The following is a 53,105-nucleotide window of genomic DNA, read 5'->3' as shown; positions in this document are numbered from 1 at the left end:
CGTTTCCCAATTCTGCTCTATGGCAGATTCCCTCAGGGTCTTTCTGGGAAGTATGTTTGAGTTGATATTGTCAATGGGATAGGAAAGACAGGGAGGGCACAAAGGCGCTGCTAGGAATGGAGCTGAACCCTGAATTAAAAGGCACAGCTGAGGGTTTCTCTTCAGAAGCGGCTGGGGTGCTCCACATCTTTGGCTTGAGCAAAGCAGGACACTCAGTACATTTCAAACACAGTGTAGAGAACCTGAGGAGAGCTCAGCCATGGTGCTCACACCGGTGTGTCTCACATCAGGAGAAACTGTACATGTTCAGCAGTGCTGGGAAGAGTTCGGAACCACCGACCACAAGCTCCGCTGTTGAGTAAATCCGTTAGACACCTTGTTTTGTACTCTGAGCTATGAAGCCAGACTCGATTTCTACATGCCCAAATACCCTGCTAGGTCAATGGTGTCTTCCAGAAACTATAAAAATGCTATGAAAATCCTGAAACGCAAGAACTCAAGAGTTTCTGGTTACCGAACTGGTGGGGACCTTCTCAATGTCTAAGAAATCTATTCACATGCCTAACAACAACTATGTTTTTAGCAGATCCAAGTGGTTTGCTATTACTCAGACGTACTGGGAAAATAAATTCACCACTGAAATGAAATAGAACTTATTTATGTAAATATTTTTGTACAGTTCTGAACATTGTTACAGTGCAACATGCAATAAAAATCATTTCTCAACATGTTAGTTCAAAACATGTCTCATGTAAATGAAGATCAAAATTCCAGTGAGGGTCATGGACACCACGGAAAGAAGCAGGAAGCTACTGAGAGATTTTATGATACAGCAAAGGTGCTCCCAGAACCACAGCAGGAGAACATCATAGAATCGTAAAACGGTTTGGATTGGAAAGGACCTTAAACATCATCGAGTTCCAACCCCCCTACCATGGGCGAGGACATCTCCCACCAGACCAGCTTGGTCTAAGTCCCATCCAGCCTGGCCTTTAGCTCCTCCAGGGACAGGACATCCACACCTTCCCTGGGCAAACTGGGCCAATGCCTCACCACCCTCATCATGAAAAATTTCTTCCTAATGCCTATAATCTAAATCTTCCCCTTTCCAATTTAAAGCCCTTCCCCCTCGTCCCTGTATATGACAGTGATTGCCACAGACTGGCCAGGGTGCAGACTAAGTATGTTTGTCTACTTAAAAGAACACAAGTTTAACAGAAAAACAGAAGATTAACAGCTCAGAGCAGTAAGAAAAGGAGGTAGGGGGGAAATGTTCTGAAAGGGTCAGTCAGTACAAAGTTCACCAAAGAACACAAGGCACTTCCAGAGGATCCAAAGAGCCCTGAGTTAGTGGTTCTGTAAGGATGCTGGCTGGCTGGTTTCTCCAGCTGCCGTGTATACACAAGGCCATGTGCTGAGAGGAAGAGAAACGTCATGGAGACGCTTATTTACCAGAAGATAAATTCCTAGAAGCACCTTTTGGAAGTCAATGCAAAACCTCTTCTCTGAGATTTAGGCTTCCAAATGATCCAAGACTGTCATCTATCCAAAGAGATTCCACATGGATATGTCTTAACTATAAATATCAAAGGAAGATCTACGTCATCTCCTTGGGGAAGCTGCATGCAGATGGAGCGCCTGGGCAAAGAGCATGCTGAGGTAGTAGTGGAGGCGTCCAAGTAGACACACTCAGAGTGATTCCATATCGGGAACCTGAAAAAATGCAGGAAGGAAACAGTGATTACTAAGTAATTTCTACCACTGAACTAAATATTTTAGCCTGGTGCAAAACAAAACTTGGGCTCAAGTACTTCCCAGTTGACTTTGGTCCCTTGTGATACAGTAGTTTCAGTTGCTGAAAGCCAGGTGAGTGATAAATTGTGGGAACATTTTACAGAGAAGAAGGCCTGGATGCTATGGGACTGATTGATACTGAGCAATTCTAACAAAGCCTTGAAACAGAGAGCTGAAAGATAAACAAAGGCCAGCTGAAAGGAATACAAGAGCTAGTTCGGTGGGAACAAGCACCAGCTGAAAGAAAAACAATTAAAGAGAACTATCAACATAGTTAATTTTAGTGTAACTTGGTTTCTTAGCATGGGCAGTAGTTTAGCCAATAATATGTTAGTAACAGCTTTATGGACAGCTACCTTTAACCAATAATACACTGTGGATACCCTCATGGGCACCCAGTTATGTAACCAAAAGGGTTTATAAAGAAACAGTTAAGCTCAATGAAATGAACATTTGCTGATCATATTGATCTCTGCGTTTGATTCCATGATGCTCCTGTCAACAATAACTCATGTTAGAAAAGCCCGTTTAGCTCATACAGTGTGGTATGAATCTCCATTTTGACGAATGATCCATACTCGGTATCAAACAGTAACAGGAGGAAAGACAAAAGACAGCTTATAATCCTGTCTTGAAAGAGAGGCCATACATGCTCCAGAGAGCAAGACAAGGGCAACTGCTCTTTGAAAGGCCTGCTACAGAGCTGGCGGAGCTCACTCATTACCTGATAGAAATAGGAGGAAATTTAGGTTGTCTGCACGTTGTGACAAACTCACTAAAGCATGTTCTTCCTTTCAGATCCTTAATCCATTTGAAAATGATAATTCTCTCACACTTGACACTTCATTCTCTTTCCTCCCTGAATATCTATGTGTATTTGCTAGAAATTGTGTATGTCAGGAAGACAAGCACAAAGGATCACATACAAAACCATGAATTCTGGAGATCTGAAAAGAGGTATCAATGTTTGTACCACATGCTGAAAAACATGTATCGATTAAGGCAAGTTGGTGTGACCAATAACATTATCTTAATGTGCTGAGCTACCAAAAAACCCTTCTTGAATCAGGGACTTGTCTCCATCAATACTACTAAGGTTAGATCAGTAATAACTGCAAAGAGTTCATTTTCAATGTCATACTTATGAATCACAGAAAAAAAAAAGAATCCTGAGAGAAATAATGTTGTGCTCTAAACTCCAATTCTATATTCGCTTAAGTATTTGTTAGACAATCGCAAATAACTTACAAGTCCACGTTCAAGGCAGTACCGTTCTCTCAGAAGAAGTTTTCATCTTTCTTGCGCAATCCAATCCAGGAGTCGTCTATTCTCAAATGCTTAGCTAAAAAACGCTAAAAAAACAGAAGGCATTTTTTATTTTTGTCAACGTGACCTGTCACAATGAGAAGCAAATCTCTCCTGTGACTTTGGAGAAGGACTAGTTCATCATTCCGTCATTTAGAAAAGAGTGAACCCTTCTACTCCTCCACTCTCCCCTAGCAGCTTCAGTTCAATACAGTTTCAAAGAAACCATCTCTGTGTGGTCCCAAGGCCTTTCTAGAGGTTGTGCTGTATGTTCTTCAGATGAGCCCTATGCTATCCAGCGTCGGAGACAAGACAGTGCCTAGCACAGAGCACTAGTCTCACCCAGCAGGGCAATGTCAGCGTTCCTCTGCCTTTCTTTCAGAAGCTGTGTTTACAGCTTGTAGGTATAAAAGTTTTAAGCAGCCGTTCAAATAACACCAGCTTCTGCCCGACCGATTATCAACTCCCTATCACAGGCTACAAATTGGTAGGGAAGCTTTTAGTCAGGTAAAGAAGAGAGGCATCTAGAAAATTGTTAAGAGACGATCAGTCACAGGGCAGGGTTCTTGTTGCTGTACAGATTTATTAGCTCAAGTCAAATTCAGATGTGACTTCATCTGTGTAATTTCACTGAGGTTTCCTCCATTTCAATAGCTGCCAGCTAACCACAAAAATAGCCTTTTGAACCCCATTCAACAATCACAGTAACGAGAAAGCTCCAATGTCAATCTACCTAAAAACTAACTTTTTGATGAAACCAGTTTTCATTGTCAAGACCCAAAAGGCAGTAGGTCTGTTAAAGCACATCACAGTTCTAGCAGCATGCACTAGCAAGATGTCCCTAGCATTCACTGACTCAATCCAACTGGAACAAAAGACAGGAAAACCAAAGTATTTTAGCACACTTCTTTGTCTGGGAAAAACTAGCTTCAGAGGGGCTGTACTCCCACTCCTGGTAGAAGCGTGTACCTCTAAGAGGCATTCAGGCGTATATAAAACCAGATGCAAGCAGATAAAGATGGATAGCATCCACTACACTGAGAAATGGCTTTAAATGTCTGGTTTCTTATAGAAACAAAAGTATCCATTTATTTGTCTGTATTGGAAGCTGGATGGATCATACCTGCTGTGAAGATGAAGATGCATAAGACAGAAAAGTAACACTAGGCAAACTATTTCATAACAAAGAACTTTTCATAGCCATTCAAGCCAAAGCCAGGCACCAAGCCATGCCAGCACCTGGTACTGCTGGCATACCAAATGCCAGCTACTTGCAGGAGCAAAACAGGTACTTCCCGTCACCTGAATTCACACAACTTACTTATTTTACAAAGATTTATAGGATAAGTATTGCATTCCAAAATAAACCCCTCCAAAATCAAAGCTTTCTCAAGGAAAGAGAGATTCAGAAGTTGTTCTGTTCTGTTGTTGGGTTTCGTCCCATTACCATTTCTTCCTGGTTTTCAAAAACGACAAGCAAGGCATTATTCTTAGTGCAGAAGGCCTGACTAGATAACATTTCTTTTTGTAACCTATCCATTCGCTGGGGCACTGCTTATGAGGAAATGTTCCATGGTGATATTGTTGTCCAACTACAAAGGAAAAGAGAGGACAACATTTCAGCCTGGTAAAATCTTGGCATTCAGAAGCGTAAGTCAATCTAAAATGTAGATTTTCTGAAAGCCAATGTCACACCAGATGTCACTAAGAAACCAAAGGAAGGGTAAAAGTCCTGACCTTCCCTGCCTTTCAGGCAATGTCTTCAGCTGAGAAATGTGAAAGTCGGGGGCTGCAGACTAATCATTACAATCGGTAGGAAATAAGTGGAGTTAGGAAAACACTTCTGAATTTTAGAGAATTAGAGGCATTGACAACTGGTGATTTATACTCAACACGCTTTAAGCCCAGTAACAGGGAAATAAACCTCCTACTGTTAATTTATTGATAAAATTTGCTTTAAGTAATGAAGTCACTTGAATATCTACAACTGGTGAGATATTTCACAAAGACAAGTTGCTTTGATTTTGTACCAGACTTCTACACATTTGATAAACCTGTGTGAAAGTCAGGAAATGATGCGTTGATATGATGCTAAATAAAATCTGTCTGTTAATGAAGATGTAAAAATTATTATTATTTGGAGATGATGGTTTGGAGAACAGCCCATTGGAGTTGTTTCCCAGTATGCTTTGATGACTTCCCTCCATCTTCTTTCTGTCACGGTAGTTCTGTGAGGATGAGGGCTCACTGGCACAGTTTGTTTCAGGGCTGAGTTTAATTGCTTGCAATGAAGACAATCAATTTACATCTACTCCTTCTATTGCTTGGGTCATCCTGCTGGGATCAAATCCAGAACTTCTGCACCCAAAATGCATTTGTCTACTGCTCAAGCCTGGAGATGGCTAATATCGAAATGAAAATAGTTGATGTTACTGATGATAAGCACACACAAGATGTGCATACCCCACATGCATGGCCAGCCAAGAGATCACTCTCTTTAGAGTAGCAAGGAGGCAGCAAAAAGGTGAAAAAAAAAAAAAGCTTACAACTGCATCAACTGGATTTTATCTGTAGGGAGAATTCTCTCTCTTTTTACATTCTGCCTGGAGCCTCACCTTATATTGATATCAAACCAACCGAATTATTGATGGACGGCCTAGTTTTTGCGACTCTGCACTCACTGCAGAGCATTAAAGTTGGTCCGCTTGACTGCTGTCATCCTGGAGCCCAGTGGTCAGAGGAAATATATCTCAAAATGAAACGCTTCAGAAGCTTACCCAGATGGTGAACATCAGCATGAAGCTTACCCAGATGGTGAACATCAGCAGAATCCCAATCAGAAATCCAAAAAGCCAACAGACTGTGAAAGAGAAGATGATTAACAATATTGTATGTATCAGCACTTAGGCTCAGACAGTATTTTAGTATTAAGTGAGACAGCAGCGGGACAGCCTCTCACTTAAATTCCGAGTATATCAATTTAAAGCCCTACTGAAGTCAAAGGAGGCACCCTGAACTGACACTTAAGTGACTGGACAGTTTCATAACACGGCTGACTATCACATAATTTGGTTTTTTTTTAAATCTCTATAGGCCCTAAAGCTTTCCACAGGTGTGCAGATCCCTGTATTGCAGATTTAAGCCTTTCAGTCCCAAGTTTGTCATCTCCTCTGTGTTTTGCAGGCCACTTAGCAACAACCTCTGGAGGCCGAGAACTCATAGATCATCACTAACTACATCCATGTTAGGAAATCAGGAGACTCTTCCCATGCCATTCAAACATTAAAGGTTAAGGCTCAGGGTAGGGCTGCAGTCTTGTATCAAATATATTTTCTCATTTCACAAGCTGAAATGAGAAACACACAAATTCCAAGGCAGGTATGCAAGCTCATCTGTTGCAAAGGCACAAGTCTAATGAGCTTTGGCTTCACTTCCTACCTCTTCTCCAAGAGTATTTCACCACGTGGAAGTCTGCCTGTTTTCATACAAGCATAGAATAGTTAGGGTTGGAAGGGACCTTAAAGATCACCTAGTTCCAACTTTTTTCAGGTTGGAAAACATGCCTCTTTTCACAGTAGAGGATCAAACATAACAGTTATCTTCATTTTTGTCTCTACAGCTTTGGCTAGAAGTAAGCTCCCATATTTTATCTTGTCCAAGACAGGGCATCAGGAGATTGATGCGGAGCTAGATGTCACACTTTCTGCAGAAAGGTAACTTACCCAACATCAAACAGAAACATCTTACCTGCTGACCACAAGAACCGCCGTTTACAAAACTGTCTTGCCCTCTGCATGCATGACCTAGCTGTCCCTTCTTGTTCGGCATCTTTTTTTGGAGTCCACATGCCCAAAAGGTCCTTGTGCCATGACTATGGCCTCAAGACTCTGTTCTTCTGGAGATTTCATCTACAGCTGAGAAACAAAAAAGAAGCTAGGTTTAATGAGTGCTTCCCCTACTGTCTATAAACAAGTGAAAATGGTAGAGAAACCAAAGCTGCCTTAGTTCTTGCCTTTACCAGAGGGAATGAAGGCTGGCTGGATGTAGAAATGAGGAAACAAACAGAAAATCAGGAGCTGAGGCCCACCAAAGGCAAAAGATGAGCCTCAAAGCATTGCACACATCAACCTTCCCAGGGAGGTGGGCAATAGGGAATGAGGACTGCCAGAGAGGGGAAGAAAAGGACAGAGAAGACAGGAACTATGCGATAAGGATAGGATGGGGCATATCAAAGCAAGAGGGAAAGGACACAGAACCCATGCATGAAAAAAATTTGGGACAATTTCCCAAGCAGGGCTGAATGTGGCCAGCAGAGGGAAGCTAGCTGTACACTTTGTGCTTGCTCCAGTGAGGAATGTTTCCCCCAGGGATTTTCTAAATCCCACTTTCAATGACAAATTTAACAGGAAAAAGTCACCCAGAGAAGAATATGCAATAATAAATACTATCTTGACAGTGCAAGAACATAAATTCATCTTCACCAATTCAGTTATAATAGGGGGGAAAAAAACATACCACTACTCTTCAGGAAGGGCTTCAACATCTTTGCTTTCATTACTGTTATTATTATTTATATTAGTTGGCACACATCTAAGGGGCCTCCTCAACTCCATAAATTCGTAATAGTAATCAGGAGCCTAAACATCTGTAAGAATCACCAGTTGAGGAAGGACATGGGAGTCCAGAGGAGGCTATGAAGGTGATCAGAGGGCTGGAGCACCTCCCCTAGGAGGACAGGCTGATGGAGTTGGGCTTGTTCAGCCTAGAGAAGAGAAGGGAGACCTTATAGCAGCCTCCCAGTACTGAAAGGGGGCTACAGGAAAGCTGGGGAGGGGCTCTTGATCAGGGAGAGCAGTGACAGGAGAAGGAGGAATGGATTTAAGCTGAAAGTGGGGAGATTTAGGTTAGATATTAGGAAGAATTTTTTTCCTGTGAGAGTCGGGAGGCACAGGTTGCCCATCCCTGGAGGAGTTCAAGGCCAGGCTGGAGGAGGCTTCCAGGAACCTGATCCAGCATGAGGTGTGCCTGCCCACGCAGAAGGGAGAGTTGGGGAGGGTTGAAACTGGATTGCCTTTAAGGTCCTTTCCAACCCAAACCGCCCTATGATACCCCTTCAGGTACTGGAAGGCCACTACAAGGTCTCCCTGAAGCCTTCTCTTCTCAAGGCTGAACAACTCCATCAAGCCTGACAAGCCCAACTCCATCAGCCTGTCCTCCTAGGGGAGGTGCTCCAGCCTGTTCTCACATCAGAGGTGCTCCATTCCTCCGATCCTCTTCATGGCTCTCCTCTGGACCCTTTCCAACAGTTCCTTAACCTACTTATATTGAGGATACCAGAACTGGACACAATACTCCAGATGAGCTCCGCCAGGGAAGGTTCAGGCTGGACATCAGAAAAAAAAAATTCACAGAACGGGTCATTGGGCACTGGAACAGGCTGCCCAGGGACGTGGTTGAGTCACCTTCCCTAGAGGTGTTTAAAAGACTGGTGGAGGAGGTGCTGAGGGGCATCATTTGGTGGTTGATAGAAATGGTTGGACTCGATGATCCTGGGGGTCTTTTCCAACCTAGTGATTCTGTAATCCTGTGATTCTGATGCAACGTGAGGCCGTTTCTTCTCGTCCCGCCAGGAACGAGCCCGCACGCCTCCTCGTCACCCGCCTTCCCGTCGCCTTTGCCTTTGCCGGGGAGACCCGAGCCCTGTCCCGAGCTCTCGGAGCGGCATCGCCCTCCCCTCTCCCCTCTCCCGGCTCCCGAGCCCCCTGGCTCCTTCCCGACCCCGGCGCACCGCAGCCCGCTCCTCCCGGGCATCCACGGACCCCCCCAATTCCATTCCGCTCCTCCCGGGCATCCACGGATCCCCCGATCCCATCCCATCCCACCCCATGCTATCTCATGCCACCCCGCCTGCTCACGACCCACCGCTCCGTCCCGGTGCCGCTGCCAGTCCCGATCCCGACCCCGATCCAGTCCCGATGCCGCGGCCTCTCTCCCCAGGGTGGGCGGGGAAAGCGAGCGCTCGGTCCCGCCCCGCGGAGGCATTTCAGGCGGCGGCCGCTTACTTTAAAGTGAAACTGAGCTGAGTTTTGGCTTGTCTTTAGGCGATTGTGAACTGGCGTAAGCAGCAGGGCGAGGGAGGGCGTTCTGCCCCTCTGCTCTGTTCTCTCTTGTCAGACCTCACCTGGAGTCCTGTGTCCAGTCCTGGAGTCCTTAACACAGGCAGGACTTGGACCTGTTAGAGTGAGCCCGGCGGAGGCCGCGAAGATGATCGGAGGGCTGGAACAACTCCCCTAGGAGGACACGCTGATGGAGTTGGGATTGTTCAGCCTGGAGAAGAGAAGGCTCCGGGGAGACCTTATAGCAGCCTCCCAGTACTGAAAGGGGCTACAGGAAACGTGGGGAGGGGCTCTTCATCAGGGAGAGCAGTGACAGGACGAGGAAGAACGGGTTTTAGCTGAAAGGGGGGAGATTCAGGATAAATATTAGGAAGAAATTTTTTTTCCTGTGAGGGTGGTGAGGTTGCCCAGAGAAACTGTGGCTGCCCATGCTGGAGTCTGCTTGCTGGTACGTGCCCAGCCTGCAAGCATGTAATCAGGGATTGCCGGACCATACTTCAGTTGTATTATATTCACCCATCTCCTGCTTAATACAGTGCAAGTCACAGGTAGTCTTAAGCTGGAGGAAGCAGGTCCAGAATTTGTAAATGGGTCTATAATTGTATTTTAAAGAAGTAAAGATGATGAGTGACATACTTTTCATTTCTTCATTTGAACAAAAGATCCAACTAAAGTGCCACAGCTGGAGCAGTACCCTGATGACTGGGTGTACTATGAGAAGAAGTGTTACTATGGTTCAGGAGCTGTGGCAGATTGGAATGGGAGTCAGAATGCCTGCTCTACGTACGGAGCTTCCCTCACAGTGATTGACAGCCACAAAGATCTGATAAGGTGATAGTGTATCTTGTTGGCAGACTTGTTTGCTGCAAGTCGGCACAACCTCTAGCCTTTTCCAGTGAGTCTTGGTCTGTTCACTCAAACCTGCTCTAGAAATTCTGCTCGTACCTTAGAGAGCATTGCAGGAATTTAAGAGGCAAAGTATGTAGAAATGAAAGGTAAAGTCTGAAAGAATAGAAAACTGGAGTTATGGCTCCTAATTACTGATAGGAGAGGTGTGGCTGGTCTTTCTTAAACTGGCAGTTTGTGTGCGCATTTTAAGTTAGACAGCTTAGCCTGTCCTGTCCTTCACACCTTGCAATTCGTACCTTCTCCGCTGTACTCAGAAGTGCAGTCAACAGCAATGCCCACACTAAATACGACTATAAACTGGTTTTGAGTTTATGGACCACTGGTATACCTCCATGTGTTTTCTTGACACTCTCTGAGGACACAGTTCTTTTAAGGGGTGTTTCCTTTAGCATATCAGATTATTTAGTGGCAACCAAGGAACAGAAATGTGGTGTTTCTTCTGTGCAAAATAGGGAAATCCTGTGTTTCCACAAAAGGCAAAGAGTAGCTAGTCCTACCAATTCATGATCTTCTGTATGGCTGAGAAAACCAAAAGAAAATAGCGGAGTAGTAAATGTTTTTTTCAGATACAGCCATAGGATCAGTGAGAAACACTCATTCACTGGTAAAATATTGAAAAGGACAAAGTCTTCAAAGCAAAAATAATAATATTTTTTATTTTATAATTGAATGCCCTTCTAAAAAAGGCATGACATCTTACAAAAGCAGTGGGCATATATACTAGTTTTAGATGAAGAACCATATAAATCTTCAAAGAATACTCATTATTTTTTTGATTATCCAACCATGTCTGGAGACTTCCTTCAGGTTATGTCTTGACCTAAGACAACTACATCTTGCTAGACAACTAAACATATCAATAAATTCTTGCAACTTTAAGAGAGTGTTTATTCTTTCAGGTTATTTATCCATGTCAATTTATCTGCCAATAAGTAGTCTAAAGCCAGTCTGTTCTGATATATTGCCCCTCTCATCTGTGTTTGCTGTTTAGGAAACAACTGGAGGCCGGCTGCTGTCCAATTAGTGATAAATTCTACTACTGCCTGCAACCTAATTACTCTATTCAAAACGTAAATAGGTGTTCACTAGCCCCAACTTACATCTTGTGTCCAAGTGGCTGGTCATTATGTCTGGATAATTCTTTCTGGGGGCCATTCGTCTTCTCCCCAGGTTTGAGTTCCTCCGACTTCAATGTCTGACCTTTTTTCCCTCTTTAAGTTCTCAAACAAGGGAATTCCTAATTCATCCTCCTCCTTCAGTGACAACATAAAAAATATTCGTTGAATTATTCCTAACGTACAGCTCCCTTCCCAGTTACCAGGTAGCTTTGAATAAGCTCTTTCACCACAAATCCAGAATAACCCATCAGGGGCTCTCCACCAGTTCCTAGAAGTGTTTCCTGGGTTTTTCCAAATTTTCAGGATCCTTAGTAACCCCTGAAAGGGATTATTTCCAGTACAATTAAAAATTCCTTCTTCAGTGGACTTGGTACAATTGTTATTATTTTTGCATAAATACCACAGAGGTTTTCTAGGCCACTAGGTCCCATGAGTGCCTTTGTAGGTGTACACCAATTTACAGGGGGTCTCTCCTACCCACTCTCCATATCCTATATGACTTATGCATTCTATACAAATTACTTCAGAACTTAGGACCCATGTGTAACATTCTGTACTAACTGTTCTTTATGTTGATCTTGGATTCCCCCACTCTCTGATATGTCCAAATGGCCTTCCTTGGTGAGACATATCCATTCTTCTCCCTTAGGACACCCTATTCCCAGCCTTGTTCCTCCTTTTCCTGAGTTTTCCTAAGGTGTGGCCAGCTATAGGATCTTAAGGAAAGAATGGAGAAAGTCTTCATTTTTTTCACAGTGCAGGTGGTAAACTACAAGTGTGCCGTCAAACGTCTCGGGTTCTGGATTTAGGTGGTGCCTACTGACTTTATAGTCAGGAATAAAAAGAACAGGAAACCAGAAAAAACTCACATGCTTATGACAGGATGAGTCTCTAGAGTAAAGGTGTGAAAATTGGGAAGTTCTGCGATGTTAAATGTGTGACTGGAGTTGGATAGGGATGCAGCCTAAGTGACATCCAAGGAGTCAAAGCAACTTGTGCCTGTGAGACACAGTGTCCCCTCTAAATACATGTCCTTGTACTGAAATGCCGCTCTCCTAGTGATACAGTGAAACCATAGTGTCGTGTGATATGGTTCTAAAGGTATATGTGGGTGTTTTTAATGATGGGGTGGGCAGTGTATAGGTGGATGGTCCGTAGCACTGCATAACTAGCAGCTAAATGGCTGGGACCTCACTAATTATTGGGAATGTATATAGGGCTTCTTTAGTAGTTCTTCTGATTAAATGTAGCAGTAAAATATTGGTGTCCTGTGAAAAAAAAAAGAAGTCCAACTTTGTATATTCTGTGGAAAGTTTATGCCTGTTTAGTTTTTATATGGAAAGCAACATAGTCATAACAATGGAAATCCTAATGGGCATGTCATTTTTTTCTGTGTTTTGTTGAGAACTTTATAATGAATCGAATATGTGTAGCAGACTTGTAGATTGGGCTGCACAGGAAAGAAAAAAAAATTCTTCTGGATGAACGGAGAACTATGTGACTCAAACTTGTGAGTTTTCTTTCCAATATACTTTGCCGCTAGAGAGTCGGTAGCTTTTTCATCCAAGTAGAAAAGTTATTCTGTCTTACGTAGATAAAAGTTCAGGGAAGTAGATAAAGATATTCCATGTCACTGAGAGAAGCTGGCATATTTTCCCAAATGAGGGCCATTGTATGGCTGTAAAAGGTGCTTCTACTATGCTAATAAAACTAGTTATGTCCTCAGAGAAGTGGGGAAGGTGCAACATTGCCTGCTTTTTCATGAGGTTGCATACCAGTGGTTAGGTTATGCTTAGAGTAACTTATTTCTATACGAGCCTGCTGTATCAGATGGATAACATATCAGGAATCATACACCAATGTTAGACACAAATTGCCTGAATTAGCTTGTTCTGTTGGTCATGCAGGTTTGAACACACAGCCAGTGCAGGCAGAGCCTCCTAAGACCATCCTAGGAGTTCAGGATCACGTTGGAAGGTCACTGGGCTGGGTGTTATGTCTCAGAAGGCATTGCTTTTGCCCTCTTTGTATCCCAGAGACGGGCTTTCTTTGCAGCTCCACCCTGCGTGTTTTGCAGAAGCTCAGCAGTATTGGTATGAAGACGTGGCAGCACCCCAGTCTGTCCTGGAGAATCACCGCTGCCATGTGTCCCACTAGGGTCATCTCTGTCCTGCTCTGGAGAATTGTGTCATGTGCTGACAGCACACCGTAAACTGTGAAGTACAGGTACACACGGTACATCTCTGTGGAGATGAGAGAAGCTTGCTTTACTAGAAGGTGAATCAGAGCATCACCATGCATTTCACATGCACAGGAGTTCTGATCCTCCCAATGAGAAGCGGGGCTCATTCTAAATCACTCCCTACTTTATGCTCCGGTCTTAAAGGACTGGTTTTACAAAGGATAAGAAATAGGTCTTCTAGATTTTAGACCAAAATTCTGCTCTAATTTTTATTTTTCTCTTGGCTTTTTAGATTTCATGTCAACATAACAAATGACGGAGACTGCGTCCATATAGATTCCACCTTCATCTCTACCAGAAGGCGATCCTCACTCAGGAATTCGCTTTGCATCATTGGTCAGTTTAACACCGTGAGTAGCTCTTAAGAGAGAACAGCTGGCTGTGTAAATACAGAGAGAAGCTGGAATTCAGAATACCAAAAGTCCTTTCTGCAGGGGGGTCCAGGGAAGCAGGAGGTGCTGTGACGAGGACCTGAGGATTGCATTGAAAATACAATTCATAGTGAACCCAATGATGTGTTTTTTCCCTTTTTTTCTGTTTGTCTTTGTATTAATTGGGTGACATTTCACAAGGTGTTCTGAGTTTCCTCCCCTTCTGTTTCCCCGGCATTTTCAATCATGATTGCTACATAATGTCCAAGGATATAGACAGAAGCTTTGTAAACTGGGCAGATTGATAATGCTAGGTCTTCTAGTGAATGGCACTGGCATTACAGGGCATATAGAGTGGGACAGTCTAGAAATATTCGTCTCTATCCCTTTGGACTGATCTAGAAACACGACTGCTACTACCCAAACCTTCCCTGAATGTGCAGCTGCAATAGGAAAGCTCTCAGGCTGAATCATGCACAGCTGTCTTTCTGGGAGGGCTGAGAAGTCAACTGGATTTAGAAGGGGAAACACATGTATGTGCAGCGTCGAAAGGGTTCTAGAGCAGCTCAAAGTGAGGAGTTGTAGTCTGTCTCTGTTTGCCTGTTCTGGGGAAAAAAAAGATTTTGTCGTCTCCAGGGTGGCTTTCTTCTCTGCTTTAGGTTTATGGTGGTCCAAGTCTGCTTTGTTTAGCTCATGATACCTGCTTCCTGATGCAGGTAGATGAGCACAGAACATTTTTTGGCAGTGAAAGCCACAAACTGTGCAGGACCCTGACACAGTCAGGGTGAACTTTTCGTGAGCCTGACTGACTCAGGAGAGTGACCCCTCATGAGACCCCTACTCCCACACCCCAGCCCAGGGGCTCAGACCCCATTGTGGCTCAACCGATCTGTTGGTTTCCCAACTTGCCCAAGTGTTGATGCAGATGCTTGGCTGAGCCAGGCTTCTGACTGGATCTTCCCTGTTGACACTGGAAGTCTCACAAGGCAGCTGAGTTACAGCTAATTGCTAATAGCTAATTGAAATAGCTTTAAGAAAACTAAAACTCAGGTGAAGTTCCCCTTCGGAGAGCAACCCCAAAAACAATAGCAGGCTTTATGCATTGTAGAATTAGAGTTTTTATCATTTACTTCCTGAATACTTAAATAATAACCTTTCAGAATATTACAAATAAAAATTAGGTATTAAAACTTGCAAATGATGGTTTAGGTGAGCTGAGGAAGGGATAGATCAGAATTCAACAGTTCTGAGTTTTTAATCCCATATCAAAATGGAAGGAAAAGGAGAAGGAGGAGAAGAAAGAGAAGAAGAAACTGCTATGATGTTTTCCTGCAAGAATAACAGCTGTATAAGGGTTTTCAGTTGATCTATTCAAAATTTCAAAAATATATTTCCCTAGAAATTTTGTCTGATGTACTACTACTTCTCATAGTATTCCACAAGAGTTCTGTTCTCTTAACGTATCACATAACCTTTAAAACCAGCACTTTCTGAAATGCTGTGCATCAAATACTGTTTTACTTTTTGGCAGAAGGCAGCTGATTATTATTTGCAACCTGGTGTCATGTCCTTATTATTGCTGTTTATGATCTACGCTGTGCAATGCACACAGATTACTCTACTCAAATTGAAGAAGATCTTAGAGTATTTCAAATAAAATTGTCACAGAAAAGGTTCCCTGAAGCTTTCACCTGCTAACTACAGCATGGAACAGCGTTGTGTCTCTAGTCGGCCAAACAGACTGGGAATCTGTTCAAAACATCCTCTCTGTCCCCAGGCTGTTGCTGCTCTTACTAAAAGTCCACAAGAGCTGGTGAGGCAGTACACCCTGAAAGGGCCATGCATTAACACTTCTCTTGCCTCCAATTACCATGGCAAGAATGAATTTTACCTGAATGTGTTGTAGTACAGCTCTTAGTCTTTTCACTGAGTGGGTATGTGAGACAAACATTCAGTTGCTGACACTCTAAAAAACCTTCCCACTGCTTTTGAGTGCATTCTTAAGAGATATATTGGTCAGAAGCAATAATAAAAGTATATTCCTATTCCCCTCCCAGTAAAAGATAGCATTCTTGAGGGAAGTAGTGACTAATTATGAGGTAGCAGAGCCTCCACACTCCTGAAAATACAAGATTTCTTTCCTAGGCATACTGGCTCCTCACACAAATTGCTTAAAAGAAAGGGGGAACAAAAGCTACTTTGAAACATTCTTGGTGGCTGTTATTTTTATTATTTGGCTCTAGTTACCTCATTAGCTGTGCGAGAAAAGTAAAAGACTCAAAATGCTACAGTGCCCTATATCCTTGGACATCTATATACATATGTTATACACTTGTTTTGGATAGCAATATCATGAGTTTATTCTCCATAGTGAAGAGTCCAAAACCATGAAAAAAAATAAATCACAAGCTTTTAAAAAATCATGAAAAGAGAAGGTTGAGAGAGGATTTCCACAGATTGCCCAATTCCTACTCTGCCCCAGCACAGGAACAACCCACCCTTAGCTCTTTCAGGGGGGAAAGCTGTTTCTTTTAACCTTAACAGAAGATTTCCTTTAGCAGGGAGTTTTCTGAGTGCTTCAGGTCCTGGGACAGAGCAAGCTTCTGTGCAGAAAATCAATCAGATCAGTCTTAGCTGGATGGGTAGCTGCTGCCCTCGGGAGAGAGCTGCTTGGAGCCAGACATCTCTGACACTCTGTCCTCCAAGCTTTGCCAGCATGCTGCTTGTTGTGCACTGCGGAAATCCTATGCCTCGACATTGCCTTCTTGGTCAGTTTTAGTTCTAGGTAGCGTGGTACCCTGCTTCACCTCTGTTACCGCAATCACGAGTTGTGATCTATGGCTATTCCACGCCTTCCGGAAACACTGGCTACCCATTTCCCCCACGCTCCCGTCCCCCACCTGGACAGGTTTAACCTGTTTAAGCTTACACTTCAGTTACAGGGGTGCAGTTATAGCTCAGCAGCTCTACAATGCTTTACTCTGTTGGTAAGGGTTAAAAAATTTTTCTGCTGTCTCCCATGATTCAAGAATTTGTAGCCACTTCCCATCTCATCCACTCCTTTTTATCTTCCAGGCTTCTTTCTTCTTCACCCTCTACCTATCTCGGACAAGTTATTTATGCAATTCTTACTGTTTAAAAATCCTACCTAGGCATCTAAAATGTTCTTCAGTTTAAATAGAGTAGCATTTCTGATTTATTTTTTGATCCAGTAGAGACATCTAGTGACTAAGTTTGTGTTACTAAAATGCAAAGGGTTAATGTACAAGGGCAAAAGACCTCTTCCAGACCCTCAAAATATTCTTTCAGTGATCTGTATATGTTTACATGATCTCCTCAAATCCGCTGACAAAATAATTGTGTCAGTTTTGGGCAATTGGTTGTAGATGGGATGGAGAACAGTGATCAAACATCACTGGCTTCTGTGCCTCCAGATCCTCTTTTCTCCTCTGCCCAGGTGTCCCCAGAGGCCTTGGACTCTGCAATAAATAAATCCAGAGGAACATTAGTAGAGCCAGTCTAGATTATCATGGCTGGCATAGTTAGTGCCTGAGTCCCAATACAAGTCCCTTCCTTTTTTTTTTTTTCCGGAAGTAAAGAATCTGCCTCAGAACATCCTGGCTGTAAAGTCAGGAAGTGACTTTGTCAACTGAATCATCATCTGCCTTCTAAGGAAAGGGAAGGATGTTCATTTGGACAGACATGCTTTAATTCTTACGTCTTCTGCATGGTCATTTAGGTCTCCCGTCAGTCTGCTTTTCTCCAGAGTAAACAATCCCAGTTCCCTCAGGTGCTCCTTTTAAGACTTATGCCCCAGACACTTCACCACTCTGCTTTGGACTTGCAATGTCCTGGCCAATGATGTGCTATTACATAGCATGAGCAAGAGCAGAGGTCATGTATTTTCTATGAGTGCTAAGCAGAGCTTGTGGTCTCCTGCAGTGTGTAGCACCCAGATAAGGAGCATGGTGGCACAGTGGTATTTTGCATGGCATGTGTGAGTTGTTAGTGTGGTAGACACTGGAAAGGCTTGTGAGATACAGTTGTATCAACCAGTATAAAATGTGCACGCATCCAAGTGCCCCCAGAGTGATCGTCCTTGAATAATGTTGGCACATCTACTGCGCCAACAGGCAGCTGGATGTCTGGCCTGGTGGTAAGGGCCCTGGCATACTAATAAAGACCTTGAAAACTAAATATCTTAAATGTCCTTAAAATAAAAAGTAGTTGCATCACATCCCAGTGCTGTTGTTACGCTGGCCCCATAGCATACATACATCTCAACATTCAGATTCTTCGTGTCTCTGAAATGGCTGTTTTCCTGCCGTTCTCTTTTTCTCTTTTTTCTACCTTTTTTTTTTTCTCTCTAGGAAATCATCTCTGTGACTATCATTGTTTATCCAGTTTGAACTTGGTCAGCAAGTCCTCGAGTATAGCTGAGTAATTTATATTTACCCCAAATTATACTCCATAGAATAAACAATGCCTTAACCTTTCCTCTTTGTCTCTTCCAAGTATATGGTTTGGTGAGCTGCATAACGAGCATGGCCTAAACAGGTAAGACAGACAGCAGCAAATTACCTCCCCTCCAGCGTTTCCCTAGGCATTATACAGAGCCTTTTCTTTACCAGGACTGTGACAGCTGCCCATTCTTAACCCAGTTTAGTGATTTTAAGCTGAGAAAGCAAAAGTGTTATTCCTGCTTCTTCTATGGCTGGTCCTAAGAGGGCAGAATATTGCACTTCTTGAGTTACAACCATGGTAATTCTGTTGACTTCATCTTGAACTAACACCTCTGCTATAGGGAAAAAAATAACCATGTTGAAAAAAATAACCTTTAATTAGAACATTTGATGCAGAGAAATCACAAGTCAGACTCAGTTCTGGTTTAATTCTGAGCTTGATAATGCTCCTAGGATATAAAGATTAGCACAAGGTCTAGAGCTTGCTGAAGAGTAGAAGTACCCCCGGGAGAAGAATTCAAAGTTTGGGCATCATTTTAAGTTACCATAAAAGAAACAAACAAAAAAATAGAAATTTCTACGTGGAGGAAAATCTGAAGTAAAAAGAATGTTGGCCTCATAACAACAGGCTTTTTTCAAATTCAACTTTTAAAATGAATTTAAATAATAAATAAATAGAAATCATTATAATAAATTAAAGATTATTAATACAGGAAAAGAATTCTTTCAAAAGTCTTGATATGAGATGTTTTAGTAATGTTAGATATTCCCTTAATTCCTCCTCTCTTCATTGCTTTCTGGTTTCAACCCTAAATGGATGAAGTTTAGAAGAAAGTGATCTTATAATCTCAAACCAAAGCAATCTAATAATCATGATCTGAGTTTTCTGTTGAAATACGTCTCAGTGTCTGGTTCTGGTGAGGGGGATACATACATGCTCAGTGCGTTGCCAGCACTAGTTCCAAACTTGTGGGCTGAAGGTCACAATTTGTGAGAAGGTTGATAAAAACCACCGCTATGCTGTTTTCAGTAGAACATGCACCAACAGAAGGGGCTAAGAATTAAGAACTGTTTGTCAAAAGCTACAAGGTGAGAATTTACATTGAAAAACAAGTATCTAGTTTCCTTCCGTTTTACAGACTTCTAAATATTTGCTTTGACCTCATGTGGTATGATGGGTGGAGGAAGGCCAGAAAGGATGTAATAAGGGGTACTACTTATTCAACGAGTCCATTTTGATTGCAGATCTGAAAGTCTTCAAAATGGCAAGTGAGGTGATTTATGCAGACGTATTGCCCAAGGAAAGAGTGCATTTTATTTCACAAACTTCAGATACAGGTAAAAAATTATCTTCTTTATTAGTTACTTCTCCTTTGCTTTGCTTTGCGTTCTTAAAACTTCCATTCTTTCTTAAAGTGAAGCATTAATAAGAAGCTGAAGTCATGTTGAAAGCATTTTTATATTATAACTAATAACATCCACCTCTGTTTATTATGTATCTATTTGCTTGGAAAAAGTATGTTTATTAATAGAAGGAATACTGAATTCTAGCAAAAATAAAATAATGACCTTTAAGATCTCATTCTGGATTTCAGTAGAATGTCTGAAATGTGCAGCTTCTGAAACACTGTCATGGTCAGACATTGAAGAGATTAATATGGAGTATTGGAAACTCATTGGTAGTTACAGTGCTATGCTGACACTGTCTGGACTTCTGTATCCTGTGGTATATTTACAGTTTATAGTTTAATTTGATTAATTTTCTTAGGCACTGGGAATGTTTTTAAATTGTAAAGTGATAGGTTTGCCTCTCCTCTCCTCTCCTCTCCTCTCCTCTCCTCTCCTCTCCTCTCCTCTCCTCTCCTCTCCTCTCCTCTCCTCTCCTCTCCTCTCCTCTCCTCTCCTCTCCTCTCCTCTCCTCTCCTCTCCTCTCCTCTCCTCTCCTCTCCTCTCCTCTCCTCTCCTCTCCTCTCCTCTCCTCTCCTCTCCTCTCCTCTCCTCTCCTCTCCTCTCCCTCTTCACTACTGATATCTTCATTTATAAAACTGCATTACTTTAAAAATTTATTTTTAAGAAATAAAGTGCCAAAGATAGACATTAATGGACATAAATAGGAAATAATCCATGTTTTTAAAACAAAAATATCAAGCTATAATTTTAAAATTCTGATCTTTGTTAGTTGTAAGCCAATTAATTACGGAAAATTTATTTAAAATTATGATTTTCAGAGGTCACAGTATCAAAAGAAAAATGTGGCCAGAATATGCTAGCAAGGCAACATTTATTCTATAAAAGTAAGCTTTATAAATTCACTCCTTGGGACACAGTACTAAAATCATCTGTACAGGTATGATACCTTTTAATTTCATGTGTTAACTCAGCTTGCTCCTTAGGTTCTGTGATCAGGCCACTGCAGAAGCGTTGTACTGCCAGGACAATCTTTGGTAGCCTGGTGTAGAACACCCCATAAGTTCTTATTGGAGATGTACACATGTGCCCAGTACAACCATCTTTACAGAATGGTTCAAAATTTGAAAGCATAAACGACTATTCCATCTATTTTTTTTTGTTTCCTCACCTGAGCCTGTCCTTTACATTTCTGGTTATCTTTCATAATTTTAAGTGCTTTCACGCAGCTTTTAATACACTTTAATACCGCCTTCTAACCCACTAACATACTTCTGAAAGCTGTCAGTATAAGGTGCTTGGAAAGACAGTGCCTAGAATTTTTTTGACAGCCAATTATGAAGCTAATTATGTAACCAAATTTCAGGCAAAATGTTTTTTTCTTGCACTTTAGAGTGTGATGGCATGGTGTTTAGTCTTTCATAATCTTCATGCATAATATTGCATGAAGAAATACTTTCAATCAATCTTGAATTTGCTAACTATTAATATTGTCAGTGTGTCCCACCAAGATATAATGAAAAATTACCTATGTAATTAATATCATTTCATGTTTTTATATATATAAATTTCCCTTATACATTTTTACAGTCACTATCTTTGATTTCTGTGTGTGCTTTGTAGTTGAGACCACACATACAGGAAACTGTGGTCCTCATCTTCTGTCCCACGCTGTTAGCTGTTCTAACTCCTTGGCTGCTCTGCGAGAAAGATGTTGTGTTGGGGCACAACAACCCTATGCAGTGCTACAGACTAGGAGAAGTCTGTCTAGAAAGCTGCCTGGAGGAGAAAGACCTGGGGGTGTTGGTTGACAGCCGACTGAATATGAGCCAGCAGTGTGCCCAGGTGGCCAAGAAGGCCAATGGCATCTTGGCTTGTATCAGAAATGGTGTGACCAGCAGGTCCAGAGAGGTTATTCTCCCTCTGTACTCGGCACTGGTGAGACCGCTCCTTGAATGCTGTGTTCAGTTCTGGGCCCCTCACCACAAGAAGGATGTTGAGGCTCTGGAGCGAGTCCAGAGAAGAGCAACAAAGCTGGTGAGGGGGCTGGAGAACAGGCCTTATGAGGAGCGGCTGAGAGAGCTGGGGTTGTTTAGCCTGGAGAAGAGGAGGCTGAGGGGAGACCTCATTGCTCTCTACAACTACCTGAAAGGACGTTGTAGAGAGGAGGGTGCTGGCCTCTTCTCCCAAGTGACAGGGGACAGGACAAGAGGGAATGGCCTCAAGCTCCACCAGGGGAGGTTTAGGCTGGACATTACGAAAAAATTTTTCACAGAAAGGGTCATTGGGCCCTGGAACAGGCTGCTCAGGGAGGTGGTTGAGTCACCTTCCCTGGAGGTGTTTAAGGCACGGGTGGACAAGGTGCTGAGGGGCATGGTTTAGTGTTTGATAGGAATGGTTGCACTCGATGATCTGGTGGGTCTCTTCCAACCTGATTATTCTATGATTCTATGTTAGGGATTTGATAATACTTAGTACTAAAACTTGTTTGATTAGACCTTCTTCATGAGTCTAAGGCAGATCTCAACAATCCTTGCACCCTTAGGAGGTCATGTTTCTTGGCTTGGTATTTCCCATGCTACAGTGAATTCAGAGGACTTAGGTACTCTATCACCCCCCTGCATGAAAAAGCTCAGAGGAAGCAGTTGCTTTCATACCCCATACGCATTTTACATTAGAACATTGATACAGTCACGCTTGGGAAATTCCAATGTTGGTCCACTGAGACAGGGAAAGGAGTTTCATACTGCCCTGCTCCTGCATTTTTTGAGTTATAGCCTTCAAAGTTTGTGCTGTCTTGTCTGATTAAATAGCTATGTCTAGTTTACTCTCCATGGCCGCTATGCCCTCTCCTGGCTGGTCTGCATCCTGCTTCTCCTCGTCCTTCAGCCCCCTTCCTTGCCTGCACTGCTTCCTTGGGTTTTTGCATGTGATGGTTAGAACAAATGGTCCACCTTGCTGAACTTCTATGTTTTGCACAATTTAAGTCTACATTTGCTCATCTTCCACATGGCACTTCAACGAAAAATCTGTTTAGTTTCTCTCTTAAGAAAAAAATAAAAAAAAAAAACCCTAACGTCTTATTTCATACACTACTGGCCAGCAAATTTGATACAGGTATCTCCTGGGTAATGAGGCAAAACACACCAAGCAGGCACCTACAAGGTAGTGTGTTGCAGCTGATATAAAAACACATCTTCTTCTGCTGGCACACCAACAAAAGCTGCTCAGACGTCCTGTCATTTACCACTTTCTCTCTCTCTCCTACTCTAACAGCTCAGCTTTGGATTTAATATCATAAGATGGAGAAGAAACTATGTCATAAGCCAGTTCCCCACATGACCTGTGATCATCTTCTTATTTGTACCTTTTCCCCATGATTTTTGTTATTGAACAGTATTGTTGATTTGAGCACAGTAGAACTCTCTGGGCAGTAAGATGTCTTCTGAGCGTACTTTTAAATATATGAACTGGAAAACACTGCCTACATGATGCAACTCAACGACATAATAGAGGTCAGGTCCCTAAACATTTTCTTTGTCTTCCTTGAACTTTACATACAGCACTTACCACTGAAGAATATAGCTGATTGATGCTGTTGTTTTTCTGGCAAACCAGATCTCTTCTGGTTATGCAGATGACCACTGTAAGCATCCATACATAATAACAGACAAGTGCAGGCAAGGCTTCCAAAGATAAGGAGAGCAACACTTAGCTTTTGGTGCTAAAGCAAAGCAATCTCAGCAAACCTGCTTTCTTGGGAAAATGAATGTCTGCTGCCAATTCCTTCTCCAGCCCGACTTGCATTACTGTTAGCAAATCCGCCCAGGTGATCAAGCCCTCCTGATGGTAGTGCAGCAGGTGGGAATCCTCACCTATTGAGGCTGGAAAGGCAGAGAACGTGCAGTTTGCCAGGTATTCCTACACCTTTGGGGACAATATTTTTAGGCTTTCCATTAGTTGTAAAAATCTTCTAACACATTGTGAAAACTTTATTTTAATGGTTGCAGCCAAAAGTGTCACAACCATGCTAGTGGTTACCAGGCCATATTAGGGTTCTCTGACTGACCACCATATATGGAATGGAGAGATTTCCAGCAGCCCCTGTTGTGTGCACTGATCTCTGCCACGTCCCACGGGAAAGTGTAATGTGAGACAGTGCTACTAAAAGTACTGGAGTGCTTGCCACAGGCTCCATGCATAATAAGAGGCAATCCTTTTGCACTTGGAAGGCATTTCCTAGTAACAGAAATGCCATGGTTTAATTTGCCTCTATGTGCTCTGTCTCAAGGCAGTTCTTTCAGTGCAGCCATGTCTTAGCTTGATATAATTTACGTAGGCTGATATTTCCAAGATGTCTGGAGATGCTAGGTAGTTTTCAGAAGGAACAGGTGCATGCTCTGAGGCACGAGCATCTGACAAAGACTTCTTCCTGATATGTGTACAGGCAAAATAAATCCCCAAAACAAATAACTGAGAACAAGGACAACAAATGGGAAAAAAGTCATGAAGGATCATGACAAGTAGCACTTGGAAGAAACAGAGGAGAAAGTAGTGACTGGAGGAAGATCAGTTGTTCCCTGTGATTTCTAGACCTCATTACAATGAACAGCATAAACCTTCACAGAGAAAGACCAGTTTGGTTGCCTTGGTTTGTGAAATGGGGATTTCCTCTTGGCTTGCCCAGAGGACTGAACATGAGCAGTCTTGAGCAGTCCTGCCAGCTCTGCATCAGATGTGGAACACTCCCCTTGCAAACGATTCTTAGCCATGGTATGCATGTGACCGCGGCACGGATGTAAGACAGGAAAGGGCTTCCTCTGCAGGCAAATTAGAATGGTTATAAATTAGCAGGGCAATGAAGAATCAGATAAATCTGTTCTCTCTCCAATTTTCTATTTTCTGTGACTAAGGACTGGGAGCAAAAAAAAAACCCCTGCTGCTTTTGGGCTATTATGGCTGACACTTAACTACAGATAGGAATTTCTTTTCTCTTTTTGTAGAGAAAGTTGAATTAATGGTTTAAAGGGGAAGTCTGTGCTCTGTCTGCAGTGGTGCTTACCAACTCATTTAAATACTTGGAAGAATGAACTTCATCTGTGGATGAAATTAAAACAGTGTGTTTATATTTTCCATAATGTTTTACATTTGTTGGTTTACTCTGAATTCCTAAAAATTATGTTTAATTCATAACTGATTGAAAAATAGCTTGTCTCTGCTGAATGGAAATGCATAGCTTTTTTTTCAATAGGAACTGTGTTCCTTTTTGTGAAACATAGAGAATAGTTAGGGTTGGAAGGGACATTAAAGATCATCTAGTTCCAACCCGGCTGCCATGGGCAGGGACACCCCACTAGATCAGGTTACACAAGGCCCCATCCAACCTAGCCTTAAACACCTCCAGGGATGGGGCATCCATGACTTCCCTTGGCAACATGTTCCAGTGCCTCACCACTCTCATGGTGAAGAAATTTTTCCTAATGTCTAGTCTAAATCTGCCCTTCTCCAGTTTATACCCATTCACCCTTGTCCTGTCATCACAAGCCTTTATAAATAATCCCTCTCCAGCTTTCTTGCAGGCTCCTTTCAGGTACTAGAAGGTCGCTATAAGATCTCCTTGGAGCCTTATAAAGTAGAATAGAGACATGTTTCATACCCATGTACAAGATCTGAATTCACTAGGAAGAAAAGGTTTATTGAGAAGCAAACAGAAAAAAAATAATTTAGCCAAAAACTTTACCATTGATTAACTTTGGATTAAAGATGGACAGAATGTATACATGTGTGTATAAGATATGGAATAATAAGGAAAACAGAATTAGTTCAAATAATAGAGTAGTCCAGTGCCTGACAACATACAGTCACCTAGAAAGCTTTTTGACATTTTCTAAAATAACTGAACAACATTTTTTTCATTTCTTTGGAAAACTGCACAGCAGGACAATTATTTACATGAACTCTTCTTGTAACTGCTTTTTGGCACATTCAATCAGTGACATGCAAGTATTAGCAGAAAAAAAAATGATAGCAAGCTCTCTTGCATGTTCTTGCTCTTTCCACTTTCTCAGAGAAAGTCTGGTACTGGGCACAAAGAGAATGGAAAGGGCTGGACTTGGGCAGGTTCTCTAATTGTATCTTTTTTCCTCTCTGTAGGCAATGCAGCCACGTACGCTGAGGTGAAAGTGAAATGGCAATCTGACAGACTGGACAGCACACCCAAAACTACTCACACAGGTACTACAATACTACAGAACACTTCATATTTTCTCATTATACTTTATTGTCTTCATATACTATCATAATTATATATTTACATACAATGGATGAGTTGCTTAGGGCTAGATGCCCAAAGAGACGTTAATATCATCTAGGCAAATTAAAACACCTTCATTACATTTCTCAGCTGCTTTTCCCCATGTATGCATGAAGGCTGCTGGTGACACAGTTTTCAAGTAGAGTCACAGGACTCCAAATTTGCATTAGGCTAAACTTTTTTATGTCTCAGCCCCAGCTAAGCCTGTGAAGATGTGTGAGCCCTTGGTTTATGGGCTAGTGAATTAGCTTATGCACCTGGGCAATCCCAAGCATAATTACAAGTTGGGTGGAGAATGGATTGAGAGGAGGAGCCCTGAAGAGAAGGAGTTGTGGGTGCTGGTGGATGAAAGCTCAACACAAGTCAGCAATGTGCACTTGCAGCCCAGAAAGCCAACCATGTCCTGTGCTGCATCAAAAGAAGGGAAGGGATTCTGCCTCTCAGCTCTGCTCTCGTGAGACCTCACCTGGAGTCCTGGGTCCAGTTCTGGAGTCCTCAGCACAGGAAGGATGTGGATCTGTTAGAGTTGAGTCCAGAGGAGGCCATAAAGATGATCAGAGTGCTGGAGCACCTCCCCTGTGAGGTGAGAACAGGCTGAAAGCATTGGGCTTATTCAACCTAGAGAAGAGAAGGCTCTGGGAAGACGTTATAGCATCCTTCCAGTATTGAAAGGGGGCTACAGGAAAGCTGGGGAGAAGCTCTTTATCAGGGAGTGCAGTGACAGGATGAGTGGTAATGTTTTTAAGCTGAAAGAGGGGAGAGTTAGATGAGATATTAAGAAGAAATATTTTCCTGTGAGGGTGGTGAGGCACTGGAACTGGGTGCCCAGAGAAGTCATGCATCCCCCATCCCTGGAGGTATTCAGGGCCAGGCTGGTTGAAGCTTTGAGCAATCTGATCCAGTGGGAGGTGTCCCTGCCCATGGCAGGGGCGTTGGAACTGTATGAGCTTTAAAGTCTCTTCCAACACAAATCATTCTATGATTCTATGATTCTGTGATTCTGTGATTTTGTCTGTGCTGCTGGTATGTGTTGCACCTGAAAGCAAAGGGTGGCCCAGGCTCCCTTGCTGCTGACGGATTTGTGTCCACACTTCTCAACACAAGCCATGGTGGAGCAAACCAGCTGACTCTGTATAGCACAGTCCCTGGCTACTTCCCTCCTTCAGGCCCCACAAAACTTGCTTGGTTGTGCTGTTCTGGTTCAGAAATGCCCAAACTTAAAAGACTGTGTTGCACTTCCCCGAAGTACCTTTTATTTTAAAGAATGGAACAGAAAACATTGCAATATGTTGCTGGCAAAGTAGTAACGGGTCTCGTGTAGACCATGGGAATGTCCACTGCAGGTGCTGTTGGAGATGAGTTCTGGGCATAAGAAGTAACATTTGACGCTCTGTATTCACACTGTGGGAAATGAATGGTTTTCTGAAATATGATCAGCTTTCTTCTGAGAATGGACAAGATAGTACATCCCAAAAGGATCCCAGAAGAAAATGAACATGCACCATGCAAGCAGCGTGGTCTACTGGAGGACCAGGACCTGGTAGCAGGGCAGACTGCCATTCCATGCCTCCAGTGAGTTAGAACCACACAAAACACAGAAACTTCAACTTGCCACCTGTTCAGCAGCTATATAGCACATTTTTCCAGGGCATGGGACAATATCACTTTCTGTCTTTGTTGCAGGTGATTTTGATCCATTTTTCCCTTTTCCCCACTCCTGAGGGATGCTCAGAACATGTGGCTAAAATTAATTTTGCAGTGGAGGCACTTGCAAACTCTTCTGTTCTTTTTATCCACAACATATTGTTTTTCTTTTCCAAATGCATTTAGCATGAACGAACAGGTAAGCAATAGTATTTAAAGCACAGAAACTGAGTTACTTGTAGAAAGTGATAGACAGGAAGCAAAAACGAGGCTTTGAATAGTTATTTGACAAGTTCAGACAAATTTTGTCTATCTTAAGTTAAAATTTTAAGATACATTAAGACTATTTTCTCAAAATGTGTAACCAGGACTAAAAAGTCAACTTTGTTCTGCCAAGTGAAACAATAAATGGGATATGAGTTTTAACGCTCCTTTATGTGGTGAAAATGAAGAAAAGAGAAGGAAGTATTGCATTCGTGTGATGCATAAGAAAAGATACTTACAGAAAAAGTGTTAGCTACAGGAAATAGTAGTGAGAACAAATGTTTCCATTGGTGGGTCAATTTGGCCTTATCACATGGAAAAAGAAACTGAAAGCTTCCAATGGTCTTTCTGATCAAAAGCGGCAGAGGGACAGGCAAGTAAGTGGGCCAGGAGGAGATCTCAGTCCTGCTGTTAGACAGGCAAAGCCAACTTACTGGCTTCATTTACATGCCCTCTGACTTTATGCCAGTGAAACTGAAGTCAGTCTGCAGCATGAAAAGTATAGTCAGTAATACAGTTATATCACCTTCTGCCCTCTGCTTGTCGACTGCCTTTATACACCCAAGTCCTTACTTTCTCCCATGTTTCTCTGATTCTGCATACGTTGCCTGTATTTTCAGGTTTTATGAATTTTGTCCTAGGAATATCAAAACCCTTATAAGCTGTACACGTGGATAAATGCTACAGATGAGCTCTGTCCCTTCACATTCTTCACTGAAAGCTCTTTAAAACCACAGAAGTCAGGCATTCTCATTCTGGTTTAGACCAGAGGGGGATTGTTCCCATACAGCTCAGCCTGGAAAGTGTTAAGGAGTGGGGATCAAACGAATGTAGAGATCCTGGACAGGATTACAGTTGGAGGAGAAAATTATGAAGGCAGGCATTTAGCAACTAATTCAACATGTTTCTTTCTGTACATAAAAGGATGATATTCTAGCAAAAAAAGTCTCTAGAATTTCAAATTACCTATAAAAATTTTTTTATATCCTGTATGTGAACTTCAGGATTTCCTTGTGGATCCTCAATTGCATAACCTCAAAAAAATAACCCACAATAGCATGACCATTGCAAACCACTCTCAAGGGAAAGGCAGGGTATACTCCAGAGTGAGAAAAGCTGGCAGTGCTGTGTGGGCACTCCAGGCAAACTGTACAGAAGCAGTGTTGGCAAAGTTGTGTGCTGCCACAGGGGGTGAGAGGTCATATATTTAGGCATCTTCTCAACAGCTATGAGGACAAAAACTGGGACTGGCTAGGAAAAGAGCAAAAATGTGATTTCAGATATAAATATACATGAATACAGGTGTATATGCATATAAACCTATATAAATATATAAAGAGGTTTTTTTCAATTAATAACTAAAATGCCAGGAACAACAGCTTTCCAGTTTTCAAGAATTTGATTTTTGGTTAAGAAAAGGTTCTCCAAAACAAAATTTAGCTTCTACAGGCTCATTTAAGTGAAAAATGAAAACCTAGAATGTTTTGAGTTGCATCTGCAGCATACCAAGGACATCCTCATAAATTTGCCATTCACTTTCCACAGGTGCTAGACCTATAGCGCACACAATAACACATTCCTTCTGAAGGTCTAGCTAAAATGATTTTGCATGCTCCCATAACTCAGAACAAAATTTTACTTGCTTCCCTTTGGCAGCAATCTGCTTGAAGAACTCACCTTGGTGTTACATTGCTTTCATCCTGTACTTCACTGCACTGATTCTGCTCATCACTGTCATCCTCTCGGCGATGAAATGTTACCGCCTCTGAGGCAGATCCTGTCATCCTGCTGACGTATAGGGTAAGCCAGGTTTACCTGTGTTTGTGTTTTCATACAATATGTTAGTATGTCTCAGAAGAGGTGCAAGGAAGCTTCCTAAATCAAATGCTAAAGTCAAATTCACCAACAAAATCTTCTAAGAGTCAACCAGCCACCAATTCACAGTCACACAAGATAACATCTAGCTCCCTGTGCTGATGCAGACTGCATTTAATGAAGCAAGTCTGAATACCCAGCATCTTCAGCAGAACCTCCTGACAGAGCAAGCATTGGGCTCTGCTGCTTTTACTCCAAAAAAAATCAGGAATTAATCATAGGTGTTTCCCAGCTGTGGAGTCAAATAACCCCACAAGCCTGTCATGGCATGAAACAAGCTCATGGCTGGGTGCATCTAGAGGCCAGGTTTGACAGTGACCTGGTGAAGTGACAGGAGGCAGGCGAGCTGTGCTCTTTGAAAACTAGAACAGTTTTTCTGATTCAGACTAGGAATAGCAGTGAACAGCTTTCCAGAGAAAACCTTCCCATCCACATCTAGTGCTTCCTCTAGGGTGACAAAGTGTGTTTAATCACTCCTTCAGGTTGCTCTCCCTGGAAGCCATCACTGGCCGTGCTGAAGATTCCAGGTCCTATCCTGTGCCAGAACTACTGCCCACGGCCCTGAGCAGCTCACTAGTCAGATATGCACACAACCCCTCTATTCTGAACCATGATATGTCGTGCCATGTTCCTCATGGCACATGGGTGCCCTCTCTTTATTGATAGTACGCTCACAGCAGGTTGAATGTCAGTAAGATACTCTGCTTCTATTAGCTTTTGTCTCTTTTATTCTCAGATAAATCGGTGCAGGAAGGCTCTGCTTCTTCAACAAAACAAGATAAAATGCTTGTTTACTTTTACATTATTTTCACTGAAGAGACCTTTATAAAAGAGGACACGCTGTCCGTCTGATTAATCTTCACTCATGTCTTCCAGAATCTGAATTAAATCTCTAACCTCTCCATATATGGACAAAGCATGGCATATTACTTTCATTTTGAATTTTCTTAATCCTGTAATACCAGCAATGCTCAAAATATATCAGTGAGCATGGGCTTAAGCTGTTGCATCAAAAGCTGGATTTGGGTCTTGTCTAGACAACAACCATAACCAGGTGGATCAATTTGCTGACTTGATTTTGCAGTACTTTTCAACATAGGTAAGTTCCATATGTGCAAGTGCAAAAATTCCAGGATAAAACAGGAAATGTCAAGGGTTGCGTTGAACTTTTCTATGAAGCCCAGGTTTGGATGTGATTTTCCTTCTCTTGACAGCCTGTAATGGGATTTGTATGAAAGGGGTGTTGAAGATGAAAGAAATTGTATTCATTTAGTAGAGAAGTCTCAGTCTCTTCCCCACACTGGCTTGAATAAAATTATTCTAATCTACCTGTCCAGAACAGTACCTCACAGAGAGACAGTATGTTGTTTCTGTCTTGGGGTAGTACTGAATTTTGGGGTTGTTTTTGTTTTTCCCAAATGAGGTAGCTCCAGTTAAATCAGAGTCCTACACAGTAACTAAGCCACCTCAGGTTCAAATGCATTTGTTTATAATAATTACTGTCTGTTTTGATATTATTTCCAGTTCTTATCAGTTATTTTACAACTTCTTTGGGACAGGCTGATATCAATGATTTGTCGACCCTGAGTAGAAGGTGTCTGTATTTAAATCATGTTATTGCTGCTAATAATGCACCGCTTTTTTATAGTATATGCACCAGCAATCAATAAAGAGATTCAGTAAAGCACTTGACATGCTGGTTTTTGTTCGTGGGTTAGTCGGACTAGAAGGAAAACAACATTTAGTATTTGTATGACTGCAACACCTCCGAGCTGTGTCATGAAGCATGATGCTACTCTGGTAAGTACAGTCTAAAGATAGAATCTTTGCCCCACCGAGCAGAGCACCAAAGGAATAGTAGAAGAAAGGTTACATTTTTCTTGAGATGATCCTTTTGTTTGCCAGATGCTCCGGGATAAACCCAGGTCTTCAAATACCAGTGGAGAAATAAATGTTTTAAAATAAGATGATAAAAGAAGAGGTGTCAGGTGACATTTTGACCTGAAATGGACCCACATGTTTTGGTATTCACTAACCTGATCTGATTTTGGCTGGAAGATTCTTAAGGTAGTTGTCTTTCATATTAGGCTCTCAGATAACCCCTACAACTAAATGAAATTTCCAGTCCAAATTAATTAGCTACAGATTTCTTTAGAAGCAAGAAAATTTCCACAGTCTTTGAGAGCTAAAGTGATGTGGTTTTGCATATACAACTTGTTCAGTATTAGCAGGTTATTGAAAAGGGATGGGTCATTAGTTCCTGGCGCATAGGCCTTACCAAGTAGAAAATCTTAATTTCAGAACAAGGACCTGAACTCACACCCACACAGCTGCTGGATATGCAAACACAGCAAAGGGAAAGGCATTTCAGGACCATTTAGAAATCATTACTGATTACAATCCTGAAGGGGACTCAGGCTGATAACCAGGTCTTCAGTTGCTGCAGGCAGATCTCTGGGAATTTCAGTGGCAGGTCCTAGCATTTGAAAGGTAACCATTTGCATTGTGTAGGTGACTACATAAGAAGCATGCATATACTGCCCAGTGACATTAAAGGAGGGAAAATATGCTGGTTAACTGAAATTAACTGTACACTGAGGTGTCTGGGTTTTTTCTTACTGAGAATTTGGCTCACTGGCCTGTGGTTTTGGCAATGCACTATAGCATTTAAGGAAAGTTTAACACCTTCACTCTGAGTCTCATGCTCTGCAAGCAGAGAATACAATTGTGTTCACTTCATTTGGGGGACTTTGTACCTGTTTATGATCTGTTTAGCATCTCTGAAATGGTGATGGGAAGTATTTCCCAGCACATGGCTCTTGGCAGACAGAAAGTTATAGATGATGGATGGGCAGGTGAGTAGCAAGTTCTTGCTGATCTCTGCTTGGCTCTAGTTGCATCTTGGCCAGTGGAGCTGCACCAGCTGATCAGCTCTGCGCTTCATCAGCCTGGTTGGTCTCAGGGACGGCTTCTGATGGTTCTTCATCCTAACAATAACAAGGACATGGGTAAACAACATGACTCTCTCCTTGCATCTGTTTCATGCTCACACACTCCTGCTCTCAAGCATAAAAGCAAAATCCCTTCAGACACAGTTTGAAAGGAAAATGGACTTCCTGTTACTGAATTGTTAAAACATTGGTTATATATATATGACATTATACCTATTACACAATATCTAAAAAAGTTATATATAACTGTAAAGCTGGCACTAGGGAGCTGTCTCTCTTCTCTGTTTCTGTCCCTTTTCCCTCGAGCTTCCCCAGTTCCTTATGTTGCAATTATCTCTCTCCCTCTGGCTTCAGGCACATCCCAGAGCTGAGTGACACTCATTACTGCTGTTCTGGCTTGGCCTTTTTTTCCTGGCCTTTCAGCCATTCTCTCAGCCCTTGCCGATAAGCACAGTCCCTTTTTTTTGATGGACACTGTAATGCATGGTTAAAGACTGAAGGAGATAATAAAAAGAATGAAAAAAAGCCATTGAAAGGGTGATCTTGATTAAATTGCACAGGCTAGAGAAAACATTTTAGGACCCTGATGAATGCAAATGTAAAGAAAAGTAAAAAGAAAATCTAAATTCTTAAACTAGTCTAGTTTCAATTTTCTTTACAAATTCCACACATTCTTTTTAAAGGCTGAAGTGTGGGAACGGGAGGGATAGCTCATCTGTGGAAGGAGGTCCTATCGTTCACCTTTTAAACACTGTACACGTTCCTCCCCAGATAGCCAAATTCTGGGCTAGCAGAATACTCAATATTCAGGCTCTGCCTAGCAATTCTTACCATTGCACCAGTTTCTGAGAGAAATTGTAACAAAATTTACTTTTGCAGAAAGTAACAGAAATGCTGCTCTGGTTAATACTTGGCATCAAGTCACCAGTGTGAGAAGTTGATCAGAAAAATCTCTTTACCTGCCTATGAAGGAAGTCATCTCTGACCAAAACAAACTTTACAGGTAGGAGAACTTCAAGGTGGGAAATCTGATCTCAGTTGTGTCCTGCCTCCCTTTGGGCAGAAAACAGGAGACAGCCTGTGCATTTCTGACTGTTTGAGAGGCAAGGGAGCCATGGTGCACCTTGGCAGGTCTTCCAGTGGAAATGCTAGGGAGACCAAGGATCTGGCTAGGCCCTAAGCACTGAATATGGAGAAACTTCCTTAAGCTGTATTGCTTCATTTTGTACCTTATTATAGGGCTTGCTTTCCTATGACTGGGTATTTGGTGTGCATACACTGGAGATCTGTCGCTGTTCATTGACAAGCCAAAGACTCCATTGGTATTCAAGTGTCTTGCAATGGTAAAACTCACGCAGCTTCTCCTCAATTATAAGATATACTGTAGCTCACTGTCTTTGAAATAAATCAGCTAACCACCTATCTGCATAGCTGGACTCTGCAGTTATAGAATAACCAGGTTGGAAGAGACCCACCGGATCATCGAGTCCAACCATTCCTATCAAACACTAAACCATGCCCCTCAGCACCTTGTCCACCCGTGCCTTAAACACTTCCAGGGAAGGTGACTCAACCAACATCCCTGGGCAGCCTGTTCCAGTGCCCAATGACCCTTTCTGTGAAAAATTTTTTCCTAATGTCCAGCCTAAATCTCCCCTGGCAGAGCTTGAGGCCATTCCCTCTTGTCCTGTCCCCTGTCACTTGGGAGAAGAGGCCAGCACCTTCCTCTCTACAACCTCCTTTCAGGTAGTTGTAGAGAGCAATGAGGTCTCCCCTCAGCCTCCTCTTCTCCAGGCTAAACAACCCCAGCTCTCTCAGCCGCTCCTCGTAAGGCCTGTTCTCCAGCCCCTTCATCAGCAACCTGTCCACACAGGCAACTTTCCTGTAAAGCAGGAGACTTCAGTAGCCTGGAGAGGAGATAGATCAAAGATAGTTGGAAATTTAAGAATAATTTTCAACAGTTCAGTGAAAACCCCACACTCAAAAAAAAATCTGCCTTGAAAATCTACCTTTTACGTCATGTTCCTGAAGTCTTATCCTTATATACATTCAGTCTAAAACTTTCAGTGTGTGCTTTAATTATGGACTCTTAGTTCTTTGCTCATAACAATGGTCAAAATTCTCCACAGACTTTCTTCCAGACCTTGTGTAACTCAAAGGCAAAGGCTGACTACTTTTTTTCACAGGACCAGCCCCAAGTTCATTCAATTGTTCGAATAGAAAGCCAGCTAATAAGCAGCAAGTAACAAAATACAGGCCTTAAAACCAGAATAGTAAATCAACCCAACACCCAACCTGAGATGGTAGGAAATGCAGTTGAGGCAGAATGGCAGACATGTGAGTCCTGAATAATGCATAGATTTCAGTCCTGACATCAGGGCACATCAGGCTGCAGTCCTTTGTCACTATTTCCCTTTTTGGCAATGCATATGCCTTATAACTGACATTACAGAAATACATAAGGAGATACGAGGTTTGTCCTGAGGTTTCTGGGCATTTCATAGTCCCCAGGCCTTGTACAGAGTTTTTTCGTCTTCTCTTGCTTCTTATTTTAAAGCTCAGTGGTAACTTGAGTTGAGATAGTAACACAGCACCAAGTTAAAGTCCTGCACAACTGTTTAAAATGTACTGTGGTTAAGAGGGGAGTATCAAATAGTGAGCACGACCTGTCTACTACAACATGAGGAAGCTGTGAATGTTAAAGTGAAAGAATTCCTCTTTCAACTCAGAAATGCAACTCATGCTTTCCAAGATAACAACCTGTGGCAAAGGCAACTCCATGAGCACAACTCATATTGCATCCTAACCCTGCAGCAGAAAGGGGTGAGATATATTTGGATTCCATACATGAACAATTGCCTGATATAATCTGCAGGACTAGCAAAAGTAATAAAACTCCCTTCATTTGTCAAATTTCTGGAGAAATCAGTTTGTGGCATATCTGACAGATCTTGCTACTTAATTCTGTTTTCAGACTCACTCTAGCTCTCACCTCTTCAGAGTAAAGAACCAGCCCATAAAGTCAGAAATTAATCTAAGACATAGGCAAAAGCATGAGACTGGAAATTTAGCAAGTGGAAGGCAAGAGGGTGGGCATATTAGATGGGCAATAGATGAAAATGTAAGGTGAAGATATCATGAAGTAATCGGTGAGGTGTCAGGAGAAGAGGGACTATAGGTCACTAGTAAACAAGCACAATGAGAAGGTGATAGTTAATCAAGCAAAATCTAGTTACTCAAGAAGTGGTTTCAGTGAGGAACACTGGGGTTTAGTAAACATGCTTTTCCACTGCATTTAATTGTCCCTTCATAATTTAATCTCCTTTTTCCGTAGAGCAAATTATTTCCTTTTTTTTTCACTCTCTGGAACTGCATCAGCTACAGGACAGAAATCCTGGTGGTCAAGGACACCATGTCTGCTCAGAGTCTTATCTAGGAACACTAAATTGCTCACCTTTTGATTCTCTGCAGAGTACACTCGATGAAGCCCACGCTCCCTCTTACTCATGCCGTGCTGAACACCCTGTGGTATCTCACAATGGAGCTTGCATGGGGTTTATCAGATTCCAGTTTGAAGGCATATTCTGCAGATACTGCTGTTTAGTAATGTCTCCTTTTTTTTTGGATTTCCATTAAAATATTCAGAATTTCTGTGTGACTAATTCAGCGTTTGGGGGTTGAGCAAACAGCCTTGTAGTCTGTTACAGAGCATGAAGAAGAGACAATTTCTGCTAAGCCAAGAAAGTGAGACCAGGCTTTGGAATCACAATAAAGCAAAATATTCTTCTTTTGTGCTGTTTGAAAACCCTTACAAATATTGAGGGCTCAATTTGTGCTGACTTGATGCCAGATTAGTCATTATCTGACCTTTCATTGCTGGAAAAAAGCAGCAGATTAAAAGTTGAGTCATCAGAAATATGACCTTCTGTACAGCTCTGAGCTGCTCCTTAACTCTACAAGGCCCAGGTCTGGTATTAATGACCACACAACTATCACCTCACCCTTTCTAGAGCAGCAAAAGGTGTCTTTTAAAGAATATCTAGCCTTTAATTGAGACATTTTAATCTCCCATAATGTCTCATGCAGGCAAAGTCTGTCACATTTAAAATCACATTATGCCATTAATAAGTAAGTCATTTGATTTCTAGTAGTTGCTTTTCCCAAGGTAGAAAGAAAACTCCCTCCTGGTGTGGAGAATTAGAAGGTAGTTCTCTGAAGGTGCTCACCTGTGTGGATTCACAGATATCTAACAGGGGATCTAGCCACAGCACAGCAGATGACTCCTGAGATATTAATAGTCTGGGAAGAGCCATAGAATCATAGAATACCTATGAGCAATTATCTTGAATTCATCGGGGCTGCTGTTAAACATAAAGGCAGAATGATCAAATCTGGATAATCTGGACAGACTTTTTAAGAGAAATTGGAAGGAAGCCTGCAATTGTGCTGTAATGAAGGCTGAGTCTTCCTTTTCCTCAAAGAATAAACAAAAATAGCAAGTTTTATTTCAGGTCAATACAGTAACGTGCAAAGGATTGCTAAAAATAATCATAGAATAGTTTGGGTTGGAAGGGACCTTAAAGATCATCCAGTTTCAACCCCTCTGCCATGGGCAGGGACATGTCCCAGTAGTTCAAGCTGCTTAAGACCCCATCCAACCTGGCCTTGAACACCTTCAGGGATGGGTCATCCACAACTTCCCTGGGCAACCTGTTCCAGTGCCTCACCACTCTCATAGTGAAGAAATTCTTCCTTATGTCTAATTTAAACCTGCCTCTCTCCAGTTTATACCCATTGCCCCTAGTCCTATCACTACAAGCCTTTGTAAGCAGTCCCTCTCCAGCTGTCTTGTAGGCCCCCTTCAGGTACTGGAAGGTCACCAGTAATCATCTAGGAAAGTTCACATGTTGTACTATGACACGCAGAATCAAGACTCTATAACTTACAAAGCTTCTAGCAACAGATCCCCTTCCTACGTCAAGGCTTATAGAAATATGTTGCTTTAGCTAAACAACTGTCATCCTGTGTGTTCTTTAAGTGTGAGCAGCTTCTATTCCGCTATCCTTTAAGTGTCAGTTGCTTCGGCTAAATTATTACTATTCTGTTTACCTTTAAGTGTTAGTCCTTTCTTTGTGTTTATCTCGAGCTGCTAAACAATGGTTATCCTGTTCATCAATGGTTAATTCACCTAGGCCCGTATCAACTATGCTGGCATTATAAGGAAACACATTAAATTCTGTTAGATAAGCTCACAGCACGAAAAACAAAACCAAAGAAACACAACCAACCAACAATAACAAAACCAAACCAAAACCAACCAACCGAACACACACAAAAAAAAACCCCAAAAGCACACAAAAAAACAAACCTATCTGTGCTTTCAGGGATGCTCAAGACCAGGGTGGATGAGGCTTTGAGCAACCCAGTCTGGTGGGAGGTTTCCCCGCCCACAGCAGGGGGTTGGAAGCGAATGATATTTAGGGTTCCTTCCAACACAACCTATTCAATGACTCTCTGGCTCTTGGGGCTGGCCAGAAGCTGGGACCCTCTTGCCCGACACTTGTTGTTTTTGTGAGCCAAGAAAGGGCGACAGCCTGGACCTGCCACCACCCCTTGAAATGCAGGAAGGCGCCCCTGGGTGGCTGGGGCTTGTACAGCCCCTGGCACAGCCCGTCTCTCCCACCCCGGTCCCCGCTGCAGCACCCATGGCCAGGGCAGCCCTGCTCCTCCCGTCCTGCCTGGCCCCGCTGCTTGCCTCCCCAGCTGCGCCACCAGGTAACCAGGACCATCCCTGGGGCGGGGGTTTGGGGCAGCAGAGCATTTGTGCCGGGTGGGTTTGTTGGGGTGGAACATCTTTCCCGCACAATTGTGCTGGGGGGACAGGGGGTGTTTCAGAACTGCGTTTTGGCTGGGGGCCCTTCCCTGGCATCCCCATCTGTAGGGGGTTCCTTGCAGGTTCACAGAATCATAGAATCCATTGGTTGGAAATGAGCTTTGAGGTCATCGAGTCCAACTGTACCTGTCCACTACTAAACTATATCTCGGAGCACCTCATCTTTTAAACACCTCCAGGGACGGTGACTCCACTGTTGCAGTACCCAATAACCCTTTCTGCAAAGAAATATTTCCTGATGTCTAATCTGAACCTCCCTTGGTACAATTTGAGGATGTTTCATCCTATCACCTATCACTTGGGAGAAAAGACCAATGCCCACCTCGCTACAACCTCCTTTCAGGCAGTTGTAGACAGTGGAAAGGTCTCCCCTTAAGCTTTTTTAATTTATGCTAAACAGCCCCAGTTCCCTCAGCCTCATGTCCTAAGACTTGTTCTCCAGACCCATCACTAGCTTTGTTCCCTTCTCTGGACAGGTTGTTGCCTGCTGTCCCCCTCAGTTGAGAGAAACCTTGCAACAGCTGAGTCCTCTTTTCTTTCAACGATGAAATCTGCACAGGAGCATGTTCCAGTGCATGTACTAGGTGCTGAAAACAACTCAGCAAGGCTGGGTCAGATGGGGCTCTGAGAAACCTGATCAAGTTGAAGATGTCCCTACTCATCGCAGGGGGATTGAACATTTAAAGGTCCCTTCCGACCCAAACCATTCTATGATTCTATAAGTGCAATGTGAAGACCCAAGATGCTGCTGGGAAGCAATGATGGAAAATTCAGCTGGTCTCATCACTGTGTATGTGTGTGACCTGTTGAGACCAAAACAGCTCTTAAGGACGGACCCACAGTTGAAGGTCTTTCAACACAGTGGAGGGTGAAGGGTGCTGGGTAACTCAGATAGATGCTATGTGCTCTGGAGATTAAAACTTTCAGAAAGTATTTATGCCTTCTGAGTATACAGGACATATTAAATTATTTCTCATAATTATTTTCTTTAGACATCACAGCTTCTTCCCTGGAAGACAGAACCACAGAATCTATTGGCGAGTTTCTTTTCCCATTAACCCAGCTGCAGGAGGAATGGACACCCAGAGCAGGAGCTCCCTAGGGAGCTGTGCAGAGGGGTGATTGACATACAGCTTTACATGCAGGCTCATGTGATATTTTAAGCAGCGTAAACATTCTACTATGAAAATCAACCCTAAAAATGGGAAAAACTGATAACTATAGTGCTTTCTAGAATATGTCAGCCCCTAGGGCACGTATTTCAGTGAATTTGAATGGATAGAAATTGGCTCCAGGTCTCAATTGCATCTCAGGAGGGTAGTGGGCAGCAGTCTGGACTTCTTCTTACAGACTAGAATTAACATCCTAGGTATATGCCTATGTTTTACTTTCTTTTAGGTTTTAAATTAGGTCTAATTAGTACCTAGTGTAGTTAAAAGTCTTTACAAATGCTGAAGAGAAGCAACACAATATTCTAGAAATCGGATAGCTAAGAGATTTGATTTTGCATTGTTTGATCCTGCTGTGATCTTTGCAGGATTGAGTTATACAATGTATGCTGTCACTTAGAATAATAGATCAATAGACTCGAGTTAGGTAAATCACACCACTTCCCAGCAGAATGCTGCCACTAGAAACAGATTAAAAATATGTTCTTAGGCAAAATTTCCCTTAGTTCATTTCATCACACTTAGTACTTGCCACACATGATAAGAGAACCAAACATCTGATAGATGTAGCTAAGGTAAATTTAGTAATTTTATTCTAAAACATATCAGCTGGTTTTGAGTGTTTCTTTGTCTCACCAGGTTTCACCCAGTCTTTTACTGAGGACGGAATAACAAAGTTATTTGGTGAGTTTCCACCTAAATTACAACATTATTTAATTTCCTAGAAATACAGGATCCCATGGAAGTGTGCTAATGCTTTAAAGTATCCCAGTGTTAGTGATATTAGAGGAAAAGCACAACTATGAAACAATTAATCTTCTCCTTTCCCTTTTTGGAAGAGGATTATTAAATCTTGTAGTTCAGAATAATGAATTTCCACCATCAGAAAAGTGAGTTTTTGAATGAAAGATTTTTTTTTCCAGTTTTCCAACATGTATTATAGGTTTTTAGTGAAAACTACTTTTATCATGCATTTCAACTCTTCTGTAAAAGAAATATGTACAGAAAAAAGGAGTGAGTCCCTACCTGTACTGTCCGAATTCTTATCTAAAAAATGCAGCATTTCAGTTCCCTACCGGTAATATATCCACTAATAGCAATATGCATCCCGTTGGTAATACTGCTTCTACTCTTTTTCCTAAGAAACTTTTCCATTGCCCTCTGGTGGTTTACTGTGGGTAATGACATTACTTTTTTCTTTTGGCTTAATCTAACTGTACTCTACTGTCCTTACTGTTAGGAATATTTTGTTCTTGTAGAGATTATGATGTCATGGCTCCCAGCTGCTCTGCCCATATTTTTTTTTTAATGAGCAATTTTATCAAAGACTTTCTCTAAATCTTGAAAGGAGCTTCCTGTAGTTGTCTCTGTCTGTTGTGCTCTTTGTCAATGATGACATTAGAGAAGTTGTCAGGAAAAAAATGTAGTATAAGAGAACATTTGCAAATATATTAAAATAAGCCTTAGAGCAACAGATATTCACATATGTGAAGTCTGGGTCTCTTTCTTTCATACTTTGGTAAGTGTACAAGACTGGAAAGGATGTAATTAATTTGTCTGCTTTAATTAACTTACCTAAATATCACCTTTCATAATGAAGACTCAGCTTAAAAAGCAAAAGTTGCATCAGCGTCATCCGTCTTTTCTTCAAAACCTTCTTAACCTGGATATCTGTTACCTCTGCCTGATCAGTAGTTAGAAGTCAGACAAACTGAATGTTTTTCAAAAAGTGTAGGCACATTCCCCTGTTTGCTAATGGTCTAAGGTGTAAATTAAAATTACTTTAAATTGTATCAGTTCAGTTTTAAAATGTGGTATTAAAGAGTGAAGAATATACGCATAATTGAGTCAGGTGGTCCTAAAATAAGATATAATTTCTATTTTGATTTTGTTTCCACATAGCTCTACCAGGGTTTTGCACTCCTGCCCCAAAGCGCCCCTTCTACCTCAGCCTCCACAGCTTTATTTGTACATATCAGTATAGCCCAGGACGGTTTTAGGGTTTTTTTCAGTACCTTGCACGGCTGTGCTGACACTCTGTAGTTCCACCCTGCACCAGTTGTTCCCTTCTGGCTGATTGTAGTTTAATCTGACATGGTAGGTTACCCTGAAATCCCTCCTCAGCAGATGGTTTTAAAGGGCTTGTAAGAAAAAAAGTATCCTGCCTAAAAGAACAGCAGTAGTAAATAGTCATTCCTGGCAATGTGTATTTGTAACATTTTCTTTTTGTCTAGCTGAACTCACCTTTGACCCAAATGGAGATAAGCTCGGTGAATATTCTGCAACTTAAATATTTCTTTCATGTTATATTTTGTCTTTTGGTGTACTACACAAGATCCTTCTGTTTTCAGAAAGGAGGTACTTAGTAGCTGTGGTCTGTAGCTGATTATTTAAAGCACTTGATTGATTATTGGAGCATCAGCTGCAATCCCAGCTTTCCCTTTAGCTTTTTTTTTTTCTCCCTTTTGGATCAGTTCACTGACCTGGGCTCACAGATAATTGTCTCAGATAATTCAGTCATCACAACTGAAAGTTGAGTATTTTCTGGTATAGAACAAGAAGCAGCCAAATCTTATTGGAGAGGTAACAGCTTGCAAAAACTGGCATTGCCGCTGAAACACCAGTGATGCATTGGAGCATCTCATATTTTCCCAGTAGCCCAGATGTTTTGACATTGTTCTTTAGGCACACAGCCACAGCAGCTGCCCACGTGTGCCTGAGCATTTGTAGGTGTTGGGGAGCAGCGAATGGAGCATGGGTGGCTTGAATTTACTCTCTTGTATTCATTGTTGCAGATGAAATGACCACCAGCATAGGCAGGAGTAGTGGATACAGTAAGTTAATGTTGCTACTTTTAAAGTACCTAACTCTTGTTAGTGTGATGTATATCTTTGTGATATCTGCATAAAAGGCTATAGCTGCTATTGTATGGGAAAATGCAAGGGCCACAGACAGATGCGACCCAGACTGTTCCCTTTAAATCTTCCTTTAATAACACTGCCAGTATCCCTCCAGTCTTGACCCACACCCCTTTGCAATGCCATCTGTGTCCTCCCTCCATGCCTCCCTTACTGCAGCATCCTCTGCTACTGGTTATCTTCCTCTCAATATCTGATTAGAAAAGCATTCCAAAAAGACACAGTATTCCACATGAAATAGGTTAGATGTACTATTAAACTTGCAAATTGCCATGCCAACAAAATGGCTCTGAATTAGCTTTTTCCTGACCTTGATGCTGCAGTGGTTGCTCTTCTTCTTTGTAGAATTTATGTTTATATCTGTTTTCCTGCAGTCTGCACAGATCTTGCTCATCTGGCTCTTGAGCATGGCTCTCGAGTATGGCTCTCCTGCCCTTGCTCTAGCATTTGTGCTTGTGTAGCACAATCCAAAAACTTTTTCATGTCCTGGTTCCCCACATCTGGGAGAAATCCAAAATGTTCACAACTGATCAGTGTGCTCACAGCCTCTTATGCAAGCTGTGGGAAGAGAGTGCCTTCTGGTGGGATGTGCAGCTTCCCTGTCTCATCACACAACACTTCTGGAGCTGGCTGAAAGAATTGAGAAATCTAAGGGGCTTGGTTCCCACTAGCAATATCACTTTTCAGTCTGCTTGGGAGCGGTGAAATATTTAATACTTTTTCCTTGGTAGTATGGTTTTCAACAGGGGTTGGTATGGTGAGGAGAAGAAGTGGGTGGATTAGGATCCTGTTGTCTTCCTCCTTCTCACCTACATCTGGCTTGAGTGGTTCTTCCACAGATTAAAACTTGAATCTCAGTGTGTTTTTCATGGGGTGAAATTTCTTCTAAAGCCTTTGGAAATGTTTGCCTTTTAAAATACACTGATATTGGTTTTAATAATTACATATATATTTCTTTTTTTAAATAGTTGATTATGACTCTGTCACAGAGGAAGACTACATGACTGGTATGTCCAAAAAGCTCCATTTCTTCTGCCCATATGCCTGCAAATGCCTTCAGCCAAAGGCCTCAAAGTTACCCTCTCTCATCCACACCTCAAATTCCCATAGTGTGCAATGGCCTGTAGAGAGAAGGAAAATTTTACAGTAGTTGCTTGGATATTGACTTGTTAGTCTGTTCCTTTGTGAATTATAGTGAGGTGCAGAAGGACTGAGAGGTTTCATTGTTTCTGGCCTTTTCCATCATCCTAAAAATATTAAAAATTTCATGTCTTGTTTCCTAGTTTAATCAGAAAATTTCTTGGAGGTCTCAAAGAGGAGGTAGTTATTTTTAGTATACTGTATTTTGCTGGAAAGAAGAGAAATAGCTATGTTTTTATTCATTTCCTTTCTCCAGCCATAAATACACGTAAGCATAACCCCAAACCCCTGTTTAACAGTATCTAAATAGCCTCATTGAGCAGATTTTTCATTTTTTGTCTATTTTATTGTTAGCACTTTGTTAATTTTTGTTCTTGTCATAAATTCTTCAAGGCTGCAGCAGCTAGAAGTTATGTATATAAAATGTAAGGATCTGTGGGCTCTTATTTGAAGAAGGCAAAAATAGCACAACGTGACAAACGGCTGGCTTTGCATGGAAAATTCTGTTATCGGTTACTGATATTGCAGGGAGGAAGTGCATGAAATTCAGGTTGATTGGTACTTCTCCTTCCTCTGCCTAGCACCACCACCCCCACACTACCCTACAGTGGCAATTTGCAAAGACTTTTTCAGTAAAGAGAGTGAAATGTATACTTCTATAGGGTACTGATTTCTCTTTTTTTGTAGATGAGCCCAGCATCATCTCCACTGAGCAACATATGCAGAATGAAGCATGTAAGGAGTTTCTTCTTTTCTTTCTTTGGCCTAAAAATGGTGATGTTTGTGTCTGTTACATAAATAATAAGCAGTTGTCTTAATATCCTGTATGGAGGCCTCCTGACTGCACTTGGATTGTGATCTAAACCATCCATAAAGCATCAACTATTAAGATGTGGGTTATCTCCAGAGAATAAACAAACATTGCAAGGTTTGTGGCCAATGCACAGCAATCCCAGGATTCCTGGTTTTGCCATTATAGGTAGTCATAGCTGCGTCTTCGTTCTTCCCTGCAAACACAGCTTAGTTGGAGAGACATCAGGGTCTATACGCCAGTGCCTGGTGGTCCATTCAGTGTGCCAGTTACCAATACTGCTTGGCTTCTGGATAACCTTCTTTTGGGTGCCTCATATGCAGTTAAGAAGGAAGATGACCAACTGAATTGTAGAATGATGTGCTATAAAGAACTGGTTTTACTGGCTTCTCTCTTTTCTTTCTCTTTTGTCTTTAATTTTTTTTCCTTATGCCAACAGCTGAGCACAGCATCAGTTTGAATGAAGGATCTGTGAGTGGAAATCCACGTGACTTTTCATTTCTTTTTTTCTCTTTTCTGCTCGTCTTCAGTGAAACCCCTTCTCTTCTTTTTATATAGGTGTTATATGGTCTGTGTTCTTCAGGGTCTCAATCAACTTGGAGATCCCAGATCTTCTCCATGATCTGGACACAGTGTTCTGTTGCCTGTTAAAAAAAAAAACAAACAAACAACTGTCTTTCACTGCTAGAAGTTTATGAAGTTGTGTGTTCACAAGGAAGGGCAGAAGTTGTTACCTTGAGTTTGTATCTGCGTTCTGGCTCATTAGTGACTGGGCTTATTCCATCCTGTCTAATTGTACATGTCTATATCTGGTTCTAAATATTCATTTTAAAATGTAGGATTTTATCTGCTGCTGCAGACGATGTATTTGGATGGAAAGAAATTGCATATGCTGAGGTCGCCTTGGGTATACTAAAATTACCTACTTGTTGCATGGCTGCTTTTTTAGGTAATAAACCCTTCTAGTTGAAAATGCAACCTAGGCTCTTCCAGAGCATCCTGGTTTTATGCTTCCCTTTCAGCGTTCTGTCATGACTACCCTGACCTATGCCAAGTCCCCCAGGCATCACTGTGTCCTGCTTGGCGGAACAAGTCTTGGGGCTTTATTGATGTTTTCACTGGGTGTGTATGCGGGGGTAATGTCCAGCAGTGTGACCTTTCCAATGTCTTGTTACAGAGGGATCCCCCTACGGTGAGGAAGATGCTGAAGGTAAAGATCATCCTTGTAAGTGGACACTTATGGTAGGCACCCAAACTAAGCTAACTATGCATTGCATGTGCAGTTCTTTTAAAGAACCTTTGTTACGAGCAATTATAGTAAGGTAAAGGGGATTAGCAGACACTGATAGTGTCTCTCAACAGATAGATCAGTCTTTTAGTGTTACATTGTGCTGGGACAGTTGAGAGCCACTTCAGGATCTCTTTATTTGAATTCTAACTGTTTTCTTCTCTTTCCCTATATAAAGAGACACAGAGAGTTAACAAACCTAGTCATCAGCTGGCAGTTTCAGCTTCATCACAGGAGCATTTGATTCCTAAAGTACAAAGTTTGTTTTGTAGGGTAGGAATCCTTTTGTAAAATTTGCTTTGAATCCTTTTTGTATTATTATGAGAATCTGGATTGCAATAAATCAGCAATGATGTTTGCCCTGCCATGCTGTAGTGCTTTAATTTTATTCTTTAGTGAGAGGGCCAAGGGACCCCTGGCTGCTTGGCTGGGCTTAGAGATCAAGTTCCCTGCAAGCAGAAAAAGATGCTCTGTCCATATTCTTGCTAGGTGTGATAAGAATGTGTGTTGGGCTGGAAATTTCTTCTGAATCTCCAAGAGCAACAAAATGGACATTCCAAAGCACCAAATCTGAAATAAACTAAACTGGCTAAAACAAAATAAAAATCACTCTTGAAAGCTCTGTGGAAAGCCTTCAGAGAACCATGTCATTTTTTCAGTCTACCTCACCATTCTTTTCCTGGCCAGACTGGCAAGTCAGAGATGAAAGGGGACGGAAAGCTACAGCTCTGGCTGATGCGGCACACTTGGCTTCTTGTTTACCACCAAAACACTTCTTGCTTCTGTTCCCCAGATGCATATTAGATGTATTGAGACCCTGAAGAGCATTATCTGACCTGTCTTCTTCAGTGTCCCATCTGGCTTGGTTTTCTAATAGGGCTTACTTTTCTTTGCTGCCAATTCCTAGCCGCCATCCAAGGCTGAAAGCTATGTGAATTGTGGTTCTAGATAGCAAAAAAGACCAAAAGATGTTGTGCACAAGAGAAAGCTTTTGGGGATGTAGGCTGCAAAAGTAGGTGTTTTGAGCCATAGGAGATTTTCATCTTCTTTAGGAATAGTAAAAGAAGAGGAATGGATAAGCAGAGAGAGTATGGAAGAAGATAGGAAAAACTTTTATGATGTCAAGGTGTCTGTGAGCAAAGGCTGACACAGGTTCTGTGACAGATCTATTGGCTTTGTTTTGGAAGTGCAAATCATGAAAAATGCCTCCTGAATGTGTGGTGTAAGCATTTCTAAAACTCAGGCTTTCACATGCTCCAAGTGCCACCGTCCTTCTGTAGAATGGGCGGCAAACTACTCCACAAATTCATTGCCATCAACTTAGATTGGCTTTAATTAAATCTTAGAAAAAGTCTCTCTGCTTTGAGTTGGTGATGACATTCCTCATTTAGGGCTGCACAGTAGCTCAACTGGTTCATATCTATCACTAATGCACTTTTCACAGAATCACAGAATCACAGAATAACCAGGTTGGAAGAGACCCACTGGATCATCGAGTCCAACCATATTTTTTTTTTGCTATACAGTAGGCTGTGTACAAGGGCAGATAGCATATCTACCTCCCCTGTTGGTATGTTCTCAGCAGCCAAAAGAGGAAAGAACGTAAGGGCAGGACAATTATGCAGCGATGCTACCTCTGGTCCTACCTCCCAGCTTTCAGCAATCTATTAATTAGTGACTTTCCATATAAAGAATTGCCTATTAGTGTTTCCTAATCCTCCAAGGAATTTCAGGAATTTATCAAATTCTTATGTAAATGTAAGTTTTGAGATGGTACAACATCCTGTACCTCGTTTCACAATTTAATTTGACAACATGGAAAAGGTTCCATTATTTATTTCGGCCCTGCCGCCTGATGAATTAATATATCCTACAACTGCTAACCAGACATATCCTATATGGTCTCTGTAAGACAAGTGCTTTTAGGACAGTATTTTTTTTCAGGTGACCACAGGTAGTTCAGAGCTGATCAGCCTATGTATATGATGGTTTTTCTTGTTGTGCACCTGCGTTTTTCAATAAAGAATTAATGAATATCTGCTGGTTTATTGTCTATTTAGTATTTTTAAACTATTCGCAGTATGCCTTTGTTTATATGGTCCTAAACAATTCAATATCAGTAGATTTTGCACCCTCTCCTGTACCCATTTTTCAAGATCATTCACGAGTATGTAAAACACACCAGGCCAAAGCAAAGTTCCTTTTAGGACATAGTCATCTTCGTCCTTTGTGAAAGTGAACAATCTGTTTCTCCTCTTTATTTCTTTTTCTCAACTAGACAATAATACAGAAAATGACCTTTTTTATTTAATTTTTCTTTCTTTTGGGGCATTCCGAGGGTTCTCCTTGTAAACTTTAAAAAGCATCTAAAAATATTATGTAAATCAGATCACTCCTATATATACACCAAGAGTTCCAGAGCGTTCATTGATGAAACATGACTGCTCTTGTTAAGAGTCCATACTACCTCTTCTTACATCTTATTAAATTCTCACCAGCTGACACTTCCTTTTGAGACAGGTCTCAAGTTGCCTCCCTCATTAGGCAAATTTCTGATGTAGGAGCCCCCTTAACCTTCCCCACCATACAGGCTGAGTTTGATACTTTCTTCACACACTTTTGTCTTTTTTTGAATATTGTCTTTAAAAAAGCATAATTATTGGACCTACAGATCATCAAGTGGGATTCGTGACTCTTAAGCTTGAAAAAAAATCATCAGGTAATTTCTCTGCCATGGAGAAGGTTTTAATGAATTTTTCTCCCTCCAAATTTTAATTGTGTTTTCATAACCTATTTGCCAAAGTATGTGTTCTTTTCTACTTTCTTTGCTTAGACAGGTTTTAAACTTTTCACTGGATTGCTTATTACAGTTATTGTTGTTACTTACTGCTCCTTTTTTCTGTACTAGAGTGCTTGACCTTCCAGACTTCAGGAAGGAACAAATCAGGAGAGAGTCTTTTTGAAGTATTTTCCTTCATTCTTCCCCTGATTCCTTTTTGACAATGTCCATGCTGCTTTTGAAGTATTTAATCACTTCAGTTGATTACATTATTTTCTTTGCACCTGCTCTGTGCAATTCTTCCTGAAAGTTAACTGCATTTTGCTGCAGTTAAATCAAAGACTGCTCAGAATGTATATGTTTTTGTCGCTGGCATGATCTTGGATATTTTCTCCTAAAGCTAATAGCATTCTTGACATTTGTTACTGTGACTGCAAATCTCACTTTCTGCTAGATGCCAAAGATTATTTAGGACTTGGCTTCCTGAACTCATTTTTCCTAGGCTGATCTTTCTCTTTGCTTGAAATCTGTTACTGCCATCTTTGTTAATAAATTAGAAACATAAACAGATTTACAATAATAATTCGCTGCACTAATCTATTTCTCGGTGTCCTGAGGTTAAACTGCAAATTCTAAACATTTTTCAGTCAATTTTTGAATAACAGCTGCTGCTGCCCTGCACTGGCTGGAACTTCTGTACATTTAAACTCGTTACTGCAGTTGCCAAGAAACTGAAGCCACCAGTTTCAGTGCGGAGCAGAAGTGAAGGTGTTTTTCAGAGACTGTCCTTTGCTATTCTCCTTGTCTCTCATCCATATAAATGTTTCTTTTTAGAAAGAAATTTAGAAAGTTTTCAGTTCTTGATTTTCAGTTCCTGGCTGGCTACAGGATGGTAGCGCCCAGTTGTTGCCTTCACTGTGAAGCAGTAAGCCTCACTTTGCTCTTGATTAAATAGTTATCTAAATTACAGAAGAAAACCATTATATGCCTTATCTTTGCCTGTCAAAAAGAGCCAGGAAAAGATAGGTCAAACTCCCTTCAGCCACAGGGAGAAATGGCAAGTGGTTCTATAAGCATCTGGAGTTTCTAGTGCTTTAGCTGGCACATTGTTGGCAGCATAGTGTCAGTTCATTCAAAACATTGGGTAAACAAACAACTTGTAAAATTTTCTTTAAATTTAGTGTTCTTTAAATAGCTTGGGATTTTGATCTGTCTACAGATTCATTTTAAATGAGCTACTTATTGATCCCCTATGAAGCTCAAGAGGACAAACTGATCTACACACCATTCTCATACTGCTCTTTCTGAATTGTACAACTATGCTTTGAAAATAAGCTTTCACAAATGGCACAGCAGGCATTTGCACAGCACTTTTAGCACCCTTTTCAGTTTCCATCATCTCTAGAGGACATGGTTGAACATTTAAGAAATGAAGAAAGGGGATGTGTGAACCTCATGAGGATCAACAAGGCCAAGTGCAAGGTCCTATATCTGGGTCAGGACAATCCCCAATTTCAGAATAGAATGGGGGACAATGTGATTGAGAGCAGCCAAGCAGAGAAGGACTTGAGGGTTTTCATTGATGAGGAGCTCAATGTGCACTCGCAGTGCAGAAAGCCAACCATATCCTGGGCTGCATCAAAAGAAGTGTGGCCAGCAGGGCGAGGGATTCTGCCCCTCTCTCTGCTCTCGTAAGACCCCACCAGGAATATTATGTCCAGTCCTGGAACCCCCAGCATAAGAAGGATATGGAACTGTTGGAACGGGTCCAGAGGAAAGCCATGAAGAGGATCAGAGGGCTGGAGCACCTCTGCTGTGAGGACAGGCTGAGAGAGTTGGAGTTGTTAAGCCTGTAGAGGAGAAAGCTCTGGGGAGACCTCATAGCAGCCTTTCAGTACCTGAAGGGGACCTATGAGAAAACTAGGGAGGGACTTTTTACAAGGGCATGGAGTGACAGGACAAGAGGGGAATGGCCTCAAATTGGAAGGGAGAAAATTTAGAGTAGACGTTAGGGATAGATTCTTCACAATAAAGGTGGTGAGACACTGGCACAGGTTACCCAGGGAAGCTGTGTCTGCCCCATCCCTGGAGGTGTTCAAGGCCAGGTTGGATGGGGCCTTGAGGAACCTGGTCTGGTGGGAGGTGTCCTTGCCTATGGCAGGGGGTTTGGAACTGGATAATCTTTAAGGTCCATTCCAACCCAAACCATGCTATGATTCTATGATTCGATGACTGTGGAAGTCTTCAGGAGCTAAGCCTTTCAAATGCTGCACGTGGTTTTGTTAACTGGAAGCATTCATTTGGGAGATCAGTGAGGAAGGCCACGTGGAGCCTTTGCAGGGACATGGAGGAGGGCAAAACACTGGCTTTGAAGTTGCAGCCAGGAGGTCTGTTGTTAAAGTGATGACAAAGTGACGAACTTGATGAAATGCCAGTGACCAGACTGAACCTCTTCAAGCAGTAATTCATCTTTCTGCTCCCCAAAAGGTGGTAATTTCAGAGCTTTCAGAATAAAGGTAAATGAAGGAAATCAGATATTTGCCACTTGGTTTTGCATCCATTCTTTTATGCTGTTGTTATCTCAGGAAGATAGCACATGTGAAGCACAAAATAAGTCTGATCATTTGGAGTCTAAGTAGACTATTTTGTAGCTGGCCTTGACAGTGAGATGCCTGGATGTCTTCTCAGGCAGAAGAGATATGGCTGCATCCACTGAGACTCTTCGTTTCCAGGGAAAAAATATGTTAAAACTGAAAATAATATGGGGAATTGTTTTCAAGGACATAACTTCTTATGTGACCTTCTCATAGGACCAATGCTTCTCATTTCAATTCATTTCTCTAATTGGACCACCAGGTGGCATTGGGACATGGCAATCTTCTGTCTGAAGAGCACCAATTTACAAAGTAGGTCTGATCCTGATTAAGCCAGTGGTACTTTTGTATGTCAAAACTGCAGCATGTGAAGCAAAAAGGATGGTAAGCAAGATGTTTGACTCTAGTTGCTGCATTTCTCATAAGTTCTGTGAAGTGGGAGTCAGTGAAGACTAAAGAAAGAAGCTGAGCAGTAGTAGATTAAGGAAAAAATTGAAATAAAATGTACTTAACCAATTACACTTGATTCTTCAGCGGGCACAGCGGTGTACTCAGCAATGTCCTCTAAATACGACAAACATGAGTCATAAGAAAAACTGATGATACAGCTGGGAACAGCTGGGTTTTACTGAGCACGTAATTAACTTTATTAGGTTGCTTTCAAGCCCTACAGGAATCAAGAACAAATCTCATAGGATTGCCTCTGAAGTATTCCCAGGCAAAGGATTTATGAACTGAGGCTGAAGGATATACGTAAGATAAAATTTTCCTGAGATTCACAAGACTCATCCAGGTCCTAGGGGCTGTACAGACTAGATGATAGGGTCTGAGTAGTTAAGAAGGTTGAGTCTAGGATGTGGAAGGTTTAGTAGCTGGGAAAGATAGATGTAATCCCTTTTCTTCTGAGTGTGTCACTTAACACATCCCAGACTCCCAAGTTCTTCATTTCACCTCTTACTGTTATATGCCTATTGCAAAAGGGTCTAACTGCTTTTGCTTGTTTCTTCCTTTACCTGAGAGGAAAAAAAACCTTGTGTCAACAAAAATCCTAGCATATCAGTGGCATCAAACCATCAAACCAGAAAGTTAGTAGAAGTGTGGGTCAGCACAGAAAGACTGTATCTGCTAGAGAGTGTATGAAATGAGATTTGGTGAACCACATAGATAGGAAGTGGAGGGCACAAAGGATCATCCACCTGCAAACTGCACGGTTGGGGGAACAAGAGATGGGGAGTGGCAGCAAGTTCCTGCCAGAGGAAGGAAACCTGCCCCCCTCACCCAGACAGCAAAGCCCCAGATCCCCCTGGCGAACAAGTACCAGGTGCTGCAGGTGGAATCCAGCCCTGAGGATGAGGATGGTGGCTTCCACAGCCTAGAATCCTTCCCTAGGCTGCACCATTCTCAGAAAAAGATAAAAACATCCTCCATCAAGAAGAAGAGGAGGGTGATTGTTGTAGGGGACTCCCTCCTAAAAGGAACAGAGGGACCCATTTGCAGACCGGACCCGCTCCACAGAGAGGTCTGCTGCTTACCGGGTGCATCAGGGAAGGAGGTAGCTAGAAAACTTCCTTCCCTGGTTCAAGAGACAGACTACTATCCTCTGATAGTAGTCCAAACTGGTAATGACGACCTAACAAACAAAAAGGCCAAAGCCATCAAGAATGGCTTCAGGGCAATTGGGAGAATGATGGAGGGCTCTGGGGCACAAGTAGTATTCTGCTCCATCCCAATGCTAAATAGA

General features: G+C 41.9%; 1 protein-coding gene and 1 long non-coding RNA gene across 4 annotated transcripts; both read left to right on the top strand.

Annotated features, from left to right (window-relative positions):
• Positions 1–9,643: 9,643 nt before the first annotated feature.
• On the top strand, positions 9,644–13,849 carry LOC138717333 (C-type lectin domain family 2 member L-like). The gene is made up of 4 exons (XM_069850860.1): positions 9,644–9,686; positions 9,878–10,046; positions 12,687–12,752; positions 13,717–13,849. The coding sequence occupies exons 1-4, from the start codon at positions 9,644–9,646 to the stop codon at positions 13,847–13,849; spliced, it is 411 nt and encodes a 136-aa protein (XP_069706961.1).
• Positions 13,850–18,378: 4,529 nt separating this feature from the next.
• On the top strand, positions 18,379–39,703 carry LOC138716697 (uncharacterized). 3 transcript variants are annotated; one of them, XR_011336711.1, is made up of 5 exons: positions 18,379–18,412; positions 19,564–19,656; positions 25,879–25,959; positions 29,603–29,746; positions 30,558–31,488. It is a non-coding gene; the product is annotated as an uncharacterized lncRNA (long non-coding RNA). The 3 variants fall into 3 exon arrangements; XR_011336710.1 differs by lacking the exons at positions 18,379–18,412; positions 30,558–31,488 and adding an exon at positions 39,658–39,703 and having other exon boundaries at positions 19,539–19,656; XR_011336709.1 differs by lacking the exon at positions 18,379–18,412 and having other exon boundaries at positions 19,539–19,656.
• Positions 39,704–53,105: the final 13,402 nt, after the last annotated feature.

This window comes from Phaenicophaeus curvirostris, chromosome 1, assembly GCF_032191515.1.
Source record: "Phaenicophaeus curvirostris isolate KB17595 chromosome 1, BPBGC_Pcur_1.0, whole genome shotgun sequence".
Taxonomy (NCBI): Eukaryota; Metazoa; Chordata; class Aves; order Cuculiformes; family Cuculidae; genus Phaenicophaeus; species Phaenicophaeus curvirostris.
Note: the sequence above shows the minus strand (reverse complement) of the source record. Positions and strands in the feature narration are given on the sequence as shown.

What these genes read in the sequence shown, in the direction of transcription:
- LOC138717333 (XM_069850860.1), top strand. Translation starts at nt 9,644, where the DNA reads ATGCTGGAGTCTGCTTGCTGGTACGTGCCCAGCCTGCAAGCAT. An exon ending in CGTGCCCAGCCTGCAAGCAT is followed by an intron (nt 9,687 to 9,877) that starts GTAATCAGGGAT and finishes TTTGAACAAAAG; the next exon opens with ATCCAACTAAAGTGCCACAG. An exon ending in GAACTATGTGACTCAAACTT is followed by an intron (nt 12,753 to 13,716) that starts GTGAGTTTTCTT and finishes TTGGCTTTTTAG; the next exon opens with ATTTCATGTCAACATAACAA.